Source organism: Arachis ipaensis, chromosome B8 (assembly GCF_059453495.1).
Source record: "Arachis ipaensis isolate K30076 ecotype BB chromosome B8, ASM5945349v1, whole genome shotgun sequence".
In the NCBI taxonomy this organism is placed as follows: Eukaryota; Viridiplantae; Streptophyta; class Magnoliopsida; order Fabales; family Fabaceae; genus Arachis; species Arachis ipaensis.
The window spans coordinates 92152405-92224493 of record NC_142443.1 but is presented as its reverse complement, the minus strand read 5'-3'; the positions used below and the strand labels follow the sequence as shown (position 1 = coordinate 92224493).

Genomic DNA, 72089 nt, shown 5'->3' with positions numbered 1-72089 from the left:
TATTTTATATTTCTCTTTTACTTTCAGATGCTTTAATGCTTGTATTTGTTATGTTGCCTAATGGGCTTATGAACTCCTTGTTAGAATTGATTTCTTTATTTAATATAATTTGAGGTATTTCAGAATTATGATTGCTTTCTTTTATTTATATAAATAATTTAGACTTTTCCCTTTTGGCTTTGGTTGAGTCATTGGAGACGCTTGAGTTATCAAACTCATGGTTGATTGAAAATTGGAATTCTTCCAGAATTTATTCGGGTTCCAATAACTCTAACTTTTCCCAAGGAAAGACTAGGACTTGAGGAATCAGAATTAATTCATCCACTTAACTTACCTTCATAGTTAGAGGTTAACAAAGGGGAGAAAAATCCAATTCTCATTACAATTGATAAGGATAAACAGGATAGGACTTCCAGTTTTCATACCTTGCCAAGAGTCTATTTTATAGTTATTTATTTTATTCTTATTATCATTCAACATACTACTTCCTTACTTTCAAAATTACCAATTTACAAGACTCATAACTGATATGCACGGAAACTTGTCTCTCAACAAATTTTCTTCGGCAAGTGTACCGAATTTGTCGTCAAGTAAAAACTCACAATAGAATGAGGTCGAATCCCACAGAGATTGATTGATCAAGCAACTTTAATTAGAGGAATGTTCTAGTTGAGCGAACCAGAATTTGATTTGAGATTTGCAGAAAATTAAATGGCGGGAAAGTAAATAGCAGAAACAGTAAATGCTAGAAATAAAGAGCTGAATGCAAATGGCGGAAAGTAAATTGCAGAATCTTAAATGGGAATGGGGTAATTGCTCATAAAAGTAAATGGCAGAAATTAAAGAGAGTGGGTAAGATCAGAAATGGGGAGTTCATTGGGCTCAGGAGATGTTGCATTCTCCGGATCAAGTTTATTTTCATCTCTTCCTCAATCAATGCATTTATTGATCTCCTTGGCAATCTTAAGTGATCGAATTCCAATTTCTTGGTAATTCAATCTCTCAAATCTTGATCAATAGCCAATTCCTTGGTCAATTGCTCATGAGAAGAGATGAAGTATGGTCACTGATTATACCACATGCATTTCCCAAATCAAGTGTTGGTAGGATTATAGTCACATATCCATCCAAACCCAATTTGGTCCAGCATGAGAAAGCATTTCTAGCATGATCTCTTCATTCCTCTTTCAAGGTTCAGAAGAGATCCAAGTATGAATAGCTTCTTTTCCAAGATAACTACCCAATTGGATGAAGATCGAAAGCTTTCTAGTAAAATCAAGAGAAAAGATAGAAGAAGGAGAATGAAAACTAATATTGATCCATCAAATTACAACAGAGCTCCCTAACCCAATGAAAGGAGTTTAGTTATTCATAGCTCTGGAAAATGAAAACCAAGATGGAGAATACATGATGAAAGTAAAACTAGAAGTGCAGAGAAAGTAAATTACAGAGAGTAGTTCTATGCCAAAGGCCCCCTAAAGTTTCTAACTCCCCAACTAATTCAAAGCTACTCCTATATATACTACTCTTCTCATCTTCTAGTTGGCTCTTCTAGTCTTGGGTATGGGCCTCTGAATCTTGAGTTTGAAGCAGTTATCCTTTTCCTTGGGCTTAGCTTTGCTTGCAGAGAGAAAAGGTGAAGTAGGCAGAGACTTTGGCTTAGGACGTTAGTGGTGTCAACGTTAAGTGAAAGTGTGAGTTCGAGAACATTAGTGACAATCACCTTTTTCACTAACGTTCCTAACCCAAATATGATCACATTGACTTCAACGTTAGTGGCACTAACGTGACCACTAACTTTGCCTCTTGGTCCTTCGCACACGTTATTGGGACTTACCTTTCCCAATAACGTGGAGAGTCCTCCCCTGTCCCTACGTTAGAGTCCACATTAACTAGTTTAATGTGGCTTCTAACGTAGCAGTGCCAATTCTTCGAGAACGTTAGTGACACTTACCTTTATCACTAACGTTCCAATGTGCCCCTCTTTCCCACGTTAGAGTCCATGTTAACTAAGTTAACGTGGCATCTAACGTAGTCATGCTAGCCATCTCCAACGTTGGTGACAAAGGTGAGTGTCACTAACGTTGGCTCATCATCTCTTTATCCACGTTAGCTCCCACGTTAACTAAGTTAACGTGGGAGTTAACGTTGCTCATGGTGGCTCTTGGTGGTTCACCCCAACGTTAGTGACAAAGGTAAGTGTCACTAACGTTGGCTATCAATTGCTCTCTTCACGTTAGCTTCCACGTTAACTAAGTTAATGTGGGAGTTAACATGGCTTATGGAGGCTTGGCCAACGTTAGTGACAAAGGTGAATGTCACTAACGTTGGCTTCTCTTTTGCTTCTTAACGTTAGAGTCCACGTTAACTAAGTTAACGTGACAACTAACGTGGCCAATTATGAGCTTGGTCCAACGTTAGTGACAAAGGAGAGTGTCACTAACGTTGGCCTTGTTGTCTTCTTCCACGTTAGAGTTCACGTTAACTTAGTTAACGTGACTCTTAACGTGGGCTTATGATGGCTTCGAGGGCGTTGTTGGCGATTACCTTTCTCATTAACTTTGCAAGTTAGCACCCATTCCACATTAGAGGTCACGTTAGTGGGACTAACGTGACTGCTAACGTGGTTCTTCTTTGCTTCCTTTGTCCTGAAATCAAGCAACAACGTGCATCAAAGTTCTAGTCCAAGTCATGAGTCATGCATCATCCAATTTGTCATATAATTCATGCAAAATTCTCATGAAATCATGTAAAGTGCACAATGTATGCTTGAATCAAGATGTAAGTGAATATCTACACAAAACTAGCTTATTTTCTAAGAAAATGCATGAAACTACCTTAAAAACAGTAAAGAAAAGGTCAGTGAAACTGGCCAAAATGCCCTGGCATCAATAACCAATAATAAGAACATACCTCCCTGCAATTTCTTGAGAAGACGACCCGAGGTTTAAATACTCGGTTATCAATTTTAAAAAGGGGTTTGTTACTTGTGACAACCAAAACTTTTGTAAGAAAGGTTGATTACTTGGTTTAGTAACTATACTTACAACGAGTATTTATTATAACTTCTAAACCATCAATCTTCCTTGGGCAGTCCTCCTAGCGCTCGGTCAAGTAGAGGAGCGCAGCACCTTTGTTGTGTTGGTGAGGCCCCCAGCTTCGAACTATGAGGGAAGCATTTGGGGAGCAATTTCCCTTGACAAAACAAAAGGGTAGCGCTCAGTTGAGTGAAGGAGCGCAGCATCTCTTTGCTTGCAAGGTGAGGCTCCAAGTTCGAGCCATGGTGGGAGCATTTTGGAAAAACTCTTTGAAGAGTAGTGCTCCTCTTGGGTCCTCCATGTCCTGGGTTCAAACTTTGTTGATCTCCTTTTGGTTCATTTTCCTTTTGAGCAGCGCCCCTTCCTTTCCATGGCTCATGGGTTCGAACCTTGTGGCCTCCATTAGCAAACATTTACCCTTGTGTTTTCTTGTACCAAGCCCCGATAAAGTGAACAATGTTAACCGAGCGCTATGTTTCTTTGCTTTGTTTCCTTGGTCATTTGTAGGGCTCGGTTAAGGGAGAGAGCACAGCTTCCTTGCCTTGCTTTCTTGGCCTTGAGTAGCGCTCTAATAGAGAGCGCTGTGCTCACTTGGAGAGCGCTGATCTTTGGTTTCTTGATGCGCCACGCTTTTCTTCTCCCTTAGCTACACTTCATAGGCCACGCTTTCTTCTTTCTTTTTTTCCTTCACCTACAAGTAATCAAAACAACCAATCAAAGTATCATCCAATTCACAAGGTTTATAAATCAATCAAAAACCAATAAATTTTAGCCTAAACCTCATGAATTAGTGTCAAATAAAGGGTGGTTGATTGATTCAACAAAACCATGCAATTTCACTCCAAATCACTTACTTATAATGCAAGAAAGTGCATAAAACCTAATGAAACAAGTGAAAAATGCTTGAAAAGCTAGCATAAGATGACTTGTCATCACAACACCAAATTTAAACCTTGCTTGTCCCCAAGCAAGCATTAAACATAAGAGAAAATGCAATGAAATAGAGAAGTATGCATGTCTTTATTTAGCTGATAATTGAACTTGGTTCATGGGGTTTTATGTAGATCAATGGTAGCTCATTTATTACTTGTTGCTATATAAGAAATGTTTCTTCAAAGGTTTACTAAGGTTGCTGCTACAATACTTACTTTTGCTTGATCCCTTGCTAACTTTTCCTTTCTTATTTCACTTAGAGAGCTTATTACTCATTGAAGGCTTGGTGGCAAATGTTGTAGCAGCCTTTTGGCTTAATTTTGCTCAACATTTCTTCACCACAGACACATGGCTCACAATTTCTTCCTAGGAACATTGATGCCCAGCATCTCTTTGGATCACTAAATATTTTGTAACTAGGTTGCTCTTGATGGTGCACTTTTGGTTGGCAATCCCAAATCAGTTGATCTAAGTGGCCAAGTTTCAAAATACTCCTCAGAACCTACTTATCCAAGCATATCCTAGTACAAAAACACCATAGGCATATGTCCTAGGGTCCAAGCTATTGGTGTCTAGCCTTATTGTTTGTTCTTTTGCCAATTTTTGGCCTTTCTCTTTCTTTTCTTTTTGTTTTGATTCATTCTCAAGGGAATTTTCATTAGATTATAGCAGCAAACTAACTCACACTTTAAAGGATCATGTTATTATGCATCTTTTTTGTTATATGAGCTAACAATTAAATCAAACAAAAGACCACCACTGACTTTCATTCTAATTTCTACAACATTGGACAATTACTTTTCTAAATCAAACATTTTTCTCTTATTCATTGCAGAAAGGAACAACACAAAATTAAAGCTAATGATGGATGACCAGAATTATGCAGATCCAGGTATTTCTCAGCAAACATTTTCACTTGCATTTAATTGACTACTTCAACAAGACATATAGAGCCTTCCAAATTGAAATACTTCAAAGCAACAAGGATTAAGTGTCAATACAACCTGTGGGGAATGTCCCTCACTTTTTCCTCCTGTCATCATTATTTCTCCTTGTTACATTTCCTTTGGACAATGATGCAGGCTCCCTCCACAGATTGAATGTTTTCCTGCATAATCCTCGCAAGTTGCTTGTTTCTCAAGCCCTTAAGCAAATGGTTAGCTAACATGACTTATTTATGCACATTTTGAACTTACTTTGGTGTGTGAACACCAAACTTAGTTCCTTGCCAATGTTTCTTATGTATCAAGTTAACCATATGTGAAATCATTTTGTCTTGGCTAAGGGTAATAGAACTAAAGACTAGAAAATGGCAGATTGGTTAAATGGTTTATCTGATTACTTGGGGCTAGAATTATGCAGAAGGTGAGAATGTGTTTTAAGATGAGATTTTTTTTTTTGTGGAACACCAAACTTAGAATCTTTCATTCTCCCTTAAACTATTTTGGTGTGCGACACCAAACTTAGCTCCTTGCAATATAGATAAACCACTCAACCTTTTTATTAAATTAGCTATGAAAAGAAAATTACCTCAAGTTGGGTTGCCTCCCAACAAGCGCTCTTTTATTGTCACTAGCTTGACATTGGACCCTCATTAGGGTGGTTGATGACTGTGATGTCTCAGCTTGTCTCCTCTCACAGTAAGCTTCCTTCCAGTGCTTTGATGTTCAATCTCTGCATGCTCCAGTGAGAGTATCCTGTTGATAATGCAGTGGTCCTCAGCTTGTTGATTTGTCACTAACTGTTGGTAAATTAACTGCACTTTGTCTCCCTTTGAAAATCCTTCAGTTGGGATTTTCTTGTTTTTCCACCCTCTTGAATCCTTTTTCTTGCCTTTCATCCCTTTTCTTGATAATTTTTCTCCTTTGATAGTGAGCTGTGTTTTGGAATCTTTCTTCTCAGTGGCTAACATCTCACTTTCTTCTTGATTCTTCTCATCATTCGGTGCATTCTCATTTTCCTTCTGTCCTGCTTTATTGCTTTTTTCTTGCTTTGGAAGGGAATTAATGAGTGTCTTGTTGGTTTCTTCCTTCCACTGTAAGTCTGCTTTGTTGATCTCCATGCAGTCTTTCTTTTCATCAGAGTGCTGTGTTTCTGGAAAGACATTTAAAGTAATGCTTTCATCATGTACCCTCAAGGTCAATTCCCCTTGTTCTACATCTATAATAGCCCTTGCTGTAGCCAAAAATGGTCTTTCCATTAAGATGGAATTACCTCCTTTCTTATCTAGGTCCAGAATCACAAAGTCTGCAGGGAATATAAACTTATCCACTATGACCAAAAAGTTTTCAATTACTCTTTTGGAAAACACCAATGATTTGTCCACGAGCTCTAGTGACATCTTTGTGGGCTTTACCTCCTCTATGCACCGCTTTCTCATCATAGAATAGGGGATTAAGTTGATGCTGGCCCCTAAGTCACACAGTGCCCTTTTTATGGTCATATTGCCAATGGTGCAAGGTAAGAAAAAGCTTTCAGGGTCCTCAAGTTTTGGGGGAAGCCCTTTCTGGATTGATGCACTGAATTCTTCAGTGAGCAATATAGTTTCCTTCTCATGCCAACTTCTCTTTTTATTGATAAGTTCCTTCAAGAATTTTGCATATAGAGGCATCTGCTCTAATGCCTCAACCAGTGTAATATTAATCTCTAATTTCTTGAAGACTTCAAGGAATTTGGGGAAGTGTTGATCCTTGGTTTCCTTGTTGAAGCTTTGGGGATACGGCAAGGAAGGTGTGAGAGTCTTCACTCCCTGCCTTTGTTCCTTGGCTGGTTCTTCCATTATTTGCTTCCCTTTCTTTAAATCTTGTGGCTGGTCATCTTTTTCTTGAGCCTGCTATCAACTCTTGCTTGCTGTTGGCATCCTCTTTCTCAGCTCCCTTTGGCTTCTTGGTTGCTTCTTCATCTTTCACCAAGATCTTGCTACTCTTTAGCTGTATGGCTTTGCATTCTTCTTTAGGATTTGGAATGGTATCACTTGGGAGTGAGCTTGTTGGCCTTTCAATCACAGCTTGCTTGGAAAGCTGTCCAATCTGCCTTTCTATATTTCTTATGGAAGCTTCATTGTTCTTGTTTGTAAGTTCTTGCTGTTTCATCATTTTTTCCATCAACATCTCCAAATTGGAGATTCTCTAAGAGTTTTGTGGAATCTGTGGTTGGTTGTGAGCTGGGGAGGGTGGATGATAGTTGTTTAGGTTGGTGGTTTAGTTATTGGATGGATAATGGTTGGAATTGGGGTAATTATTTTGGGGTTTTCTATATGGATTTTGGCTATTTTGGGGTTTTGATTTGAATTTCTTTGCCATGGCTGCTGATTTTGATGGTGGTTATCTCCCCATCTAAGGTTGGGGTGGTTTTTCCATGATGGATTGTAGGTGTCACCATAAACTTCACTTGATCCAGAACCTTGGTTGTGCACATATTGAATTTGCTCTTGTTGTTGATCTTCTTGGTTCTCTTCATTCTGCCCCCATGTGGTTGATGGTTGGCTTGTGACATTCACTGATGCAACTTGTAAGCTATCAATCCTCTTTGCCATTTGTTCAAATTGTTGCTGAAATTGTTGCTGCATCATCTTGTTTTGAGCTAGGATTGTGTCTACTCCTTCCAACTCTAGCACTCCTTTCCTTTGCGATGGTTGGCGTTGTCTCTGATGGCCAAAGATATATTGATTGTTTGCCACCATATCAATGAGGTTTTGAGCCTCCTCTGCTGTCTTCATCCATTGTAAGGAGCCTCCTGCTGAATGATCTAGTGCTTCCTGAGCCTTCATAGTCAAACCTTTATAGAAGTTTTGAAGGATGTCCCATTCATTAAACATTTCAGGGGGACATTTTCTAATCAAGGCCTTGTACCTCTCCCATGCCTCATAGAGAGATTCAGCATCTATTTCTGTGAATGTTTGCACCTCAGTCTTGAGCCTGGTGATCCTTTGAGGGGGGTAAAACTTGGCTAAAAATTTATTCACTAGATCCTCCCAGCTAGTGATGCTTCCTTGTGGAAAGGTTTCAAGCCATTGAGCAGCCTTGTCCCTCAATGAAAATGGGAACACCAACAATTTATATATTTCTGGATGAACACCAGTAGACTTCACTGTATCACAAATCCTAAGGAAGGTGGATAAGTGTTGGTTTGGATCCTCTAAAGGGCTTCCTCCATATGAACAATTGTTCTGTACCAATGTGATGAGCTGGGGCTTCAATTAAAAGTTATTTGCATTGACATTTGGGGTAAGGATGGTACTCCCACAATGCCTTGGATTAGCAAATGTATATGAAGCCAATACTCTCCTTTGTGGTTGACCATTGTTGTTGGCCATTCCTACTGGTGGATTTCTTGGATTTGTTGAGTGTTCCTCTATTTCATGAAGTTCTTCTTCAAAAAGTTCTTCTTCTCCAACAATTTCTTTCCCTCTTGCTTCTCTTCTTATCCTTCGGAGAGTTTTTTCATCAGCTTCACAGAAGGTAGGGGTCTCCCATCTTACCTCTGTCATAAAACCACAACAACAAGAAATACAAGAGCACTATAGCTTGAGTGTAGTGAGAGTTAGTAGAGATAAAGTCTCAAATAGTTAGTGTGCTAGTTAAAAGTAAAGAAGGTAAGCAAAAAAAATAAAGAAAAAGTGGTTAATCTAGACCACCACCTTACTTAATCATTGTCAATCTAATCAATCCCCGGCAACGGCACCAAAAACTTGATGTGTGGAAAACGATCCAACACAAAACTCACCGGCAAGTGTACCAGGTCGCATCAAGTAATAATAACTCACATGAGTGAGGTCGATCCCAGAGGGATTGAAGGATTGAGAAACTTTAGTTAGGTGCTTGATTTAGTCAAGCAAACAAGTGTTGATTTGAGTGATTTGTATTCAACAGAAGCTAAATTGCATGAAATTTAAAAGGAGAGTGGTAATTGACAGTAAATTAAAGGGCAAAGGAAATAAAGAAGCTAAATCTTAAACTGTAAATAATATAAAGGGCAGAAGCTTAGATTGCAAGAAATGTAAATAGTTGAAACTTAGAGAGCAAGAAATATAAATTGCTTGAATCATAAAGGGTTTTGGGAGCTGGGATTTCAAAAATTAAACAAGAGAAAGTAAATGACATTCAACAAAGAAGCAAAAGATGAAGTAAAGTGTAGCAGATCTAAACAGAAAAGAAGAATTGCTTGAAGAAGCAAAACAAAAAGTAAATTTAGCTCAATCGCAATAACTAAAAGAGAAGTTGAAGATCTCAAGGGTTGAAGGAGACTAAAAAACAAGTCTAGATCTCAATTTCGTCCTTGATCCAATCAGAGAATAATTGTAGAAGAAGTAGAAGTGAAAGCAGTAAAGGAAACTTAGATCCAAATCACAATTCCTTAAAGTTATGCAGAAAGTAAACAAAAGTGATCTCAGATCAAGAATGAAACAGAATTTCTTCAATTCTCAATCCAAGATTCAAAAATAAAGAGTAGAGAGTGCAGAGGTAAGAACAAAGAGGAAGAAAATTCAATTCTCTATCCCAATTCCCAAACCCAAAGTGAAAATTAGAGTCCTTCTCTAAATCAAACTAACTTCTATTTATACATTTCCTATTTTTGGATTTTAGAATTTTGGAGTGGGCTTTTAATTTTGTGAAGAATTGAATTTAAATGATTTATGGTTGAATTTTTGGACAATGGTGCATCACCCAGGGTCATGCTCAGTTAACTAAGGGAGCGCAACACTCCCTTGGTTCAATTATTGCATGACAAGCTCCTTGGGCAGCATTAGGGTAGTGCTCGGTTGATGGAGTGAGCACGGCGCTCCCTTTGCATGACAAGCTCCTTGGGAAGTCCTCCTAGCGCTCGGTCAAGTAGAGGAGTGCAGCACCTTTGTTGTGTTGGTGAGGCCCCCAGCTTCGAACCATGAGGGAAGCATTTTGGGAGCAATTTCCCATTGACAAAACAAAAGGGTAGCGCTCAGTTGAGTGAAGGAGCACAACATCTCTTTGCTTGCAAGGTGAGGCTCCATGTTCGAGCCATGGTGGGAGCATTTTGGAAAAAACTCTTTGAAGAGTAGCGCTCCTCTTGGGTCCTCCATGTCCTGGGTTCGAACTTTGTTGAGCTCCTTTTGGTTCATTTTCCTTTTGAGCAGTGCCCCTTCCTTCCCTTGGCTCATGGGTTCGAACCTTGTGGCCTCCACTAGCAAACATTTACCCTTGTGTTTTCTTGTGCCAAAGCCCGATAAAGTGAACAATGTTAACCGAGCGCTATGTTTCTTTGCTTTATTTCCTTGGTCATTTCTATCGCTCGGATAAGGGAGAGAGTGATGTGTATTTCTGGAAAAACAAATTCCAAACACCTTAAACTCACCGGCAAGTGTACCGGATCGTATCAGGTAGTAAAACTCACTTAGAGTGAGGTCGATCTCACAGGGATTGATGGATCAAGCAACTTTAGTGTGTGATTAGTTTAGTCGAGCTAACATTGAGTGAATTGTGTGAAATGTAGCCAACAGAAAGTAAATTGCAAGGAATTTAAAAGATGCAGAATGTAAAATTGCAAGTAACTTAAAGAACAAGAAAGTAAAACAGCTGAAACTTAAATTGCAAGAAATGTAAATTGCATTAAATATAAGTGGAGTGGGTGCTTGAAATTAAAGAAAGCAGTAAAGCAAACAATTGAAAAGATCTTGAGAATAAGTAACATGAAATTTAAAGTGCAAGAAAATTTAATTCAGATCACAGTAGCTCAAATGTAAAGTGTAGATGAACAAAAGTGCAGGAAAATAAATTGAGAGCAATAGGAACAGAAAGCAAAAAAATCACAGAGAAGGAAATTGTAGCAGGAAAGTAATTCAGCAATCTGAAATCTCAAAGAGGATTTGACAATTTCAATGAAACAGTAAAAACAGAAGAGCAGTCAAGAGCTCAACTCAATTGCAAAATAAAATTGAAGATCTCAGGGAATCAGAGAGACTAGAAAATAAGTCTAGATCTCACTCCCTTCCTAGATCCAACAGAGAACAAGATGCAGGAAATTAAAGATGAAAGCAATAAATGAAAACTCATATTCACTTCTCAATTCTCTGAAATTATGCAGAAGAACAACCAAGAGAAATCTTTGACCAAGAGGGAAACAGAATTCCTTCACTCCTCAATCCAAGATTCAAATTCAAAGAAAGAAAAACTAGAAGAGAGAGAGCTCTCTAATGGAGCTGACCTCTATACTCTCTAATGGAGCCCCTCTAATGCTCTCTAATGGAGCTCACCTCTTTTGAAAATGAGAATGATGCCTTTATATAGGCTTTTTACAAAATAAAATGAAATTGAAATGAAAAACAAATTAAATGAAAATCATAATTCTAGCTTGTTCTTGTGCCTTTGAGTGATGATGTGGGCTTTGCTTGCTTTGGATTTGAGGAGAAATGGGTTTGGTTGGGCTTGATTCAATTTGGTGAGGAATTGAATTTAAATGGAATTTTGGTTGAATTTTGGCCCATGAATGTTTGCTCCCAGTAGAGTGCTCTGCTCTTGTGGGGAGCGGAGTATTGAGCTTGTGGTGTGTCTTGTGCACGCACCAAGTCCTCCTGGCCGTGTCAAACTTGTGCAAGGAATGAAGAGAGTAGCGCTCTGCTCTCCATGGGAGCATAGCACTCCTTTTGCTTGGGTGAGGTTCCAGGTTCAAGCCTTGGTGAAAGTATTTGGGGAGAGATTTTTCTTGAATTTTCATGAAGAGAGCACGATAATGCTTAGGGATGGCAAAAATCCCCAGCGGGGTGGGTATCCGCAGGGATTTACCCGTCACGGGGCAGATATGGGGACGATTTTGTACCCGCGGGGACGGGGGACAGGGCCCCGTATATTAAACGGGGCGGGGACGGGGATAGAGGTCCCCGCCCCATGAAGACCCGTTTAAACCCCTTTTATATAAAAAGACTAGAATACCCTTAATATATATATGTCATATGAAGGAAGGTGAAAACCCTAGCCGTCACACTTGCAAAGTTACAATTCACAATCTTCAACCTAGTCCCTGTCTCTCTGAACTCTTCACCAGTCACCACCCTCAAACCTCAGCCTTTCGCCCTCTCTGAACCACGCACAGTCGCACCATCACCACCACTGACCGCCACCGACTGCCACCTCTCGCCCTCTCAGTCCTTCACCGCTACGGCGCTACCTCCCACCCCTCAGTCTGTCACCGTCACCGTCATCTTCACCGTCTATGCGTCTTCGCCGGTCGTCACCTCTTCTCAGGTCGTCGTGCCTTTGCTTGTCGTCACCTCTTCGCCGTCGGGTAACTGGGCAAGGCATAGAACACTGCTCACACATGCTTTACTGCTGCTTCTCCTCATCACTTCTCACGGTGAAACCATCAGTCTCATCTCATCTCCTCTCCTCGAACATCGCCGACCGCCGACCGCTGACTGCCGTGTCTCCTCTCCTCTTATCTCCGCTTACTGGATTTCTGATTTAGGGTAATTAGGTTTAGAGTTCTGAATTTTCTTATTATGATTTCTATTTAGGGTTGATTTGATTCTGCATTTTTTATTTAGGATTATTAGGTTAATAGTTCTGAATTTTCTGATTTTGATTTCTATTTAGGGTTATTTGATTCTGGATTTTTAAATTTTGGTAATTAGGTTCTAAGTTGTAAATTTCTGATTCTGATTTTCATTTTGGTATTTTGATTTTTTTTATAATTTTCTGGTGATCATTACTGGATCAATGTGATTCTTGAATCTAAGAAGTTTGCAACGTTCATCCTGGTTTGATATCGACATGCAATATTCCCTGTTTACAAAATATTTAGAAAATTTATGAATTCCAAAAATGTTGTTTACCAATGAAACGATCACAGGCAAGATTTTCTTAAGATAAAAACAAAAATTTGTTGCACATTATCTGACAGCTTCAATTTTTCAATGAGCCACAAAATTGGTCTCTGATTATTACTTAATAATAACATATATATTTATTGATTTTCTAATTCCGTTGATTTCCTTTGAAGCATGCTTAAAGAATATTCATCCATCTCTTCAGTTACATGTATAACAATTGTTAATTTCATGTATCAATTTTGAATTTTAGCAATTTTTTTCAATTTTTATTATTTTTTACTAAAATCCGCAGAGACCCAGGTCCCCGGCGGATACGGGGTCCCCGTTACCCGTCATGGGATGGGACGGGAACGGGGACAGATATTGGGGGCGGGGGGCATGTCCCCGCCCCCATGGGGACCCGCTGCCATCCCTAACAATGCTCTCTCCAAGAGCGGAGCATTATGCTTTGGAGTGAGGCTCCAGCTTCGAACCTTGGTGGAAGCATTGGCTGATTTTTTTGCTTGTTTTGGTCCTTAAAGATGCCTTCCACTTATGCCTCAATTTCATGCCAAATATGGATTGCCATATATCGTTGGAAAGCTCTGAATGTCAGCTTTCCAACGCAACTAGAAGCACATCTATTGGACATCTGTAGCTCAAGTTATAGCCCTTGGAAAGAGGCATGGTCATGATGTGAGCGCCCAGATTTTAACTTAGCGAAAATTTTGCTTCCAAGTTCATCTTTGCATCACGATAGTGCTCCGCTCTTGGCAAGAGCGGAGCTTTGTGTGTTGATTGCCAATCCCCTTTAATTTGGTCATGGGCCACGCTTTTAAAAGCATGGCCTAAGGCTCCAAAGTGTGCCCCAAAGCCCTTTTTTTCTACTTTTTAGCTTATTTTGTGCTTTTTGCTTCTTTTTCTTCTTATTTCCTACAAAATTTTTAAAATCAAAAGATCAAGGAAATATACCATTTAAGTATAAAAGCATTCATTATTCAAGCACAAATCATCAATTTCTTGTATGAATAAGCATAGAAAAACATGACATGGTGACATGTCATCACAACACCAAACTTAAACCTTGCTTGTCCCCAAGCAAGAAAAGAATCATGCAATAAAGATTGACAATCAAAGATAAGAAGAAATAGCAACTCAATGTTCTTGGTAATCTAGTTTTCTAAGCATGCTACAATCACAAAGGAGATGTAAATGATTGATGCTTCTATCTAGCTCAATTTATGAAATCTTTCTCTTATATTTCTTCCTTGAAACAAGCTTTTGATTTTCTTATGAGCTTCTCCTTTTGGGTGCTTTGCCCCGTGAGTTGATAACAAAGCTATGACTTCTAACTGCTTTGTTTTCAAATATTACCACTTGATACATAAGCACCACAAGCATTTAATTAGAGGACTTCATTAAGCTCATTTGTTTCTTTTCTTGACTCTCTAATCATTGATGCTCAGAACCTTGAGCTTTGAGGGAGTGTATTTGCACTTGAGCCTAGCCTTGACTTCTAAGTGTTTTATTTTCAAGCATTTGGCTTGATACATAAACACCACAAGTACTTAACAAATAAATTGCCATTGGTACTCAGAGCCTTCAGCTTTCTCATTCTTTCCCTTTTCCTTTTCTTGCTTTAATTGTATTTTCTTCTTCAAGGTTTTCATGATTTTCAAAAGATTTCACAAAATGTCCTAGATGAAAACTTCAATTAAATAAAATCCAATACAATTGAGCAATAATTAATCATACTAGCTTTCCAATACTTGTATGCACATGCTAAATTCTTCTTTAATTCCTTTTTTGTTTATGATCATGATGATTTACTGCTTTTGAACTCACAAAACTCAAGTTGGTAGTCATAATGCTACAGCAACATGTTACAAATCAAGATTCAAGCTTTGCTTTATTCATACACACATGTAAACAGAAAAGATGAAGACAATCATGCAATTTAAGTGCTGGAAACAAATGAGAAGAAAAGGAACTCTAAAACCTTGTAGTTCATCTTTATTATTGTTGTCCTTTTTCCTCTATTCTTCCTCTTTCTCTTACCAAACTCAGAATGCTTGCTCATCCTCAAGCAACAATTAGAACAATGGCTATGGCGCTAAGATGGATCATGAATGTCTCACACAATGAAAAGTTAGTAGTACATGTGTTCTAAGCAAGCAAAATCAAAGATAATAATCAAGGCACAAGAGACAGAGACATTTTGATTGCAAAGATAAGAAGGTGTGCACAATACATTGCATAAAAGATAAGTGGCACACCAAACTTAGTGTGACACTTTCACTTGGAATTAATGCAAGTATCTTGTAAGAATTGGAACTAAATTTTGTTGCATAGCAACACCAAACTTAAAATGCAATCATATGTCAATTTATTTGAATTAAAACTAAGCAAATGAAACTGTTATTTGTTAAGTACAATCACCAAGTTAAGAATCTGTCATGAATAAAGCTCTCTTGGTGATGTATTAACAAACACAGTAAATAAGCAAACTAAAATGAAAGCATTTAAAAACAGAAAAATGACTAAAAAAAGTAGAATGAAAAAGTGTCAAATTAAAAGAGAAAAATAAAACTGCAGAGGCATTATGATTATGCAGACAAGTAGTGTTGCTTGAATGAATTGCATAGAAAATAAGTGGCACACCAAACTTAGAATCTTGGTGTGTCACTTTTATTTTTGATTTGATGCAATCATCCAAAAAGATTGAAAACAATTTGTTGCAAGGCAACACCAAACTTAGAATGTAACCATATGCCAATTTATTGAATTTAAACAAAACAAAGAACGAAAACAAAGCAGAGAAGAAATGTTACCTACGGTTGGGTTACCTCCCAACAAGTGCTCTTTTAGTGTCATTAGCTTGACATGTTGTTCTTCACTTTCTTCTTCTTCTTCCAGTTTGTTAAGAGGAATGACCTCACGGGGGGAGAAGATTCAGCTATTGTCCCTTGTCTTGGCCTTTCCTCAGCAAGCTTCCTTTTGTAAATAGCTTGATTGAGCTTGCTTGCTGGATTAGGGACAGAATTGGTGCTCTTGCTAGTTGCCTTCACTTCTTTGGATTCAAGACTTGGTGGTTGTGTGATTGTTGGAGTCTTCTTTTCATCAACAGCCTCTTGTATTGGTGGTTCCCTGAGCCTTTCCTTCATGTACTTCTCTGCCCCACTTGAGTGTGAATTTTCTTGAATGACTTCCTCACTTTTTTGTTCCTCCACTCCTTTCTTTGTACTCAACATTTGACTTAATAGTTCTTTTATGGAAGAGGTTTGTTGTTCTTCCCAAGATTTCTTCCTCTCCTCTCATATTTTTCGATCACAGATTCAAGGGAAGTTTGTGAGGGTTGTGAATGTTCATGTTCCTTTGTCACCTCAAGTACAGTTTCATTTTCAACCACCTCATTCTTCATTGAAAGTTCACTTGATGCAGTAGCTTCCTCATCTTGCTATTCCACTTTATCCTTCACATCCATCAATTGGTCTTTATTTTCCTTGCTTAGTAGTTCTAAGCATTTCTTTGTGTCATCCAATTGCTCATCCGTCTCCTGAGAAAGGATTTCTAGTTCTCTTTGGGATTGTTGTTGTTCCTCCACAATTCTGTTGAACATGGACTCAAGCTTTGACAGTCTTTGGCTCGTGGAAGTTTGTGTTGAGGCATATTTAGGTGATGAAGAATTTTCAAATGTAGAAGTGGGAGGTGAGGTTGGACACTCTCTCATGTAAGTTGACTGCTCAGAATTTGTAGTTTCTTGGTAATACTCCCAGCCACCATTGGAATAATGACTTGAATCATTTCGTGGTGGAGGGAAATATCCCATATGATTTTCTTTCTCATCTTGTGGTTCTGAAGCATAGATCCATGAATTGGAGTGCCCAGAATTTGCAGTTTCTTGGTGATATTCCTAACCACCATTAGAGATTGATGATGGTGGGTGATATCCCATAAAATTTTGTTTGACCATAAGATGAGTTGAACTCCATTTGTATTTTGTAAACATCAATGAAATTTGAAATTCATGTCACAGAGAAAGAATTTCTTAGTGAGGCAATAGCTCAAACACCTTGCTATCAATTTAAAACAGAGAACAAAAACAAAGAAAATGCTTGATCTAGACTTCTCACCCACTTAATCATTGTTGATCTAAATCAATCCCCGGCAACGGTGCCAAAAACTTGATGTGTATTTGTGGAAAAATGAATTCCAAACACCTTAAACTCACCGGCAAGTGTACCGGGTCATATCAAGTAGTAAAACTCTCTTAGAGTGAGGTCGATCCCACAGGGATTGATGGATCAAGCAACTTTAGTGGGTGATTAGTTTAGTCAAGCTAACATTGAGTGAATTGTGTGAAATGTAGCCAACAGAAAGTAAATTGCAAGGAATTTAAAAGATGCAGAAAGTAAAAATGCAAGTAACTTAAAGAACAAGAAAGTAAAATAGCTGAAACTTAAATTGCAAGAAATGTAAATTGCATTAAATGTAAGGGGAGTGGGTGCTGGAAATTAAAGAAAATAGTAAAGCAAATAATTGAAGAGATCTTGATAATAAGTAACAGGAAATTTAAAGTACAAGAAAATTTAATTCAGATCACAGTATCTCAAATGTAAAGTGTAGATGAACAAAAGTGTAGGAAAATAAATTAAGAGCAATAGGAACAGAAAGCAAAAAATCACGGAGAAGAAAATTGTAGTAGGAAAGTAATTCAGCAATCTGAAATCTCAAAGAGAAATTGACAATTTCAATGAAACAGAAAAAACAGAAGAGCAGCCAAGAGCTCAACTCAATTGCAAAATAAAATTGAAGATCTCAGAGAATCAGAGAGACTAGAAAACAAGTCTAGATCTCACTCCCTTCCTAGATCCAATAGAGAACAAGATGCAGGAAATTAAAGATGAAAGCAATAAATGAAAACTCAGATTCACTTCTCAATTCTCTGAAGTTATGCAAAAGAACAACCAAGAGAAATCTTAGACCTAGAGGGAAACAGAATTCCTTCACTCCTCAATCGAAGATTCAAATTCAAAGAAAGAAAAACTATAAGAGAGAGAGCTCTCTAATGTAGCTGACCTCTATACTCTCTAATGGAGCCCCTCTAATGCTCTCTAATGGAGCTCACCTCTTTTGAAAATGAGAATGATGCCTTTATATAGGCTTTTTACAAAATAAAATGAAATTGAAATAAAAAACAAATTAAATGAAAATCTTAATTCTAGCTTGTTCTTGTGCCTTTGAGTGATGATGTGGGCTTTGCTTGCTTTGGATTTGAGGATAAATAGGTTTGGTTGGGCTTGATTCAAGTTGGTGAGGAATTGAATTTAAATGGAATTTTGGTTGAATTTTGGCCCATGAGTGTTTGCTCCCAGTAGAATGCTCTGCTCTTGTGGGGAGCGGAGCATTGAGCTTGTGGTGTGTCTTGTGTGTGCACCAAATCCTCCTGGCCGTGTCAAACTTGTGCAAGGAATGAAGAGAGTAGCGCTCTGCTCTCCTTGGGAGCGTAGCACTCCTTTTGCTTGGGTGAGGTTCCAGGTTCAAGCCTTGGTGAAAGCATTTGGGAGTGATTTTCCTTTATTTTTCATGAAGAGAGCACGACAATGCTCTCTCCAAGAGCGGAGCATTATGCTTTGGAGTGAGGCTCCAGCTTCGAACCTTGGTGGAAGCATTGGCTGATTTTTTTGCTTGTTTTTGGTCCTTAAAGATGCCTTCCACTTGTGCCTCAATTTCATGCCAAATATGGATTGCTATATAGCATGGCGCCCTTCTTAGATTGCAGGCATGCCATGACCTTGGTAGCTCTCGCCCCTCGAGGTCGAACACTTTGTGGTGACCTCTCCCCAGTACCTCTGAACACTTGGTATGGTTCTTTCCAGTTGGCTGCTAGCGTCCCTTCTCCTGACCGACCTATTCCGATGTCATTTCGGATTAGGATGAGATCGTTGTTGGTGAAACTTCGCTGTATTACCTTCTGATTGTATCTTGAGGCCATTTGACGCTTTAACATTTCCTCCCTAATCCGAGCTCTTTCTCAGACTTCTGGAAGTAGGTCGAGTTCTTCCCTTTGGATTTGGAAGTTGACCTCTTCATTGTAGAGGATCATTCTGGGGGATCCTTCTTCGATCTCTACTGGGATCATTGCCTCTATTCTGTAAGCTAATCGGAAGGGTGATTCCCCCGTGGTGAAGTGTGGAGTTGTCCGATATGCCCATAGGACTTGTGGGAGCTCTTCAGCCCAAGCTCCCTTTGCATCCTGTTTTAACCCAGCTAGTATGACTTTGTTGGCAGCTTTTGCTTGTCCATTGGCTTGTGGGTGTTTTACAGATGTGAATTGGTGCTTTATTTTCAAGTCAGCCGCCAACTTCTTGAAACCTGTGTCTGTGAATTGAGTGCCATTGTCTGTGGTGATGGAGTAAGGAACCCCAAACCTTGTAACAATGTTTCTATAGAAGAATTTCTGACTTCTTTGAGCAATGGCATTAGCTAGAGACTCTACTTCAATCCATTTTGTGAAGTTATCCACGCCTACAATGAGGAACTTGACTTGTCCCGATCCTTGGGGAAATAGTCCGAGGAGGTCGAGTCCCCACTTTGCGAACGGCCAAGGTGATGTTACACTGATGAGCTCCTCTGGTGGGGCAATGTGGAATTTAGCATGCTTTTGATGTAAAGCTTTGACTTTGTATTTGGGTTTTTGCTCTGTTGTTGCCTCCAAAGGGTGCCCGTGGACTTTCGTGTGATTCTTGGGGTTTCCCTTTTACTGCTGTATCTGACACCTGATGTTTTGCTGTTATTGTCCGAGTTGTTTCCTTATTTGCCCAAGTTGTTTGGTAGTAGCCCCATAGTTGACCTATGTCTTCTAGAAAAAATATTGCTGAGATGTCTACTAAGATCCCGGACGGCATGTCTGATTGGCTGGATTCCATAGTTTTACTGTGGCTGACCCTGAGTACTGTGTGCGACTTAGGTGGTTCTGTAGAATTTGTAGGGATTGACTCCGGGGGAACGACCATTTTTCTATGCTTATGACTACTTTTTTCAGTCAGTTGAATATTACCATCTCTTTTACCGCCTTGGAGACCGACTTGTTGTGGTCTTGTAATGTAGCTTGGATGAGGCTTCTATTATTGCCCCCTGGTTTTGAGCTGGCTAGGTTTAAAAGTGCATCAGCTGGGGCATTTTGTTCCCGAGATATATGTCGGACCTCATATCTCCCGAATTGTATGAGCTGTTCTCTGGTTTTGTCCAGGGTCCCCCGAATTATCCGAGCTATTTTTCATGGTGGGATCCTTAGCTTGGTTGCTCCTTTCTATTTGTGAGGTGACTACTTATGAATCACTGGACATGGTAAGCTCCTACCTTCTTGGCCAGCCTTAAACCAGCCAGTAGTGCTTCGTATTCAGTTTGGTTATTTGGCTCGATTTGGGTTTCCTGATCGCTTTCTATAATTACACCTGCACCACTCCCGGTTTTGAAGAGTCGTCCACCTAGAGATTCTATTTTGTGGGAGTTCCCGGGGTGTTAGTGTACTCTGTAATGAAGTCGGCCAAATACTGTGATTTGATGGCTGTTCGAGCTTCATATCGAAGATCAAATTTGGATAACTCGACTGCCCACTGTAAGATTCTTTCAGCTAAGTCTGTTTTCTGTAGGATGCCTTTTATGGGCTGGTTGGTCCGAACTCTGATAGTGTTCCCTTGAAAGTATGGGTGGAGTCGTCGAGAAGTGAGTATGAGGGTGTAGGCGAACTTTTTCTATCTTTTGATAGTTTATTTCGGCCCCTTGTAGAGCTTTGCTAATGAAGTAGACGGGTTGTTGCTCACTTTCATCTTCTCTGACTAGTGCTAAGGCTATTGCCCGACTTCCCACTGTGACGTATAATATGAGTTCTTCACTTTTCCGTGGTCTGGTAAGAATGGGTGGTTGCCCCAAGAATTTTTGAAATCTCGGAAGGCTTGTTCGCACTCTGTTGTCCTTTTCAAACCTCTCTCCCTTCCTTAATATACCTCTTTGAGGTGTCTTTTGCGAGATGATTTAGAGATCCCTCCTCCTGCGAATCTTCCATTTATCATATGAACATGTCTCTCAGGGGTGTGAGGTGGATGTTCAACTCGTTCGACCTCTTCGGTGTGAGGTGGACGTTCAACTCTTCCGATCTCTTCGGTGTGAGGTGGATGTTCAACTCGTCCGACCTCTACGTCCCTTCTTCTTTTTCTTGGTTCATTCGCTTTATTAGCTAAGTACCAATTAAATCGCCCTTCTCTTGACAATTTCTCTATGAAATTCTTTAGGTCGAAATACTCGTTAGTGGGATGTCCGTAGATTCGGTGGTACGCGCAGTATTCTGACTTCCCCCCTTTTTTGATTGGGCGAGGTGGTAGGATCTTCTCAGTGTTGTATATTTCTCGGTAAACATCTATAAGAGACACCCGAAGAGGGGTGTAATTGTGGTATTTTCTTGGCTTCTCACCGGGTTGATCTTCTTTTTTCTTGGTCTCTTTATCCTTGTCCCGTGGTGGGTTAGGAAAATCCGGTTTTTGAGCTGTCTCCCAATCAGGAGTTCTCCTCTATGTTGATATATTTTTCCGCCCTTTCTTGAACCTCATTTAGAGATGTTGGATACTTCTTGGATATTGAGTGGCTGAAAGGTCCTTCTCTTAGGCCATTGATGAGTCCCATGATGGCCGCTTCTGTTGGAAGACTTTGTATGTCAAGGCATGCTTTGTTGAATCTTTTTGGATATTGAGCGTGTTTGGCTTTATCCTTCTGGATAGAGAACCTGGCGAGGAACTTTTTAGCAAGATCGTCAAAACTTGTGATGGATCTTAGAGGCAAACTGTTGAACCATTTAATTTCTGTCTTCATCAAGGTTGTCGGGAAGGCTTTGCATCTAATTGCATCTGAGGCGTCGGTGAGATACATTCTACTTTTGAAATTGCTGAGATGATGGTTGGAATCTGATGTGCTGTCGTACGGAGTCATGTCAGGGGGTTTGAAGTCTTTTGGGATTTTGGCCTTCATGATCTCTTTGGTGAATGGGTCTTGGTCCTTGCGGGGGCTATCTTCGTGGCTGGATCGAGTAGTTTTAGCTTTGAGATCGGCTTTAAGCTTTAGGAGCTTGTCTTCTAATTCTCGGCGTCGCCTAGCTTCCCTTCGTAGGTCTCTCTCGGCTTCCCATTGATATTTGCCCTCTTTTTCGAGTTGTTTTAGGCGATCTTGAAGTGCCTCCATGACACCTGTGCTTGGCAAATTCTTGTCTTTGTTAGGCTGAGAAGTATCGTCTAGTGTTATATTCGCGTTCTTATGTGGCGTTCTGTTCTCCAAATCAGAATTGTGGTCATTATCAAGGTTGTCCGCCAAGATGATGGGATGACTTCCAGGTTCCCTGATAACGGTGCCAATGTTCCGAGGGTTACTTGAAATTGAAGGTCGATCTCGGACGAGATCTTCTGTGCTGGTCGGTGTCGATGTGTCCGACTTGTGGGTGGTGCTGATCCCTTGTCACCGGAGGGTGGTGGTACCTGTAAGGGACTCCGATACTTAAGTTAGCAAGGGTATTAAGCAGGTTTTTAGTAGAATCAGAGTATGAGTTATACTTGGGTGCTCCAGTGTATTTATAATAGTGTAGAGCGATCTTTTCTGGAGATAAGATAGTTATCTTATCTTATCTTTGAGTGAAGTCATCTTATCTTTAGGGGAACCGTCCTTATCTTTCTAGGCTTTGGCTGCCTTTAGATTTGGGCCGTGTTCCTTTGTCAAGGCCTTCTTGGGCCTCTGTAGTGATTTGGCCGAACTCTTTGTGAAGAGGTCGGTAATGGGCCAGCTTTCCAAGAGGTCGGTCATGGGCCAACCTGCTAAGAGGTCGGTCATGGGCCAACTTTCTAAGAGGTCGGCCAACCCTCTAAGAGGTCGGCTAACCCGGTCCTTTATAGCTCGAACCGATGTATGAACAAGAGCTATGAACAACTAAACCCCTTTCATTGGGTTAGGGAGCTCTGTGTAAATTCAATGGATCAATACTAGTTTTCATTCTTCTTCTTCTTTCTTTTCTCTTGATTTTACTGGAAAGCTTTCGTTCTTCATCTAATTGGATAGTTATCTTGGGAAAGAAGCTATTCATAATTGGATCTTCTCATAACCTTGGAAGAGGAATGAGGAGATCATGCTAGAATTGCTTTCTTACATTGGATTAGATTATGGTTTGGATGGATATAGTGACATGTAATCCTACCAATACTTTGATCTATGAATTTGTGTGGTATAATCAGTGACCAAACTTTATCTTTTCCCATGAGCACTTAAATCAAAGAATTAGGAAATTGTTCATGCTTAGAGAGATTAGATTGCCAAGGAATTGGGATCTAATCACTTAAGATTGCCAAGGAGATCAATGAATTCATTGATTGAGGAAGAGATGAAAATGAATTTGATTCGGAGAGTTCTCACATCTCCTGACCCAATGAGTTTCCCCATCTCTAATATACCCATTCCTTTATATTCTGCTTCTTTAATTTCATGCTTAACCCCCATTCCCCTTTACTTTCTTGCAATTTAAGCTTCTGTCATTTAATTTTCAGCAATTTAATTTCTGTTCATTTACTTTCTTGCAATTTAAGTTTCCCGCCAAATTTACAATCTGCAATTCTCATCCTATTATGATTTTGTTTAACTAGTATAATTCTGCAATTAACATTGATCAACCAACCAATCCCTGTGGGATTCGACCTCACTTAATAGTGAGTTTTTACTTGACGACAATCCGGTACACTTGCCGGTAGAAAATTGTTGAGAGACAGTTTTTGGGTGAATCACCTATGATGAAATCCACTCATATCAATCCAAAATTTTTCATCAAATATGGATTCATCAATCCTCCTGTAGAGTTATCCAATGAGTTTCTTGAAGCCGAAGTGAACCCATCATAAAAGATTTACAATTGCACCCAGTCTGTGAACATACCTGTAGGGTACTTTCTCACCATATCCTTATACCTCTCCTAGACTTCATAAAGGAATTCTCCATCCTGTTGTCTGAAGGTTTGGATATCTTTTCTCAGCTTTGTCAATATTTGAGGTGGGAAAAATTTGATTAAGAACTTACAGACCAAATCATCCTAGGTTACTATACTTTCCTTGGGTTGTGTCTCAAGCCACTGCCTGGCCTAGTCCCTTACAACAAATGTATCACAGATTTATAGGAAGTTAGAGATGAACAAGATTGGATCTTCCTGAGGGCTCCCATTAAACTAGCAGTTTTGTTGAACCATGGTGATGAGTTGATGCTTCAACTCAAAGTTATTAGCATTCATAGGAGGAGTGACAATGCTACTACCACAATGTCCTGAATTCAGAGTAGTGAAGGAACCAAGAGTTCTTCTAACTGGCTGGACATTGTTAGGATTGTTGACAACAATAAGATCATTGTTCTTGGCCATATTGACTTCAGTTTCCCCTTCAGATTCGTCCTCAAGGTCATCTTTAACTCTCTGAGCTCTAGCATGCTTTCTTAGCATCTAAAAACTTCTTTCAAACTCAGTGTCATATAGAAGAGGTTTCTTATCCTTATTTCTCTGCGTAAACACTCATAATACAAGGAAAATTGGATTTCTTACGTCAAAGTAAAGAGAACCCCAGTGAGCCAACTAACAAAAAAATAAACAAGTAAAGAAAAATGTCTAATCTAGGTAATCAATTAACTAGTTGTTGTTAATCTGTATTAATCCCCGGCAACGGTGCAAAAAGCTTGATGTGGAATTTTCACACTTACTATCGGTAAATATAATGAGTTGTACCAAGTAATACCACATAAGTGGATTTTCATTCCCACGAAGATTAATGTATTAAGCAAGCACTGGCCAATTGATTATTCTAGTCAAACAATTAAAATTTAGAGTTTCAATGATGAATAGTATAGAACAGTGTATTAAATAAAGCAAGTAGTAAATGTGTGATAAGATAATATAAGAGAAAAGTTAAGGTGTCAGAGATATTTAAATTTCCGGATTAACAATTATTATCTACTTTGATCATGAAAAGATATAATTCATCGCAAACCCTAAGTAATCAAATTCCAATTCCTTGGCAATTCAATTTCTCCTAGCCTAATCAACCATCAATTCCTTGAACAACTAATTGTGTTAAGAGATTAAATACAAATTCTGGTTTAAAGGCCACACAATCCTTAAGAACCAACCTTAATTGATTTTATGTCACTTATCAATTTAAGTTTGGACGGTTAAAGAATCCTAAGAAAGAGTTTCTAGCCTAATTCCAACAATTAACCTTTCCAAGATAATAGAGGAACTCAATTCAGATTAAAGTTATTTTTCAATACACTCTAACCCCTAATATGAATAACAAGACTCAATTCTTTAATAAAATATCAGTAAGTTAATCAAAATTGAGGAACAATAATATTAATCCATCAAAATAAATAGAGCTCCTAACCTTATCAATGGAGGTTTAGTTGCTCATGGTGCAAAAAAATTAAAATCCTAATTTCTGTGTAAAGGAAACTGAACGAAGAGAGGAGAAGAGAAAGAAGAGAGAAGAAACTGGGCACTTAGCCCCTCCCCTTTTTAATGTGAATCCACAAAATTCAATTCAAAAATTAAAGTCCTCTGAACATATCTTTTATTTTTTTGTTTCATTTAATTCAAATGAAATCCTCCGCATTAATTGCAAGGAATTTGGATCTTCATTGATGCGCTGCAGACGGTGATAAACGCTAGAAAGGTGGCGTTTTGTGCCAACACTCCCGAGAAGAATGAGTGACGTCCTTGATCCGACGTTAAATGCCGGAAGAGTGACGTTTAGTGCCACAGCTCTAGAGAACAATGAGTGAGGTCCTTGGTCTAGCGCTAAATGTAAGACCCAGAACTTTTGAAAAATCCTAATTTGATCTAATCTCAAATTATATATTTATTTACAGTTTTAATTTCAGAAATTATTTTATTGAAAATAATTAAAGATAGTTTTGATTAATTAGATTTGAAGTAAATTAAGGTTTTTAACCAAACTCTATAATTATGGATTATTTTTCTATTTATGATTTAAAGTTTTAGAAATTCAAAAATAACGAGGTTTGGCTATTTTATTTAGAATTTTATCCAATTTTACAATTATTGAGTTATTTTCTATATTTAAAATATAAGTTGGTAGTTATGAATTAATAAGAATTTTATATGATTTGATTCTTGATAATTTATATTTATATCATTTAATACTTTAAGTTTTAAAGATAAAGAAAATTAATTATATTACCATGTATTTTCAATTAGAGTAATTGATTGAGAGTCAATTAGTATTTTAATATAACAAATAATATTTTATGGTAACTTTTAGAAATTTAATTTAGATTTCAAACTAATACTCTATTCCCCAATTTTATTAAAATTATCCTACTCAAATTAAACCCAAAAATTCCATAATCAAACCCTTTTTTCATCTAACCCTAATCCTAATTTGACCTAACCCTAACCTTAGCTACCTAACCCCCTCACCCACAGCTCACACACTCCACACACACATAGCCTCTACATAACACACACACACACTAAAACAAAAAGGAAAAAAGAAAGGGAAACAGGGACGGGAACTCGAGGAAGAAGAAAGGAAGAAGGGAAGGGGGAGCTCGCTGGCCAGCCGCGCCCTGCCACCGTGCCAGCTCGTCGCCGCCGTGCTGCATTGCCATCCAAGGGAGGAGGAAGACTGCCGCTGATGCTCAGCCTGCGTCCAGCCCACGCCGTTGAGGCCTTCAATGTCGCCATTCATGGAGTTTCGCGAACAGAGGGGAGACGCACCGTTCTGCCCAGAGCCACCGCAGAAAGGGTCGTTGCCGTCAACCCCAGCCACCATCGCCACCTTTTTGGGACGCCAGATCTGTCGCCGTCACCATTTGCGAAAGAGAGAGAGAGGGAGCTCGCATTTCCTTCTCATCGCCGATAGATCTGTCGTTCCTGTCACTGCCATCAGTGCCTTGCCATCGCCGTCGCTGCTGTCGGGAGCCGCGCTGTCGAGACCAAACTTCTGCCGCTAAGAAATGCCGTTGCCGCTACTGAGATCCACTGCCGGCAAGGGTTTTAAGTTGGTTTTCGTTTTCTTTGTGTTTCTGGTAGCTTTATCAACGCCGCATGTTTGTTACAGTCGCCTTCGCTGGAGTTCTGGTCACCGCTGCCGCTCGACGTGACTGCCGGGGCTGCCGCCAAACCGGTTTAGTAACCGTCGCTGTTTTGTTTTCTTATTATAGTAAGTATTTATCTTTTGGAAACCCCCTGCATTAGTATTCTATTATGTTTGGTTATAAACTCTGAGGTTCTGATAACGTAGGGTCGTGTTCTAAGCATTGTATGTCACTTTTAAGTTGCTGTGAGTGCTGCAAAAGTGATCAGGGACTTAGTTTGTGGTTGCTGTTAGTTTCGGGTTGAGAGAAAAGGTTTCATTGATGCATTTTGGGTTATGGTTTCGACTTGTCGAGGTATGGGCTTTTTATCAAAAATTAATTTATATAAATTGAAATTGTTAAAAATAGATATGATGTGCGAAATGTATTTCTAGTGATTATGTAAGTCTTATGAATTGTCAAATTTGTCTTGGATGAATATGGTTGTCTGCTTGATTGAAATAAGGTTTTACTTTGTTAAACTGGAGATTTTTGATTGGTTTGATTTGAAATGATTTTAATATTTAGAAGTCTGGATTTTGTTTTATTGAAAACTGATTTGGTCTTGAACCTGCTGGAAAGAGTAGAGGACTAGTTTGGTTGGGACCCGAAAAGGGTGGCAAAGACCATGATTTAGGGGAGATGCTGCCGAAATTTCTATAAAATCTGAGACTTTGATTGAAATGTTATTTTAAAAACAATGAATTATGCTTTGGATTAAATTATTGACAAAGGAATTATGTTTGAACTTATTTTATTAAGAAAATTATTATATTTTGAATGTAATTTATTTAAGAAAAGAATTATGTTTTAAAGTTGATTCAAAGATGAAAATTCTTATGTTTCAAAATTTGATTTAAGTAAACAGAATTGGAGGACTTCTACTGGATTCAAAAGGAACTTGAATTTCGATTAACTAATTTTACTTGACGACGTTTTAGGAAAATTTTGAAGTATTCTCTAAAACTTTGATTTAGCAAAACGGAACAATTTCCGAGCCTTTAGAAACAGATTTAAGAATGAACTTGAAATTGATTTTTGGTTTAAATGATTTGGTTTTGGTTTAAGAAAGTTGGTTTTAAAATTGGTTCGGAATATTTGGATACATGACTTACTTTTGGTTTAAATTATATTTTATTTATTCAAATGAAGAAGTTAAGGTTTTAAAGTATTTCGATGAATTTAAGAAATGAGTTAGGTTATTCTCCCCTAAAGTCTTAATACTCTGCTGAGGAATTTTTTGGCCAAATCCTGATTTAGAATGAATAATTTTTTTTTTGAAATAAGACTTTAAGCCTGATTGATTGTAGATATTATCGAGATTGATGGTTTATTGTTTGGTAGGCGTAAGGGCTGGGTTCATCCCGCTTATGCTGAGAGACGTGATGTCGAACACAGAGTATCCCACTCATGTATTGAGAAAGTGTTTAGGAAGGACGGTGATGTGATCCCGCTTGCATATTGTTTTGTGTGCCTAGTAAGAATGGTGGTTTAATCCCGCTTACTGTGGAGGCAAGGACGGTGGTTTAATCCCGCTTGCGTGTTCTGAGCAAGGATGGTGGTTTAATCTCGCTTGTTTATGGAACCTACGGATAAGAATGGTGGTTTAATCCCGCTTATCCGAGTCGGGTCTGGCAACATAACTAACGCGTGAGCTCATGGCCAGTAGAACAGGCATGCATCATTTGCATCTATGTGACATTGATTGGGTGTGTTTATTGTATATGTGGTTTACCTATGTGAATAATCATATTCAACTGCTAATTGAGATACTTGATGTAACTGCTTTGATTGTGTTTGAACCTCCTTACTTGTGTTTGTGATTGAAATTGGTTTGATTGAGGTGATTGGATGTTGATTGAGTTGTTTGGGCCGGCGGCCGTGTTGGATTTGGATGGGCCTGAGGCCCTGGTTAGTATGTTTGAGGTCTAGTTCTGTATACGGTATCTGATTGGTTTAACATAGACTTAATGAACCTATGCTTGGGACATGTTGGTCATTCATAGTGTATAGGAAAAACTTTTAAGATTTTACAGGAACGGAAAAAGGATTTTGATTTTGAGGAATTAATCAAGTTCTATTTAAAAAGGATTTTTTGGATTCTTGAATGTGAACCTTGGTATTTGAGAAGATACATAAGACGAGCAATAATCACTGTACTTTAAAAATAGTTTTATTTTACGTATCTTATTATGTCAATTCTGTAACCCAATAGTGAGAACCAGTGAGGACGATGTTCTCACTCCCCTACAAGTTTTTCCTTTTCAAGATATGCACAACGAAGTTTCAGAAGAGTTATTTCATTTTCTGTTTATTCGATATTTTTGTATTGCCTTAGTTATTATTTTCCCTCGCCTTTATCTTTACCAATTTTGTAAGAGGGATAGGTGATGAGCGGATAATTTATACGCTTTTTGGCATTGTTTCTACATAGTTTTTTGTATGATTTAGTTAGTTTTTAGTATATTTTTATTAGTTTTTAAATAAAAATCACATTTCTGGAATTCACTATGAGTTTGTGTATTTTTCTGTGATTTCAGGTAAATTCTGGCTGAAATTGAGGGACTTGAGCAAAAATCTGATTCAGAGGCTGAAGAAGTACTGCAGATGTTGTTGGATTCTGACCTCCCTGCACTCGAAATGGATTTTCTGGAGCTACAGAAATCCAATTGGTGCGCTCTTAATTGCGTTGGAAAGTTGACATCCAGGGCTTTCCAGAAATATATAATACTCCATACTTTTTGAGTTTTGACGACGCAAACTGGTGTTCAAACGCCAACTTCCTACCCTATTCTGGAGTTAAACGCCAAAAACAGGTTGCAAATAAGAGTTAAATGCCAGAAACAGGCTACAACCTAGTGTTTAACTCCAAAAAGAGTCTCTACCCATGAAAGCTCAATGCTCAGCCCAAGCACACACCAAGTGGGCCCGGAAGTGGATTTTTGCATCATTTACTCATTTCTGTAAACCCTAGGTTACTAGTTTAGTATAAATACTACTTTTAGAGATTTTATTTTAGATCTTTGGACGTTTAGTCTTGAGACCTTTATGCTTTTGTACACGTTTGGAGGTTGGCCATTCGGCCATGCCTAGACCTTCTATTCTTATGTATTTTCAACGGTGGAGTTTCTACACCCCATAGATTAAGGTGTGGAGCTCTGCTGTTCCTCATGAATTAATGCAAAGTACTATTATTTTTCTATTCAATTCAAGCTTATTCTTATTCCAAGATATTCAATCGTACTTCAATCTGATGAATGTGATGATCCGTGACACTCATCATCATTCTCGCCTATGAACGCGTGCCTAACAACCACTTCCGTTCTATCTGCAATAGCTTGAGCGTTTATCTCATGGGTTCCTGGTTCAGATCAGAGTCTTCGTGGTATAAGCTAGAATTATTGGCGGCCATTCTTGAGATCCAGAAAGTCTAACCTTGTCTGTGGTATTCCGAGTAGGATCCGGGATGGGATGACTGTGACGAGCTTCAAACTCACGAGTGTTGGGCGTAGTAACAGACGCAAAAGGATCAACGGATTCTATTCCAACATGAGTGAGAACCGACAGATGATTAGCCGTGCGGTGACAGCGCATTTAGACCATTTTCACTGAGAGAATGGGAGGTAGCCATTGATGATGGTGATGCCCAACATACAGCTTGCCATGGAAAGGAGTATGAATGATTGGATGAAGGCAGTAGGAAAGCAGAGATTCAGACGGAATAAAGCATCTCCATACGCTTATCTGAAATTGCGACCAATGAATTACATAAGTATCTTTATCCTATTTTATATTTTATTTATATTTTAATTATCAAAATCCCATAACCATTTGAATCCGCCTGACTGAGATTTACAAGGATGACCATAGCTTGCTTCAAGCCGACAATCTCCGTGGGATCGACCCTTACTCACGTAAGGTTTATTACTTGGACGACCCAGTGCACTTGCTGGTTAGTTGTGCGAAGTTATGAAGAAGAATTGAGATTATGATAGTGCGTACCAAGTTCTTTTGGCGCCATTGTGATCACAATTTCGTGCACCAAGTTTTTGGCGCCGTTGCCGGGGATTGTTCGAGTTTGGACAACTGAAGGTTCATCTTGTTGCTCAGATTAGGTAATTTTATTTTAATTTTAAGCTTTTTATTTTGATTATTTTTATTTTCGAAAAAAAATTCAAAAAAATAAATTATTCTATGTTCTTCAGAATTTTTAAGAACGAATTCCAGAGTTTCATGAGATATGTTGAATCCTGGCTGGCTATTAAGACATGTCTAATCTTTTGAACCGAGGTTTCAACTATCCTTAGAAGAGCTTATTTGTCTTTCTCAGCAATTTAGATGTTGTATGTAATGATATGCTAAAGCTTGGCTGGCCATTGGCCATGTCTAGTGTTTTGGACCGGAGCTTTCACTGAAAGCTTGGCTGGCTAGTAAGCCATGTCTAATTCCTGGACCGAAGCTTTAGACTAACATTGCATGATTCCTGGAATTCTCATTAAAAATTTTGAAATCCTTATTTTTCTTTTTTTCAAAATAATTTTCGAAAATTAAAAAAAAATTGATAAAACCATAAAACCAAAAAACATTTTGTGTTTCTTGTTTGAGTCTTGTGTCAAATATTAAGTTTGGTGTAAATTGCATCTTTTCAATTTTTCTTAAAATTTTTCGAAAACTCATGCATAATGTTCTTCATGATCTTCAAGTTGTCCTTGATGAATTTCCTTTTTTGATCTTTGAATTTTCTTGTTTTGTGTCTTTTCTTGTTTTTCATATGCATGTTCAATTTGTTAGTGTCTAAAGTTTGAAAATTTTTAAGTTTGGTGTCTTACATGTGTGTCTTTTCTTAAAAATTTTCAAAAATAAGTTCTTGGTGTTCATCTTGACATTCAAAGTGTTCTTGCATGCATTACTCATTTTGATCTTAAATTTTTATGTTTTGTTTCATTTTTGTTGTTTAATAAGAAAAAGAGAAAAACATCAAAATGATATCTTTTTTTTCTCTCTCCTCATTAAAAATCAAAAATAAAAAAATATCTTTTCCTTATTTTGCTCATAATTTTCGAAAATTTGATTTGATTTTCTCAAAAGTTTTAAAAGTCTAGTTGTTTCTTATGAGTCAAGTCAAATTTTCAATTAAAAAATCCTATCTTTTCAAAACTTTTTCAAAAAGATCAAATCTTTTTCATTTTGACTTTATTTTCGAAAACTTTTAAAAAAATGATTTTCAAAATCTTTACTAACAATTAATGTGATTGATTCAAAACTTTTAAAGTTTGTTACTTGCCTATTAAGAAAGGTTCAATCTTTAAATTTTAGAATCATATCTTTTAGTTTCTTGTTAGTCAAGTAATCAACTTCAATTTTCAAAATCAAATCTTTTTAAATTTCTTTTTCAAATCTCTTTCAAAAATAAATTTCAAATCACATCTTTTTCAAAATCAACTTCAAAATCTTTTCCAACTTCTTATCTTTTCAAAATTTATTTTCAAATCTTTTTCAATTAATCTCATCTTTTTGTTTGATTCTTATCTTTTTCAAAACTACCTAACGAATTTTCTCTCTCTAATTTTCGAAAACTCCTCACTTTTTTTTTAAATTCTTTTTAATTAACTAATTGTTTCAAATTTTAATTTTAATTTTATTTCTCTTTTTAATTTTCGAATTCTAACTAATATTTGAAATAAAAACAAGAATATTTTCCTTTTATTTTAAATTAAATTCGAATTTTCTCCCCCTCTCACATCTCCTTCAATTTAATTATCTACTAACACTTTCCTCCCACCCAAAATTCGAACCCCATCTTCTTCTCTGTGTTCGAATTTCTCTCTTCTCCTTCTTCTATTCTTCTCTTCTTATACTCACATAAGGAATCTCTATACTGTGACATAGAAGATTTCATATTTTCTTTTCTGTTCTCTTCTTTTTCATATGAGCAGGAACAAGGATAAGAATATTCTTGTTTAAGCTGATCATGAACCTGAAAGGACACTGAAGAGGAAGCTAAGGGAAGCTAAAGCACAATTCTCTGGAGAGAACCTGACAGAAATTTTTGAAAAAGAGGGAGACATGGCCCAACCTAATAACAATGGTGGAGATGCAAGGAAGATGCTTGGTGACTTTATTGCACCCTCTTCTAATTTCTATGGAAGAAGCATCTCACTTCCTGTAATTGGAGCAAACAATTTTGAGCTTAAGCCTCAATTGGTTTCTCTAATGCAGTAGAATTGCGAGTTTTATGGAATTCCAATGGAAGATCCTCATCAGTTTTTAGCTAAATTCTTGCAAATCTGTGATACTGTCAAGACCAATGGAGTTGATCCCGAGGTCTACAGGCTTATGCTTTTCCTTTTTGCTGTAAGAGACAGAGCTAGAACATGGTTGGATTCACAACCTAAGGATAGCCTGAACTCTTGGAATAAGCTTGTTAGTGCTTTTCTAGCCAAATTCTTTCCACCTCAAAAGATGAGCAAGCTTAGAGTGGAAATCCAAACCATCAGACAGAAGGAAGCAGAATCCCTCTATGAAGCTTGGGAAAGATATAAGCAACTGATCAAAAGGTGTCCTACTGACATGCTTCCATAATGGAGCATCATATGTATATTCTATGATGGTCTATCTGAGTTGTCAAAAATGTCATTGGACCATTCTGCAGGAGGATCTCTTTGTAACGACCCAATTTTCAGTACGCCTAGGACATACCAGAAACTGAGTGCTACCAATTTGTCATCCTAATTATTATCTATTATTTATTATAGGAGCCTGATTCATTGTTAGAAGCGTAGTTAGTTAGCGAGGTACTTTTTTTAAAATGTTTGAATTAATAAACAGAATCATTCATAATCAATTCAAAACTGATAACAGATAAAACAGTTATAAACAACCACACATAAATATATCACAAGTAGTCAACAATATTCAGTGATTCAGCCTTTATTAGAATATAGACTGTTAGTTAGAACACCCCTAGATATAACTAAATAATATCTATATACATATATATACATACAACATCCCAAGTCCTGACCTGTTCAAGAGGTCCCTAAGTTGGCACCTAGGTTAGCCTAGACTCTATACTCACCTAGTCCCTCTAAACTACTAAAGCGAGGGAAAATACGTTCTAGGTCTTCAAAACTCAAATTAGGTGGAACATCACCAAAAGGTAGAACATCATCTGCTACTCCTCTACACGATCAGAATTGCCATAGGACGTCTCTCTGGTACCTCATCAAGTAGCCACACAATAGGAGTCTCGTACACATGATTTAAGTTAAAGTTCACATACAAACAGGGTGCAGACATTGGCTGGTCTCACAGTATATACATATAAACAGAGAACGGGATTCACCCTAGACTCAGAAGACTACCTAGAGCGGAATCCTTTTTACAAACGGTCGTCAGCGAACTACAGAAAGGAACTCTTGCTTCCATCTGAAGGGGGAAGGGAGAGAGAAGGGGTAAGAACTGGGGAGTTCTTAGTAGGGTCGGGGTTATTAGTTAAGTTCATTAATTATATGTTGTTTTGCAAACAAATGGCAAAATACAGAAAGCAGTAAATAGAAGATGAAGATAAATAGAGGAAATAGAGAAATAGAAAATAGAACACAAATAGAATGATACAAGAAAATACAAAACAGACACAGAGAATAGAATACAAACAAGGAAAGCGTACATTCATACCACAATCATAACAAAGGAAATGCACAACCAAGTATGATGCATGTCTAGCCCTAGGTAATGAGCTCATTTGTCGGTTACATACCCGCTCCCGACGTTACCCGGAGTCCTTTGACTAGGTAAGGCTTCCCTGTTGGCAATGCCCCTCGCAAGAGTCCTTTGACTTGTGAGGCAAACCACTGCAAGAGTCCTTTGACTTGCATGGCGGAGCTAGTTAACTTATATCTGCCCAACACATTCTCTGTAAGAGTCCTTTGACTTACAGGAGCATACACACACTCTCACTGTAAGAGTCCTTTGACTTACAGGAGTATATGCTAGTCGTGTGTTCTCGATACCTCTGTAAAAGTCCTCTGACTTACAGAATAGCATTATAGCTAAGTATCCCAGGAAAGCACTCTCAGTGGTCGTACCGCCATCTATCTGACTGTCTTCACACAGCAGATCATCACATAATCATTCTCATTATCATCATTCATTATCATTCTCATTATTCATCATCACTTTCACATTCTTATGCAGTACCTCTTTCTTTCTCTGTTCAATCATGCTATACAAACTTTACAACTTTTACTTTTACAACATCGTAACTCAAACCATTTCTCTTTATCACATTACTCTTTTCTCTTTGTTTTTTTACTCTGCTCTGATTACTCTTTTCTCTGTATCTCTTTACTTTTCTCTGGTTACTCTGTTCTCTATGTTTCTTTACTCTGCTTTGATTTCTCTTCATAACATATGTATTTAAAGCTTATGTAAATTTTGATATGAATAGTTAGCCTGTCCCAAGTATAGGTTCATTATGTTTATACTGAAATAGTTTAACTTTTCATATTATACCTAACCCTGGGTGCAACTCAAGAACTAACTATGTTGCTCCTAGTTCGTTTACTAATCTCTGTCTGTTTTTCTGTCATTAAAACTTTACAGACTTTTCTTTGGTGTTTATCTTTTCTTGAACTTTTTATCTTTCATTTATCTTTGCCTCACTAACATGTTATTACCACTCCCTAAGTGTTTTATGAAGGTAATTATGAGATTCTGCGCTTAAAGTTGTCTTTCTAAAGCTTTTACAGAAAACTGCCTTTTCCGCATTATTTTATTATTTTTATTAAAATATTATTTTAATTAAATATTATTATTTAATATTTTATTATTATTTAATATTTTATTACTAAATTTTCGAAAATTACCTTGCCTTTACCTTTTAACCTTTAAAATTAACTTTTTACCCCGGTAACTTTTAATATTTCTACTTTAACAACCCTAACTTTCAAAAATTACCAAATAACCCCTCAAACACCAAAAATCTTACTTCCTTGCCCTTTTAAAGATCTAAAGCCTGTTCTTCATTGTTCTTCATCACACTCAAAGTATTCTTCATGTTCTTCATAAATTCTTCAGATTCTTTCTCTGTTTTTACCCGTTTTTCAGCCTTTTCAGCAACCAATTTTTACTATAATTCATAATAAATTAGCAGCCACTAAAACCCCATCTTTTCTACATAATTTCAACACAAATTGAACCCCAATTTAAGCCTAGGGTTTCGTTTTTCCAGCTGCTCCAAGAACATGAACTTTAAAGCTTGAATTTCATCAAATTTCATCAAATTTTCACCAAATTTTCAACAAGAATCACTCATATAAACAATCAATTTCAAGCACAGCCAAACCATACAACATTCACACAAATCAAAAACAAATAATCAAGATTAATTTCGTGACACCCTACTTGGTTTTGCTGCTCCTAATTCAGTTAGACTTTCAGGTGGTCCTTTAGCACTTTTTCCTCCTAAATCACATCAAGAACAACTTTAAATCCAAAAACCCTCAACTAACCAAATATCCCTCAGCACATTAGGAGGTGATTTCTAACCTTAGACTTTCTGGAAAGTCACATTTCTTGGCCCTCAAGTCAAGTTAAGCATGATTCCTAAGGAAGAACATCAAGAAAACACATGTTTAAGTATGTTTCCTTGAAAACCGAATTGAAAGCGGAAAGAAATAGCCATCTCACCTTATTTCCAGCCTTGATAAGTTACATGGTTATGTAGAGGAAGAAGAGAGGATCATTTTGGTGAAATCGGAGTTTTGATTTGAGTTTTGGTTCAGAAGAAATCATGCTTTGAAGATTAAGTGTTCATGAAGTTTTCTCTCTTTTCTCTGCTTTCAATTTCGGCCAAAGGGAGTAAATGACCAGCCTTGGAGTGTCTTGGGGGTGTAAGATGAGTTGTGATTGGTTGGCTTCGAGGTGGGTTAAAATAATATTAAAATATCTCAGGTGTATAACTACTAAAACTAGATGTATCGGAACACTTGTAAAAACATCTCTAAAAATTATTTTCTGAGCTACTAGCATAAATAAAACTAGTAACATATTTATTATGAGAATAAAACATGTATAATGAGGCCTTAGCATTGCTAAAGTCATCAGAGAGTGCTGGTGCTAAGCTGCACCAGTAAACTGTGAACCCGGTTTTAAACCGATTTCCTGTTTTTAACTAAAACAGACCAGGTAACCTTATAATATCATTCAAGCATCTTCTAATACTAATATAATGATAATATTATACTATTATCTCTCTTCTCTCATGAGTCGAGTCTGGTTCGTCAAACTGAGACTATTTACGAAAACTACAATCAGAACTCCTAACCGATACGGTTCAAAATCTAGGTTCTTCGCGATTGCATTGTCGGGCCTGTCTCAACTAAGGTCCTTAGTTAAAGATAATATAATGACAATGAGGATTGAGATGCTTGATGATACAAAAGAGGTATTCCTTTTACTTATCTTTCGGAGAAATCCGTGTCTTCAGAAATGATCTCGCGTACTCAAAAATTAGGGTTGTTACACTCTTCATCTGAAAACCCCTACAGAAGCTCAGGAACTCATTGAAATGGTTGGAAATAACCAGTTCATGTACACCTCTGAGAGGAATCCTGTGAACAATGGGACACCTCAGAAGAAGGGAGTTCTTGAAATTGATACTCTGAATTCCATATTGGCTCAAAACAAAATATTGACTCAGCAAGTCAATATGATTTCTCAGAGTCTGAATGGATTGCAAGCTGCATCCAACAATACTAAAGAAGCATCTTCTGATGAAGAAGCTTATGATCCTGAGAATCCTGCAATGGCAGAGGTGAATTACTTGGGAGAACCCTATAGAAACACCTATAATCCTTCATGGAGAAATCATCCAAATTTCTCATGGAAGGACCAACAGAAGCCTCAACAAGGCTTCAATAATAATGGTGGAAGAAATGGGTTTAGCAATAGCAAGCCTTTTCCATCTTCTTCTCAGCAACAGATAGAGAATTCTGAACAGAGCCATTTTGGCCTGGCAACCATAGTCTCTGATCTATCCAAGACCAGACTAAGTTTCATGAATGAAACAAGGTCCTCCAATAGAAATTTGGAGGCACAGGTGGGTCAGTTGAGTAAGAAGATTACTGAAACTCCTCCGAGTACTCTCTCAAGCAATACAGAAGAAATTCCCAAGAGAGAGTGCAAGGCCATAACCATGACCAATATGGCCGAACCTGGAGAGAGTGAGGAGGACGTAAGTCCCAGTGAGAAAAGCCTCATGGGACGTCCACTTGACAGAAAGAAATTTCCCTTTGAGGAACCAAAGGAATCTGAGCCTCAAACAGAGACCATAGAGATTCCATTGAACTTCCTTCTGCCATTATGAGCTCTGATGAATATTCTTCCTCTGAAGAGGATGAAGACATCACTGAAGAGCAAGTTGCTAAGTATCTAGGAGCAATCATGAAGCTGAATGCCAAGTTATTTGGTAATGAGACCTGGGAGGATGAACCCCTCTTGTTCACCAATGAACTGAGTGCATTAATGAGGCAGACATTACCTCAGAAGAAACCGGATCACGAAAAATTTTTCATACCTTGTACCATAGGCACCATGACCTTTGAGAAGGCTCTGTATGACCTGGGGTCATGGATAAACCTCATGCCACTCTCTGTAATGGAGAAACTGAGAATCTTTGAGGTACAAGCTGCAAGAATCTTACTAGAGATGGCAGACAAATCAATGAAACAGGCTTATGGGCTAGTAGAGGTCGTGCTAGTAAAGGTTGAAGGCCTTTACATCCCTGTTGATTTCATAATCCTAGACACTGGGAAGGATGAGGATGAATCCATCATCATTGGTAGACCCTTCCTAGTCATAGCAAACGCTGTGATTGATGTTGACAGAGGAGAGTTGGTCCTTCAGTTGAATGAGGACTACCTTGTATTTAAGACTCAAGGGTCTCCTTCTATAACCATGGAGAGGAAGCATGAAAAGCTTCTCTCAATACAGAGTCAAACAAAACTCCCACATTCAAACTCTAAGTTTGGTGTTGGGAGGCCACAACTAAACTCCAAGTTTGGTGTTGAGAGGCCCCAATCCTGCTCTGATTATCTGTGAGGCTCCATGAGAGCTCACTGTCAAGCTATTGACATTAAAGAAGCACTTGTTGGGAGGCAACCCAATGCTATTTAATTATATCTATTTACTTTCCATTGCTATTTTATGTTTTCTTTAGGTTGATGATCATGTGAAGTCACAAAAACAACTGAAAAAAGAAAAACAGAATGAAAAATAGAATAAAAACAGCTCACCCTGGAGAAAGAGCTTACTGGCGTTTAAACGCCAGTAAGAGTAGCAGAATGGGCATTAAACGCCCAGTCTGGCACCATTCTGGGCGTTTAACGCCAGAAACAGGCACCAGACTGGCGTTTAACGCCAGAATAGAGTATCTAATTGGCGTTTAACGCCAAGAATGGGAGAAAAGCTGGCGTTAAACGCCAGAAACAAGCAGCAACCTGGCATTTAACGCCAGAAGTACACTCTAAGGGTGTTTTGCATGCCTAAATGGAGCAGGGATGTTAAGTCCTTGACCCCTCAGGATCTGTGGACCCCACAGGATTCCCACCTACCCCACCTCTTCTTCTCTCTTCTTCACACCCTTTCATAGCACTCTTCCCCAAATACCCTTCACCAATCAGCTCCATACCTCTTCCCTAAATACTCTTCACCACTCACATCCATCCACTCTTCCCCAAAAATCCCACCTACCTCCAAATTCAAAATCCTTTCCCTCCCAAACCCAACCCTAATACACGAAACCTAACCCTTCCCCCACCCCTATATAAACCCCTCAACACTCCTACATTTTCACACATTACAAACACTTCTTCCCCCCTTGGCCGAATAGACTCTTCCCCTCCATCTCCTCCATTTTCTTCTTCTTCTACTATTTTCCTTCTTCTTTTGCTCGAGGACGAGCAAATATTTTAAGTTTGGTGTGGTAAAAGCGTTGCTTTTTGTTTTTCGATCAGCATTAATGGCACCTAAGGCCAGAGAAACCTCAAGAAAGAGGAAAGGGAAGGCAATTGCTTCCACCTCTGAGTCATGGGAGATGGAGAGATTCATCTCAAAGGTCCATCAAGACCACTTCTATGAAGTTGTGGCCAAGAAAAAGGTAATCCCTGAGGTCCCTTTTAAGCTAAAAAAGGGCGAATACCCAGAGATCAGACAAGAGATTATAAGAAGAGGATGGGAAGTACTCTCCAATCCTATTCAACAAGTCAGAATCCTAATGGTTCAAGAGTTCTATACAAATGCATGGATCACTAGGAACCATGATCAAAGTATGAACCCGAATCCAAAGAATTGGCTTACAATAGTTCAGGGGAAATACTTAGATTTCAGTCAGGAAAATATAAGGTTGGCATTCAACTTGCCAATGATGCAAGAAAATGCACGCCCCTACACTAGAAGGGTGAACTTTGATCAAAGGTTGGACCAAGTCCTCATGGACATATGTGTGGAAGGAGATCAATGGAAAGTTGACTCAAGAAGCAAGCCGGTTCAATTGAGAAGACCGGACCTTAAGCCTGTAGCTAGAGGATGGTTGGAGTTCATCCAACGCTCTATCATTCCTACTAGCAACTGATCCGAAGTAACTGTGGATCGGGCCATCATGATCTATAGTATCATGATTGGAGAGGAAGTGGAAGTTCATGAGATTATACCTTAAGAACTCTACAAGGTGGCTGACAAGTCCTCCACTTTGGCAAGGTTAGCCTTTCCTCACCTCATTTGTCACCTCTGTAATTCAGCTGGAATTGACATAGAGGGAGACATCCTCATTGAGAAGGACAAGCCCATCACTAAGAAAAGGATGGATCAAACAAGAGATCCCACTCATGGACCTCAACAAGAGCATGAGGAAATTCCTCATCATGAAATATCTGAGATGCCTCAAGGGATGCACTTTCCTCTACAAAACTATTGGGAGCAAATAAACACCTCCCTAGGAGAATTAAGTTCCAACATGGGACAACTAAGGGTGGAGCACCAAGAGCACTCCATCATTCTCCATGAGATTAGAGAAGATCAAAGAGCTATGAGGGAGGAGCAACAAAGGAAAGGAAGAGACATAGAGGAGCTCAAGAGCACCATTGGTTCTTCAAGAGGAGGAAGATGCCACCCTCACTAAGGGGGACCTGTTCCTTAATCTCCTTGTCTAGTTAATTTTTTCTATTTTCATTCTCTATGCTTTATTTTTATTTATGTTTGTGTCTTATTACATGATCATTAGTGTCTAGTGTTTATGCCTTAAAGCTATGAATGTCCTATGAATCCATCACCTTTCTTAAATGAAAAATGTTTTTACACTACAAGAAAAACACCCATTCAGGTACACTTAAAAAGTGTAGCCAAAAGTGAAAAAAAATGATGCCTTAGGCTACGGCTACGCTTTTTGGGCTACGGCTACGCTTTTTGGGGTGATTCCTATTCGGCCGTTGCCTATTCTCAAAGGCTACGCTTTTCTGCACCAAGGGCTACGCTTTTGGCGTTTAGGAATAGGCTACGCTTTTCAAGTGATGCTGTCCAGGACCAAAGGTTACGCTTTTCAGCTTTCATTTTTCCAGAATAGGCTACGCTTTTCAACGCTACTGCATCACTTGTAAAGCGTAGCCACATTGTATACCATAACTACTTTTTATAAGCGTAGCCTTAGGTCCCTCCTTTTTTTTTTTTTGTATACCATGGCTACTGTATATAAGTGTAACCTTAGGTCTTTTATTATTATTTTTTTAATTTTCTGTATATATATAATATTCTAATAATTATTAATACAACATAATTATACTAAATAATTTCTTTAAATAATAAAAATTATCCGTAACTAAAATATATTTATAATAATGATCCAAAAATACTAGAATGAAGTTAATTTTGAATATTCATACATCTCATACTAAAGTAAGCATAGTCATACCAAAATAATCATAATACACTTAGAATTTACTACTAATACTCTACAAAAAACTAAAATATTATATCCTACATAAGTATCTTCTAATAAAAGTCATTTGTCAACCATACATGTATCCATTCCTAACACTACTCTATCTTAGCTAATAAACCACAATAATAATCAGCTTAATCTTCATTATCATCCTCAATATTATCCTGCATAATTATATAAAAAAATAATTTAGAAAAATATTTATAATGACATTCGCAATTATAAAAATTAAAAAATCAAACTCAAAACTATCAATGACTGATATCATTAATTCTTTCTGTACTGTGTGCAAGTTTCACCAATGCATAGTAGTGTTTCACAAATCCAAATTTAGAATTCAAAGATAAAAAAAAGCATAAGCTAGATAAAATGCTATAAATGATTGGGGGAACATGCAGATTCACAAGAAATATTCAACTTGCAGTTTATATCCAATCAATTATTAAGGAGATTAAATTGTGTAATATACAATGATTTGCCTGTTGGTGCTGTCCAATGTGACATTTGGTAATTGGTAATGGTAGTGTGATTACTCATTAGTCATTAACCACTTCTGGGGGATTGCTTGGGGGAACTCTAACTAAGCAAAAGGGGGCATTTTTTGCAATATTTTATTTATTTTTATTTTTATTTTATAATTATATAAGACTTTATGAGAGGAAGAAAGATACTGAATGCAAAAATAGATGTCAGTGTTGAAAAGGATCTCGTGTTTTGCATGGAGAGGACATATCATATTATGAACAAGAGAGAGAGAGAGTTAATTTTTATACTCAATGAAATAGAACACACAGATGCTAATGTTTTAAAACTTTTAAATAATTATTATTTTTTTAATTTACAATTAATTACTTACTCTTCTTAAAATAAGTTTTCTATTAATAGTATTATTAAGAAGGCATTCCATTTGGGCCTATGATATTAAGTCATGATGATTATAGTATTACTAAATTACGAATTGAGATTAGGGTATAATAGTCAAGTTAGGGGAAGGGCGTGTGTGAGGAAGGTGTGGAAAAAAAAGAAACAGGGCAAGTAATATCTAAATTACAAATTGGTGCAAGTTATTGCTAAATTATGTGCCGCAATAAATAACTAACCTGAAATGAAGTTACACTTCTCTCTAACTTTGATATGTATTGCAGCTTCCTATGTGCAGAATGTCTATTTGCCAAGATTCTAATACAAAACAAATAAGAATTTTCAGTCAAACTCATAAAAGTGTAATGTAAAGCAATTTCATATAATAATTGTCAATAAAATTCATTGGTCAGCATTCATAATGAACTCAAATGCAAATGACAGAAAATGCATATAATAATTCTCAATAAAATGCTAAGCCAATATCCCTAAATAACTGCACAGAGCATGCACCAAAGTAAAATTATACTGAAGCACTTAGCCAAGCATAATTACAGAAAATAAGAGATCAAGTTTCAATTCCTATGTGACAATCATTGAATGTCTCCACTAATACGTTTAGCCAAGCATCCAAACTGATCATTTTCAAAATTTTAATGAGTCAGTGGTCCATTTCTTTGTTTCAAGTTTCAACATCCTTATAAAATCCCTGTTCTTCAATCATATGTAATTCAAATGCAAATATAGCATACTTCTAAATTAACCACACAGAAAAAGAAATGCCAAAATTACATGCCCAGCAGCCTCGTAGCTGAAATTTTGTGGAAAAGTGGAGTTTGTCCCTAAAAGGCCAAAGCATGAAAAGAAATGACAAAATGCAGAACTTAATTCCAAATTCTTCAACAATAATTTGTATCTTTCACCTATTAAACACAATTGTATAAGTTCACTCAACTAACGAGATAGAAATTAATTTTTAATTTGATTCACATGCTAATGAGATAGAAATTACAACTTACAATATGAAACATGGTAGAGGAAAAGCATTAATTAAACATGTATTGAACATTCAGGATATGCAAATTATTTCAACAATAATAGCTACGCACATAGATAAAGGTGTTTCTATTGAATATTGAAACCAAAAATTCAAGGAAACCCAATTGAATAATTCGAGCGAATCGTAAATACAGTAGAAGTTAGTATACTATTCAATGATCGAATCTTACGGATTGGAGAAAAAGAAATTAACAAAAACACAAAAAATGCTTGACAGTTAGTACTATGGTAGTAGTAGTGGGCAGGGAATCAAATTTCTAGAAGCTTTGGTGGAAGTTATGCATGTCTTCCATAAAGGACAAATTAACTAATTAATTATATATCAACTTAAAAAAATAAAAACAGAATCAATATGGAGACAAAACTAAAGTGATGCAGCAAAGAGCAGACACCACTTACCACTCTTGGAGGAAAACAAAAATCAGTTCGAATGCATCCTTTGGAAGTGTCACACCTAACTCTTCGAGCTCCCTTCTGAAAAAGAACTCAACACACTATTATCTCTGAAATTACCACAACAATGGCGTATCTGGCTCATGCATCAACTTGGTTTACTCTCAAATTTCAACATTGTAATTGAAATACAAGAAATAAATAAGAGCATAGTAGCTGTGTTTGTGATTACCGACCGGAAACCGCTTTCAAAAATCGGAACCCCTCAAATTTCAAAACCAAATGGAAATTAATACATACCTAATCAACGACGTGAGCACAGAGACAATGATGAGAAGCGCAGAGATCGACCCCAGGAGCACGGCAAGCCCTAGTTGCGGCGGCGGCGGCTTCAATCGACCCCAGGAGCGACAACAGTGCACGGCGGAACAGCCTCCTCTCTTGCGTCGCATCTTCATCCTCTCTTTCCATCTCGTATGCAAATCATCTCTCTCTCCCCTCCGGGCTCCCTGCTCCGCGACGGCAATGGCGTCGGCTGCAGCGACGTTGCGGCGGTGACCCCCTCTCACTCTCTATTCTCTCGATCGCGCTCTCTCATCTCTGTCTCCTCCTCTCCTCCCTCTGGTTCACTCTTTCTCTCGGATATGGGTGTGTGTGTGTGTGAAAAGGGGCGTGGTGGGGGTGGTGAGTGATGGTGAGAATGAGTGTGAGTGTGTGGGTGTGTTAGGGTTAGGGTTTTAAAGAATTAATTCGAAGGTGATTTGCGAAGGTGAGGGGCGAAACCTTTTTCTGATCAGATGGCGAAAGTGAGGGTATTCAAAGGTGAGTGTGATTTGGTGATAAGGAAAAGAAAAATTACTAAGTGTTTAGGTGCATTTGGCCTAGATACATTAGGCTACATTTTTAAAGTGCACTCAAAATATAACAAATATGTTACTCTTTAAAAGCGCTTCCTTTGGTATGAAAAGTGTACCCATAGATATCAACCTACAGCTATGCTTTATAAGTGATTTTTATAATACCTAAGGCTACACTTTTTAAATGATGCCACAATTGTGTATCCTTTTCTCTTATAAAAAGGCAACACAGAGAAAAGCGTAGCCTATTCATAGAATAGGCTACGCTTTTCAAATGTAGCTTAAAAAAAGTGTGGCTGAATGGGTATTTTTCTTGTAGTGTTAACCACAAAAGAACAAGAAGTACATGATTTCGAATTAATCCTTGAAATTAGTTTAATTATTTTGATGTGGTGACAATACTTTTTGTTTTCTGAATGAATGCTTGAACAGTGCATATGTCTTTTGAATTTGTTGTTTATGAATGTTAAAATTGTTGGCTCTTAAAAGAATGATGAAAAAGGAGAAATGTTATTTGATAACTTGAAAAATCATAAAATTGATTCTTGAAACAAGAAAAAGCAGTGAAAAACAAGGCTTGCAAAAAAAATGGTGAAAATAAAAGAAAAAAAAAAGAGAGAAAGAAAAAGAAAAAGCAAGCAGAAAAAGCCAATAGCTCTTTAAACCAAAAGGCAAGAGCAAAAAGCCAATAACCCTTTAAACCAAAAGGTAAGGGTAAAAAGGATCCAAGGCTTTGAGCATCAGTGGATAGGAGGGCCCAAAGGAATAAAATCCTGGCCTAAGCGGCTAAACCAAGTTGTTCCTAACCATGTGCTTGTGGCGTGAAGGTGTCAAGTGAAAAGCTTGAGACTGAGTGGTTAAAGTCGAGGTCCAAAGCAAAAAAAAAGAGTGTGCTTAAGAACTCTAGACACCTCTAATTGGGGACTTTAGCAAAGCTGAGTCACAATCTGAAAAGGTTCACCAAGTTATGTGTCTGTGGCATTTAAGTATCCGGTGGTAATACTGGAAAACAAAGTGCTTAGGGCCACGACCAAGACTCATAAAGTAGATGTGTTCAAGAATCAAAAATCTGAACTAGGAGAATCAATAACACTATCTTAACTCTAAGTTCTTATAGATGCCAATCATTCTGAACTTCAGAGGATAAAGTGAGATGCTAAAACTGTTCAGAGGCAAAAAGCTACTAGTCCCGCTCATCTAATTGGAGCTAAGTTTCATTGATATTTTGGAATTTATAGTATATTATCTTCTTTTTATCCTATTTGATTTTCAGTTGCTTGGGGACAAGCAACAATTTAAGTTTCGTGTTATGATGAGCGGATAATTTATACGCTTTTTGGCATTGTTTTTACATAGTTTTTAGTATGATTTAGTTAGTTTTTAGTATATTTTTATTAGTTTTTAAATAAAAATCACATTTCTGGACTTCATTATGAGTTTGTGTGTTTTTCTGTGATTTCAAGTAAATTTTGGCTGAAATTGAGGGACTTGAGCAAAAATCTGATTCAGAGGCTGAAGAAGGACCGCAAATGCTGTTGGATTCTGACCTCCCTGCACTCAAAATGGATTTTCTGGAGCTACAGAAACTTAATTGGTGCGCTCTTAATTGCGTTGGAAAGTAGACATCCTGGGCTTTCCAGAAATATATAATAGTCCATACTTTGCCCGAGTTTTGACGATGCAAACTGGCGTTCAAACGCCAACTTTCTGCCCTATTCTGGAGTTAAACGTCAGAAACAGGTTGCAAATCAGAGTTAAACGCCAGAAACAGGCTACAACCTGGCGTTTAACTCCTAAAAGAGTCTCTACACATGAAAGCTCAATTCTCAGCCCAAGCACACACCAAGTGGGCCTGGAAGTGGATTTCTGCATCATTTACTCATTTCTGTAAACCCTAGGTTACTAGTTTAGTATAAATACTACATTTAGAGATTTTATTTTAGATCTTTGGACGTTTAGTCCTGAGACCTTTATGCTTTTGTACACGTTTGGAGGCTGGCCATTCGGCCATGCCTAGACCTTCTGTTCTTATGTATTTTCAACGGTGGAGTTTCTACACCCCATAGATTAAGGTGTGGAGCTCTGCTGTTCCTCATGAATTAATGCAAAGTACTATTGTTTTTCTATTCAATTCAAGCTTATTCTTACTCCAAGATATTCACTCGTACTTCAACCTGATGAATGTGATGATCCGTGACACTTATCATCATTCTCGCCTATGAACGCGTGCCTGACAACCACTTCCGTTCTATCTACAATAGCTTGAGCTTTTATCTCTTCGGCTCCTGGTTCAGATCAGAGTCTTGGTGGTATAAGCTAGAATTATTGGCGGCCATTATTGAGATCCAGAAAGTCTAAACCTTGTCTGTGGTATTCCGAGTAGGATTTGGGATGGGATGACTGTGACGAGCTTCAAACTCACGAGTGCTGGGTGTATTGACAGACACAAAAGGATCAACAGATTCTATTCCAAAAAGAGTGAGAACCGACAGATGATTAGCCGTGCGGTGACAACGCTTTTGGACCATTTTCATTGGGAGGATGGGAGGTAGCCATTGACGACGGTGATGCCCAACATACAGCTTGCCATGGAAAGGAGTATGAATGATTGGATGAAGGCAGTAGGAAAGCAGAGATTCAGACGGAATAAATCATCTCCATACGCTTATCTGAAATTCCTACCAATGAATTACATAAGTATCTCTATCCTATTTTATATTTTATTTATGTTTTAATTATCAAAATCCCATAACTATTTGAATCCGCCTGACTGAGATTTATAAGGATGACCATAGCTTGCTTCAAGCCGACAATCTCCGTGAGATCAACCCTTAATCACATAAGGTTTATTACTTGGACGACCCAGTATACTTGCTGGTTAGTTGTGCGAAGTTGTGAAGAAGAATTGAGATTATGATAGTGTGTACCAAGTTCTTTTGGCGCCATTGAGATCCAAATTTCGTGCACCAATAGGAATTTGTGATATATATGTTTGTAATTTATTGTTATGTATATATATGTATATGTTTTCAAGAAAATAGTGAAAATGAAAGGTTATGCGATTTTAAGTTTTAAATAGGCTCCTATTTTAGTATTAAATATGTTTAGAGCAGTCGTAATATCCAAATCTATCAGAGTGGCGCAGCTGGAAGTGTGACGCTCTAATAGTGAGGGTGTTACACTAAATGCCAGAAGAGTGGCATTTAGCGCCACAACTCCAAAGAAGAATGAGTGAGGTCCTTGATTCTCCTAGCTTAGTTCCTTTTGATTCTTGAACACAGCTTCTTTTGAGTCTTGGCCGTGACCCTAAGCACTTTGTTTTCCAGTATTAACACCGGATACATAAACACCACAGACACTTAACTGGGTGAAACTTTTAGGATTGTGATTCAGCTTTGCTAGAATCCCCAGCCAGTGGTGTCCAGAGTTCTTAAGCACACTCTTTTGCTTTGGATCACGACTTTAACTGCTCAGTCTCAAGCTTTTCACTTGACACCTTCTCACCACAAGCATATAGTTAGGGAAGCAGCTCATTTGAACTATTAGGCCAAGATTTTGTTTCTTTTAGGCCCTCCTAACCATTGATGCTCAAAGCCTTGGATCCTTGCTCTTTCCTTTTGGTTTAAAGAGTTATTGGCTTTTTGTTTCTTTTTCTTTCTCTGCTTTTGACGTTAGGATTTATGCCAGTAAAGAATTTTATAAAAACAGTCGCGTTGTAGATATAGTCTCTAAACCAACAGAAATCCCTTCGTACAAATGTTTTGGTTGTCACAAGTAACAAACCCCTAAATAAATTGATAACCGAAGTATTCAAATCCCGGGTCGTCTTCTCAAGGAACTGCAGGGAAGTATGTTCTTATTATTAGTTATGGAGATTGTAAATTGGTGTTTTGAGAATGAGGAGCGAATGATTTAATTAGCAATTGAAGTAAATGAAGAACAAGCAATTTAAATGGCAACTAAATAAATAAATGACTGTAAATAGACTTTTGGCAAGGTATGAGAAATTGGAGGTCCTTGGTGCACGAAATTGTGATGTCCAGGCTCGAACTATCCCTGGTAATGGCTCCAAAGCTTGGTGCTTTGATCTTAATTCATAATTGTCACAACTTCGATACATCTAACCAGCAAGTGCACTGGGTCGTCCAAGTAATACCTTACGTGAGTAAGGGTCGAATCCCACGGAGATTGTTGGTATGAAGCAACCTATGGTCACCTTGTAAATCTCAGTCAGGCAGATATAAAGTGATAATGGTGTTTTCGAATATTATATAATAAAATAGGGATAGAGATACTTATGTAATTCATTGGTAGGAATTTCAGATAAGCGAATGGAGATGCTTTTCGTTCCTCTGAACCTCTGCTTTCCTGCTATCTTCATCCAATCAGTGGCTACATCCCCTCCTCTCAGTGAATAATATGCTCACGCACCCTGTCACGGCACGGCTATTCATCTGTCGGTTCTCGATCATGCTGGAATAGGATTCACCCTCCTTTTGCGTCTGTCACTAACGCCCAGCACTCGCGAGTTTGAAGCTCGTCACAGTCATTCAATCATTGAATCCTACTCAGAATACCACAGACAAGGTTTAGACCTTCCGGATTCTCTTGAATGCCGCCATCATTCTAGCTTACGCCATGAAGATTCCTGTTAGGAGATCTAAGAGATACTCATTCTAGCTTAATTCATGTAGAACAGAAGTGTTTGTCAGGCACGCGTTCATAAGGGAGAAGGATGATGAACGTCACATATAATCATCACCTTCATCACATTCTTGGGTGTGAATGGATATCTTAGAAGCGAAATAAGATGAATTGAATAGAAAACAGTAGTACTTGCATTAATTTTTTAGGAACAGCAGAGCTCTACACCTTAATCTATGGAGTGTAGAAACTCTACCGTATGAAAATACATAAGTGAAAGGTCCAGGCATGGCCGAGATGGCCAGCCCCCTAAACGAGATCACAGGATCAAAATACAATCCCGGATCCAAAGATGATCAAAAGATTCCTAATACAATAGTAAAAGGTCCTATTTATAATAAACTAGCTACTAGGGTTTACATGAGTAAGTAATTGATGCATAAATCCACTTCCTGGGCCCACTTGGTGTGTTTTGGGCTGAGCTTGAGTGTTGCACGTGCAGAGGCCATTTGTGGAGTTGAACGCCAGTTTCTGTGCCAGTTTGGGCGTTCAACTCTGGTTTTGGATCCTTTTCTGGCGCTGGACGCCAGATTTGGGCAGAAGGCTGGCGTTGAACGCCAGTTTACGTCGTCAATTCTTAGCCAAAGTATGGACTATTATATATTTCTGAAAAGACCTGGATGTCTACTTTCCAACGCAATTGGAAGCGCGCCATTTCGAGTTCTGTAGCTCCAGAAAATCCACTTTGAGTGCAGGGAGGTCAGAATCCAACAGCATCAGCAGTCCTTTTTCAACCTCTGAATCTGATTTCTGCTCAAGTCCCTCAATTTCAGCCAGAAAATACCTGAAATCACAGAAAAACACACAAACTCATAGTAAAGTCCAGAAATGTGAATTTAACATAAAAACTAATGAAAACATCCCTTAAAAGTAACTAGATCCTACTAAAAACATACTAAAAACAATGCCAAAAAGCGTATAAATTATCCGCTCATCACAACACCAAACTTAAATTGTTGCTTGTCCCCAAGTAACTGAAAATCAAATAGGATAAAAAGAAGAGAATATACTATAAATTCCAAACTATCAATGAAACAGAGCTTCAATCATATGAGCGGGGCTTATAGCTTTTTGCCTCTTGAATAGTTTTGGCATCTCACTTTATCCATTGAGGTTCAGAATGATTGGCATCTATAGGAACTTCAGATTTCGAATAGTGTTATTGACTCTCCTAGTTCAGTATGATGATTCTTGAACACAGCTTCTTTATGAGTCTTGGCCGTGGCCCTAAGCACTTTGTTTTCCAGTAATACCACCGGATACATAAATGCCACAGACACATAATTGGGTGAACCTTTTCAGATTGTGACTCAGCTTTGCTAAAGTCCCCAATTAGAGGTGTCCAGGGTTCTTAAGCACACTCTTTGTTTTTGCTTTGGACCTTGACTTTAACCGCTCAGTCTCAAGTTTTCACTTGACACCTACACGCCACAAGCACATGGTTAGGGACAGCTTGGTTTAGCCGCTTAGACCAGGATTTTATTCCTTTAGGCCCTCCTATCCACTGATGCTCAAAGCCTTGGGATCCTTTTTATTTGCCCTTGCCTTTTGGTTTTAAGGGTTATTGGCTTTTTCTGCTTGCTTTTTCTTTTTCTTTCTATTTTTTTTTCTCTAATTTTTTTTTTGCCCTATTTTTTTTTTTCTGCAAGCTTTGTTCTTTGCTGCTTTTTCTTGCTTCAAGAATCGTTTTTATGATTTTTTAGATTATCAAATAACATGTCTCCTAGTCATCATTCTTTCAAGAGCCAACATATTTAACATTCTTAAACAACAACTTCAAAAGACATATGCACTGTTCAAGCATACATTCAGAAAACAAGAAGCATTGTCACCACATCAATATAATTAAACTAAGTTCAAGGATAAATTCGAAACTCATGTACTTCTTGTTCTTTTGAATTAAAACATTTTTCTTTTAAGAGAGGTGATGGATTCATAGGACATTCATATCTTTAAGACAAAATTACTAACTACTAATGATCATGTAATAAAGGCACAAACATTGATAAGCACATAATATAGAAAACGAAAAACAGAGAAGACAAGAACAAGGAATGAATCCACCTTAGTGATGGTGGCGTTTCCTTCTTGAGGAACCAATGATGTCCTTGAGCTCTTCTATGTCTCTTCCTTGTCTTTGTTGCTCCTCCCTCATTGCCTTTTGATCTTCTCTTATTTCATGCAGCATGATGGAGTGCTCTTGATGTTCCACCCTTAGTTGTTCCATATTGGAACTCAATTCTCCTAGGGAGGTGTAGATTTGCTCCCAATAATTTTGTGGAGGAAAGTGCATTTGAGGCATCTCAGGGATCTCATGGAAGTGAGCTTCTTGCGCCTCTTGAGCTCCATGACTGGGCTCTCTTGCTTGCTCCATCTTTTTCTTAGTGATGGGCTTGTCCTCTTTGATGAGGATATCTCCCTCTATGTCAATCCCAGCTGAATTGCATAGGTGGCAAATGAGGTGAGGGAAGGCTAACCTTGCCATAGTGGAGGACTTGTCAGCCACCTTGTAGAGTTCTTGAGGTATAATCTCATGAACTTCCACCTCTTCTCCAATCATGATGCTATGGATCATGATGGCCCGGTCTATAGTAACTTCAGACCGGTTGCTAGTGGGAATGATTGAGCATTGAATAAACTCCAACCATCCTCTAGCTATAGGCTTGAGGTCCAATCTTCTTAGTTGAACCGGCTTGCCTTTGGAGTCAATCTTCCATTGAGCTCCTTCTACACATATGTCCATAAGGACTTGGTCCAACCTTTGATCAAAGTTGACTCTCCTTGTGTAGGGGCGTGCGTTCTCTTCCATGTATGGCAAGTTGAACGCCAACCTCACATTCTCCGGACTAAAATCTAAGTATTTTCCCCGAACCATTGTAACATAGTTCTTTGGATCCGGGTTCTTACTTTGATCATGGTTCTTGGTGATCCATGCATTAGCATAGAACTCTTGAACCATTAGGATGCCGACTTGTTGGATGGGATTTGTTAGAACTTCCCAACCTCTTCTTTGAATTTCATGTCGGATCTCCGGATACTCATTTCTTTTGAGTTTAAAAGGGACCTCAGGGATCACCTTCTTCTTGGCTACAACATTATAGAAGTGGTCTTGATGGGCTTTGGAGATGAATCTTTCCATCTCCCATGACTCGGATGTGGAAGCTTTTATCTTCCCTTTCCCTCTTCTAGAGGATTCTCTGGTCTTAAATGCCATCAATGGTAATGAAAAAACAAAAAAGCTATGCTTTTACCACACCAAACTTAGAATATTGCTCGCCCTCGAGCAATAAACAAAAGAATAGAAGAAGAAGAAGAAGGAATATGGAGAGGGAGAGGGAGATGTGGTTTCGGCCAAGAGGAGTGTAGAGGGGTGTGTTGTGTGAATTTGATGAAGAATGGAGGTCTTTATATAGGGAAGGGAGGGGGGGTTAAGGTTCGGCCATATGGGTGGGTTTGGGTGGGAAATTGGTTTTGAATTTTGAAGGTAGGTGGGGTTTATGAGGTAGGTTTATTGGGAAGAGTGGGTGGATGTGAGTGGTGAAGGTTTAGTGGGGAAGAGAGATTGAGGTGATTAGTGAGGGGTTTTTAGGGAAGAGTGTTTATGGGGTTGTGTGAAAGAGAGTGGTGAGAAGAAGTGAGTGGAGGTAGGTGGGGATCCTGTGGGGTCCACAGATCCTGAGTGGATCCTGTGGGGTCCACAGATCCTGAGGTGTTCAAGGATTTACATCCCTGCACCCATTAGGCATGTAAAAATGCCTTTGTACCCAACTCTGGGCGTTCAGCGCCAGGTTGGTGGCCATTTTGGGCGTTCAACGCCCATTTGTGTGCCATTTCTGGCGTTGAACGCCAGAACCATGCCTGTTCTGGCGTTCAGCGCCCAGAAGCTGCCCATTTTGGGCGTTCAGCGCCAGAACCATGCTCTGTTCTGGCGCTGAACGCCAGACAGATGCTCCTCCAGGGTGTGATTTTTCTTCTGCTGTTTTTGATTCTGTTTTCAATTTTTATATTTATTTTGTGACTCCTCATGATCATGAACCTAAGAAAACATGAAAAACAATAAAAATAAGAATTAGATAAACATTGGGTTGCCTCCCAACAAGCGCTTCTTTAATGTCAATAGCTTGACAGTGGGCTCTCATGGAGCCTCACAGATGTGCAGAGCTTTGTTGAGACTCTTCAACACCAAACTTAGAGTTTGGATATGGGAGTTCAACACCAAACTTAGAGTTTGGTTGTGGCCTCCCAACACCAAACTTAGAGTTTGACTGTGGGGGCTCTGGTTGACTCTGCTTTGAGAGAAGCTTTTCAAGCTTCCTCTCCATGGTTGCAGAGGGAGATCCTTGAGTTTTGAATACAAGGGAGTTCTCATTCCATTGAAGGACTATTTCACCTTTGTCAACATCAATCACAGCTCTTGCTGTGGCCAGGAAAGGTCTTCCTAGGATGATGGATTCATCCTCTTCCTTTCCAGTATCCAGGACTATGAAATCAACAGGGATGTAAAGGCCCTCAACCTTTACTAAAACGTCCTCTACTTGTCCATAAGCCTGTTTTCTTGAACTGTCTGCCATCTCTAATGAGATTTTAGCAGCTTGCACCCCATAGATTCCCAATTTCTCTATTACAGAGAGGGGCATGAGGTTTATTCCTGAACCAAGGTCACACAGAGCCTTAAAGATCATGGTGCCTATGGTACAGGGTATTATGAACTTTCCAGGATCCTGTCTCTTCTGAGGCAATGTCAGTTGATCCAGATCACTTAGTTCATTGATGAACAAGGGAGGTTCAACTTCCCAAGTATCAATGCCAAATAATTTGGCATTCAGCTTCATGATTGCACCAAGAAACTTGGCAGTTTGCTCTTCAGTAACATCCTCATTCTCTTCAGAAGAGGAATACTCATCAGAGCTCATGAAGGGCATAAGGAGGTTCAATGGAATCTCTATGGTCTCTAGATGAGTCTCAGATTCCTTTGGTTCCTCAGAGGGAAGCTCCTTATTGATCACTGGACGTCCCAGGAGGTCTCCCTCCTTGGGATTCACGTCCTCTCCTCTCCTCATAGGTTCGGCCATGGCGCTTATGTCAATGGCCTTGCACTCTCCTTTTGGGTTCTCTTCTGTATTGCTTGGGAGAGTACTAGGAGGGATTTCAGTGATCCTTTTACTCAGCTGGCCCACTTGTGCTTCCAGATTTCTAATGGAAGACCTTGTTTCATTCATGAAACTTACAGTGGCCTTAGATAGATCAGAGACTAGATTTGCTAAATTAGAAGCATTTTGTTCAGAGTTCTCTGTCTGTTGCTGAGTTGATGATGGAAAAGGCTTGCTATTGCTAAACCTGTTTCTTCCATCATTATTAAAGCCTTGTTGGGGCTTTTGATCCTTCCATGAGAAATTTGGATGATTTCTCCATGTTGAGTTATAGGTGTTTCCATAAGGTTCACCTAAGTAATTTACCTCTGCTATTGCAGGGTTCTCAGGATCATAAACTTCTTCTTCAGAAGATGCCTCTTGAGTACTGTTGGATGCAGCTTGCATTCCATGCAGACTCTGAGAGATCATATTGACTTGCTGAGTCAATATTTTATTCTGAGCCAATATGGCATTCAGAGTATCAACTTCAAGAACTCCCTTCTTCATAGGCGTCCCATTACTCACAGGATTCCTTTCAGAAGAGTACATGAACTGGTTATTAGCAACCATGTCAATGAGTTCTTGAGCTTCTGCAGGCATTTTCTTTAGGTGAATGGATCCACCTGCAGAAGTGTCCAGTGACATCTTTGATAGCTCAGATAAACCATCATAGAATATATCCAGGATGGTCCATTCTGAAAGCATGTCAGAAGGACACTTTTTGGTCAACTGTTTGTATCTTTCCCAAGCTTCATAGAGGGATTCACCTTCTTTCTGTCAGAAGGTTTGAACATCAGCTCTAAGCTTGCTCAGCTTTTGAGGAGGAAAGTACTTGGCTAAGAAAGCCGTGACCAGCTTATCCCAAGAGTTCAGGCTGTCTTTGGGTTGAGAATCCAACCATAATCTAGCTCTGTCTCTTACAGCAAAAGGGAAAAGCATGAGCCTGTAGACTTCAGGATCTACTCCATTAGTCTTAACAGTATCACATATCTGCAAGAATTCAGTTAAGAACTGAAAAGGATCTTCAGATGGAAGTCCATGAAACTTGCAGTTCTGCTGCATCAGAGAAACTAATTGAGGTTTCATCTCAAAGTTGTTTGCTCCAATGGCAGGAATGGAGATGCTTCTTCCATGTAAATTGGAATTAGGTGCAGTAAAGTCACCAAGCATCTTCCTTACATTATTATTATTTTCGGCTGCCATCTCCTTTTCCTGTTCGAAAATTTCTGAAAGGTTTTCTCTGGATTGTTGTATTTTAGCTTCTCTTAATTTTCTCTTCAGAGTCCTTTCAGGTTCTGGATCTGCTTCCACAAGAATGTTCTTATCCTTGCTCCTGCTCATATGACAAAGAAGAAGGCACAGAAAAATAATAATAATAATAGAGATCCTTTATACCACAGTATAGGGATCCCTGTGTGAGTGGAAGAAAAGAGGGGGAGACAAAGAATGTGATGTAAAGGAAGAAACACAACTGTACGGATGGAAGAGATGTGAGATGAGATGTTAGGATATGAATGAATAAATAGAATAGGATGGGGGAGGGATAATTTTCGAAAATTATTTTGAAAAAGAGTTAGTGATTTTTGAAAAATGGTTTTTTGAAAAATGTTAGAAATTTTCGAAAAATTTTTTTGAAATCAAAAATAAAAAATAAAAATAATTAGTTAATTAAAAAGAAATTTTGAAAAAGAGGGAAGATATTTTCGAAAATTAGAGAGAGAGAGAGAGAGAGAGTTAGGTGGTTTTGAAAAAGTTAAGAAACAAACAAAAAGTTAGTTAGTTAGTTGAAACAAATTTAAAAAGATAAGAAGTTAGGAAGTTAGAAAAGATATTTTGAAAAGATATTTTTGAAAAAGATAAGATAAGAAGATATTTTTGAGAAGATATGATTGAAATTAGTTTTGAAAAAGATTTGATTTTTAAAATCACAATTAATGACTTGATTCATAAGAAATCACAAGATATGATTCTAGAACTTAAAGTTTGAATCTTTCTTAACAAGCAAGTAACAAACTTCAAATTTTTGAATCAAAACATTAATTGATTATGTTATTTTCGAAAATTTGGTATAAAAATAAGAAAAAGATTTTTGAAAAAGATTTTTTTAATTTTCGAAAATAACTAAAAATTTTGAAAAAGATTAGATTTTCGAAAAAGATTTTGAAAAAGATAAGATTTTCAAATTGAAAATTTGATTTGACTCATAAGAAACAACTTGATTTTAAAAACTTTTGAAAAAGTCAATCCAAATTTCGAATTCGATGAGAGAAAAAGGGAAAGATAATTTTTTTATTTTTGAAATTTTTATGAAAAATATGAAAATTATGCAATGCATGAAATTTTTGGATCAAAACAATGAATGCATGCAAGAATGCTATGAATGTCAAGATGAACACCAAGAACACTTTGAATGTCAAGATGAACATTATAGACACAATTTTGAAAAATTTTTAATGCAAAGAAAACATGCAAGACACCAAACTTAGAATTCTTTAATGCTTAGACACTAAGAATTCAAGAATGCATATGATAAACATGAAAAGACACAAAACAAAAAATCATCAAGATCAAACAAGAAGACTTACCAAGAACAACTTGAAGATCATGAAGAACACTATGAATGCATGATATTTTCGAAAAAAATGCAAGATGCATATGCAATGGACACCAAACTTATAACATGACTCAAGACTCAAACAAGAAACAGAAAAATATTTTTGATTTTTATGATTTTCTAATTTTTTTTGGATTTTTTTCGAAAATTATATGAAAAAAAAAATAAGGATTCCAAAATTTTTTTTCATGAATTCCAGGAATCTTGCATTCTTAGTCTAAAGCTTCAGTCTAGGAATTAGACATGGCTCACTAGCCAGCCAAGCCTTCAATGAAAGCTCCGGTCCAAAACACTAGACATGGCCAATGGCCAGCCAAGCTTCAGCATGTAATTTAGATATGACATGCCTGACATACTCATTCCCAAAGGAATAGACATGGCTTTACAGCCAGCCAGGCTTCAACATGCTTCATGAAACACTAGAATTCATTATTAAAAATTTTGAATAAAAATTTTTTGAAAACATTTTTATTATTTTCGAAAACAGATGAGAAAATTTTAGAAATATGTTTGAAAAATTTTTGAAAATAAAATAAAAAGAAAATTACCTAATCTGAGCAACAAGATGAACCGTCAGTTGTCCAAACTCAAACAATCCCCGGCAACGGCGCCAAAAACTTGGTGCTGTTGCCGGATCAAAAGGGAATCTGGCACTGATGTTACCGGACCAAAAGCTTGCCGAAAACTCAAACAATCCCCGGCAACGGCGCCAAAAACTTGGTGCACGAAATTGTGATGTCCAGGCTCGAACTATCCCTGGTAATGGCTCCAAAGCTTGGTGCTTTGATCTTAATTCATAATTGTCACAACTTCGATACAACTAACCAGCAAGTGCACTGGGTCGTCCAAGTAATACCTTACGTGAGTAAGGGTCGAATCCCACGGAGATTGTTGGTATGAAGCAAGCTATGGTCACCTTGTAAATCTCAGTCAGGCAGATATAAAGTGATAATGGTGTTTTCGAATATTATATAATAAAATAGGGATAGAGATACTTATGTAATTCATTGGTAGGAATTTCAGATAAGCGAATGGAGATGCTTTTCGTTCCTCTGAACCTCTGCTTTCCTGCTATCTTCATCCAATCAGTCTCACTCCTTTCCATGGCTGGCTTTATGCAAGGGCATCACCGTTGTCAGTGGCTACATCCCCTCCTCTCAGTGAATAATATGCTCACGCACCCTGTCACGGCACGGCTATTCATCTGTCGGTTCTCGATCATGCTGGAATAGGATTCACCCTCCTTTTGCGTCTGTCACTAACGCCCAGCACTCGCGAGTTTGAAGCTCGTCACAGTCATTCAATCATTGAATCCTACTCAGAATACCACAGACAAGGTTTAGACCTTCCGGATTCTCTTGAATGCCGCCATCATTCTAGCTTACGCCACGAAGATTCCTGTTAGGAGATCTAAGAGATACTCATTCTAGCTTAATTCATGTAGAACAGAAGTGTTTGTCAAGCACGCGTTCATAAGGGAGAAGGATGATGAGCGTCACACATAATCATCACCTTCATCACGTTCTTGGGTGTGAATGGATATCTTAGAAGCGAAATAAGATGAATTGAATAGAAAACAGTAGTGCTTGCATTAATTTTTGAGGAACAGCAGAGCTCTACACCTTAATCTATGGAGTGTAGAAACTCTACCGTATGAAAATACATAAGTGAAAGGTCCAGGCATGGCCGAGATGGCCAGCCCCCTAAACGAGATCACAGGATCAAAATACAATCCCGGATCCAAAGATGATCAAAAGATTCCTAATACAATAGTAAAAGGTCCTATTTATAATAAACTAGCTACTAGGGTTTACATGAGTAAGTAATTGATGCATAAATCCACTTCCTGGGCCCACTTGGTGTGTGTTTGGGCTGAGCTTGAGTGTTGCACGTGCAGAGGCCATTTGTGGAGTTGAACGCCAGTTTCTGTGCCAGTTTGGGCGTTCAACTCTGCTTTTGGATCCTTTTCTGGCGCTGGACGCCAGATTTGGGCAGAAGGCTGGCGTTGAACGCCAGTTTACGTCGTCAATTCTTGGCCAAAGTATGGACTATTATATATTGCTGGAAAGCCCTGGATGTCTACTTTCCAACGCAATTAAAAGCGCGCCATTTCGAGTTCTGTAGCTCCAGAAAATCCACTTTGAGTGCAGGGAGGTCAGAATCCAACAGCATCAGCAGTCCTTTTTCAACCTCTGAATCTGATTTCTGCTCAAGTCCCTCAATTTCAGCCAGAAAATACCTGAAATCACAGAAAAACACATAAACTCGTAGTAAATTCCAGAAATGTGAATTTAACAAAAAAACTAATGAAAACATCCCTTAAAAGTAACTAGATCCTACTAAAAACAATGCCAAAAAGCGTATAAATTATCCGCTCATCAGTCCTATCCTAGTTATCCTTATCAATGATGATGAGAATTGAATCTTAATTCCACTTTGTTAACCTTTACTAAGATAAAGGAAGATCAAGGGATTAATTGGTTTGATCTTCGAATCCTATTTATTTCCTAAGAAAAGATTGGGATTATTGAAGTTCAATTTAATTAGCAAAGATAACAATTATCAATCATGTTTGAGTTTGATAACTCCTGACTTACTGATTTCTTAACCAAGACCAAAAGGAGAAAAGTAAATCTACTGGAATAAAAATGTCTTCAGATGGGAATAACAATAAGGTAAATAAAGAACGAAATATTAAACTGAAATACCTCAAATAACATTAATTCAAAAGAGTAATCTGTAACATGGAAGAATTCATAAATTAAATTGCAAAAGTAAATAAAAGGGAATATTGAACCTGATAAAGAGATAATCCTGAAAGCGAATAAAATCCTAATTCTAAATCCTAATCCTAAAGAGAGAAGAGAGAGGAGAGAACCTCTCTCTAAACTAAATCTAAATCATGGAAAACTAACTAAAGTGGAGACTCTCCTTGAATGGATGCATTCCCCCACTTCATAACCTCTGGTCTATGCCTTCTGGACTTGGATTTGGGCCAAAAAGGGCTTCAGAATTCGCTGGGAGCGTTTTCTGCAATTTCTGGTGCGTGGCCTCTGTGACGCGTCCGCGTGGGTCACGCAGTCGTGTCATTCGGAGTTTTCCTTGTCACGCGGTCACGTCAGTCATGCGACCGCGTCATATGTGTTCTGCTTAAGGCGTGCGATCGTGTCAGTCATGCGGCCGCGTCGCTGCTTCTTCGCGCTTGGCATGCGTCCGCGTCGCCCATGCGATCGCGTGGATGCCAGTTTCTTCACAAACTCCGTTTTATGCTTTCCTTCCATTTTTGTATGTTTCCTTTCCATCCTTTGAGTCATTCCTGGCTTAGAAGATCTGAAACTACTTAACACACTAATCACGGCATCGAATGGAAATAAAAGTAATTAAAATAATTAATTTTAAAGCATAGGAAACATGTTTTTCACATACATCACATAATAAGGAAGGGAAAGTAAAACCATGCAATTAATATGAATAAGTGGGTGAAGGATTGAATAAATCACTCAAACTAAGCACAAAATATATCATAAAATATGGGTTTATCAGCTTTTTTTCGCATAATTTCCTTTTTCTTTCTTTTTGCTGCTTTTTCTTGCTTCAAGAATCAATTTTTAGATTTTTCAGATTACCAATAATATTCTCCTTTTTCATCATTCTTTCAATAGCCAACATTCTTAACTCCAACATCAAATATGCACTGTTCATTCATGCATTCAGAAAGTAAAAGCAATGCCACCACATCAAATAATTGAACTATTCTTATTATATAACTTGAAATTCATGTATCTCCTTATTCTTTTTCAAATAAAATTTTCTTTTAAGCATGGTGAAAGATACATGGAATATTTCATAGCTTTAAAACGTAAATAAAGATAATCATGCACTAGAAACAGGAAATAGAAAAATAGAAAAATAACATAAGCAAGGGGGAAATTGAACATGACCACTTTAGTAACGGCGGCTACTGCTCCCTCTAAAGAATCCAATGGAGCGGTTGATATCTTCTATGTCACGCCCTTGTCTCTGTTGCTCCTCCCTCATAGCTCTTTGATGACAATTCCATCTGAATTGAATAAGTGACATATAAGGTGGGGGAAGCGGAGGCAAGTGCCATTCCCTTCCTCTTCCTTGAGGTTTCACCAGTCTTTGGTGCCATTGATAAACCCATATTTTATGATGTATTTTATGCCCAACTCAAGTGATTTATTCAATTCATCATCCACTTATTCATGTAAATTGCATGGTTTTACTTTCCCCTCCTTATTATGTGATATATGTGAAAAACATGTTTCCTATGCTTTAAAAATATTAATTTTAATTACCCTTTATTACCATTCGACTCCGTTATTTATGTGTTAAGTATTTTCAGATCTCCTAAGGCAGGAATGGCTTAGAGGACAGAAAGGAAACATACAAAAATGGAAGGAAAGCACAAAAATTGAGTCTTTAAGAAAAAGGCAGCGACGCGAACGCATGGACGACGCAGCCGCGTGCCTAGCGCAAAAAGGCAGCGACACGAACGCGTGACTGATGCGGACGCGTGCCTTGAGCAGAACGCAAATGACGCGTACGCGTGACCGACGCGACCGCGTGACCTACGCGGACGCGTGACAGACGCCACGTGCAGAATCTGCAGAAAATGCCCCCAGCGATTTCTGGACCCTTTTTTGGCCCAATTCTGAATCCAGAAACAAGGAATATAAGCCAGAGAATGGAGGAATCAAAAGAAGATATATCATACATTCATAATTTTAGGATTAGATGTAGTTTTTAGAGAGAGAGGTTCTCTCCTCTTTCTTAGATTTTAGGATTAGGATTCCTCTTAAAGGATTTAGGATTTCAACTTCCTCTCAGGTTCAATATTCCTTTTATATTTTTATTTATTCTAATGCTTTTATTCGTATCTGACTTATGTTACCAATTTGGCTCATGAACTCTTTATGTTTAGATTGATTTTCTTTTATTAATGCAATTGAGGTATTTCAGATTTATCTTTAGCTTTTTTATATTCTTGGCTTTAATTGATTAATTGGAGACTCTTGAGTTATCAAACTCATCGTGATTGATAATTGTTATTTTTGCTAATTGAATTGAATTCCAATAACTCTAGTCTTTCCTTAGGAGTTGGCTAGGACTTAAGGATCAAACTAATTAGTCCACTTGACTTTCCTTTGCTCTAGTAAAGGTTAACTAAGTGGGATTAAAACTTAATTCTCATCACCATTGATAAGGATAACTAGGATAGGACTTCCAAATTTTCACACCTTGCCAAGAGTTTTATTAGATATTAATTTATTAATTCCTGCAATTTATTTCCCTTGTTCAAACCTTTTGAAATCCAAAAACACTGTTTTTCATAACCAATAATACTTCATACTTCCCTGCAATTCCTTGAGAAGACGACCCGAGGTTTGAATACTTCGGTTTATAAATTTTATTAGGTTTGTTACTTGTGACAACCAAAACGTTTGTAAGAAAGGAATTCTTGTCGATCTAGAAGCTATACTTACAACGCGAATTTGTTTGCGAAAATTCTAGATCACGCGAGAGTTTCGCTCTTTCAAAATGGCGCCGTTTCCAGGGAATTGCAAACGTGTGCCTTATTATTGGTTATTGTAAATATTTTTCTTCTGCTTGTTTATTTGTTTCTGTTTTCATCTTTTAATTCTTATTAGCTACCATGAGTTCTCACCCCTCTCACTTTGAGTTGGTTCTAATATTGTTGAAGGGAATGAAAGCTATAGCAGGAACATGCATCAAGGTCAGAGCAATCAAGGATGGATGGAGCCACGAGGACTTGATCAATCCTCTAGGCAACAACACCCTCCTCAGTATCACAGACGACAACCATTCTACAATGCATGCTAAGGTAATAGATACAGTGGATCCCTTTGTAGTTACCAACAACTTCCACCCTGTGCTTATGAATCACCCTCTCAACATAGCTTTGAACCACCACACTCACAAGTTTCTTTTCACCATTCACCACCATATGACCCTTATCCACCACAATTCCAATCTAATTACTCCCAAGAACCACCACCGCAACATTCACCATCCCCATATCCTTATCAAGAAGAACCACCTCTGTATTATGAGCCCTCTCTCCCAACCAATGAACCCTCATATCCACCCCAATCTCCAATGGATGACAAACTTCATGTTCTTCTTCAAGGGCAAGCGAAGATGCAAATGGACGTACTGGAACTCACTACTACCTTAACCGAGGTAGTAAATAAATTAGCTTCCCAACATCTGAGCACTCAAAGTACTCCCATGGCTACATGTGAAGAATCAAAAGAAGAGCGTAGCATGAAGGAGACACTAGAAACTTCGGTGGACAACGAGGAGCATGGCTTTGTATTGGAACAAGTGGAGGAAGCCATAATAGTTGTAGAGGAAGAAGTGGTTGAAGATTTAGGAGATGCTGAACCTCCATGGGAATCGAGAACTGTAAAGGATTCCGCCGAGAAGTTCGAATTTAATGCCAAGGAGGATAGTGCACAACCTCCAAAGCATATACCTTGTGAAAAATTGGACGGAACAGACCAAGAAAGTGATTTCTTAGGCAGTGATGATCATGAATCAACCTCTCCTAGTCATGAACTTGCATCTGCAACTGAACTCCTTGAGCCTGAAGAACCTTATCCAAGTGAATACGAAGATGATGTCGAAGTAGATTTCTCTCAACCTCCAACTTATGACTTGAGTGACGAGGAAGACATAGAAGGCTTTGATCAAAACGCAATTGCAGTTGAAGAATCTTGCGAAGAAGTGGAGGAATTCACAGAAGAATACAAGGGAGTAAAGCTTACAGAACCACTGGAAACACCTATCCCAAGGCCATTACCACCTAATACATGCTTCAAGTGGGTACAATCCTTAACCTTTGTCTTTACTTTTCCACTTGAATATGGTTTGCTTGAAACAGATGGCCAGCTTAGAGCTCGCTGCGGCTTTAAGAGTAAGAGGGAAATGGCTCGTACTCAGAGCTGGTGTGCAAGATTCAATAAGGTTTCACGCTTCAATTCGAAGTGCAAGGATTGGTATCGAGTTCAATTGACTGGGTCTCGAAAGGCGTTTGCTCATCTTGGTGAGAATCACTACAAGAAAAATACCCATTCAGCCACACTTTTTTTAAGCTACATTTGAAAAGCGTAGCCTATTCATAGAATAGGCTACGTTTTTTTCCGTGTTGCCTTTTTATAAGAGAAAAGTATACACAATTGTGACATCATTTAAAAAGTGTAGCCTTAGGTATTTTAGAAATCACTTATAAAGCGTAGCTGTAGATTGATATCTATAGATTCACTTTTCGTATCAAAGGAGACGCTTTTAGAGAGTAGCCTATTTATTAAGTTTTGGGTACGTTTTTAAAGTGATGCCTAATGTGTCTAGAATAAAAAATTTAACACTTAGGTGAACTTTTTCCCTCCTCTTAACTTTTTCCCGGTCTAAAGCACACACACTCTGTAATCTCACACTTGGTGAAAATTTTCACTCCAAAGCTCAGAAGTCACCCTTTCAGTAGAGAAGAAAACCCTCCAAGTCCAAAACACGAAGAAAACCCTTTCAAAAAACCCTGCCTCCTGCACCACGCGAAGATCGTGAAGCCTCACCGTCGTGAAGATCATCGCACCCCAGTCCCCACTCACCACTCAGCGCCACACCATCGTGAAGATCGTGAAGCTCACACCGTCGTGAACCCTCCTGCACTGATCGTCGCGTGCCGCCCATACCATCGTCGATCTCTGCGCTTCTCGTTGCCCTCTCTACGCTTCTCTTCGCCATCAGATGATCAGATCAGAGAAAAATTTCACCCCCTCACCTTCGCAACTCACCTTCCCATTAATTGTTCAAAACCCTAACCCTAACTCACCTTCGCCATGCACCCATTCACGCACACACCAAGATCCGAGAGAATGAGTGAACCAGATGGAGGAGAGGAGGAAGACAGAAATGAGAGCGCGAGCGAGAGAACAGAGAGTGAAAGGGGGTCACCGTCGCAACGCCGCCATCGCCATCGCCATCCACCGAACCCTAAACCCACACAACACAAACATGGTGAAGGTGCGGATGAACACTGCGTTGCTCCAATGTCTACGACCACACTCCCAAGGTAGGAAAAATACTTCTCTATTCTCATATTCTTTTTTTTTTCTAATCTTCAATCAAAATTAAATCCTTACTAATTATTTTAATTTTGATTTTGATCTCAATCTTATTATGCAGACGTATGTCTTCAAGCTGATGAACAGTAGCGGTGTTTTGGAATCCGGCGAAAGCGAAAAGGTCCTCCTTCTCATGGAAAGTGGCGTCAGATTGCACACCACTGTGTACATGCGGTAGTCCTTCAATCTTCACATCATTACGTTCTAATTTATTTATTATAGTTTCAATTTTAATAATAGAGCATTCAGTGATCTTAATTTAATTGGTTGTTTGATCATGATTATTATAGTGACAAGAGCAATACTCCTTCTGGTTTTACTCTCAAATTGAGGAAGCATATTCTTGAAGATGTTAGGCAGCTTGGCTATGATAGGGTATTACCCCTACCTTTTTTGTTCTCCTATTAATCTGTAGAAATTTATTTTATGTTTTGATTTTTGTTTTCTTTAAACTGTGTCAGATTATTCTCTTTCAATTTGGATTGGGGGAGAATGCAAACTATGTTATATTAGAACTCTATACCCAGGGGAACATCCTCCTTACAGATGCTAACTTTACTGTCCTGACTCTCCTGTGATCTCATAGGTTAATTCTTGTGCTTGTCCCTAATATCAAATCGTTCTTTCCCCTTGATATGTATAGTAAGAACTGTGAGACATTAATTATTAATAGACAAAACAGATGAAAATCCGAATGCTTGTACTTTATATTCTTTTTACTAGCTTAACAGTGGTAGGAGTTTGTGATAAAAGAAGAATATGTCAAGACTTGAGAGAGCAAATTAGAATAGCTGTGGAGGATAAGGATACTGTGATAGTACTAAAACATTTCAAAAATACGTTAGATTTAACTAAATTTTTGCAAGATCTATTCATACAATTTTGCTTGTCTCTTTAGATTTAACTAGATTGTAAACAAGTGTTCAATTTTTCTTGATACCTTTCAATAATCACAGCATGAAGGGAATTTACTAAACTTTTATGCATTAATGCTGCTGTTCTATATCATCATCTATTATAAAAAAGTGAATAACTGAGAAAATAATAATATATTCTTGCTTGATTCATTTTAAGGACATGTTAATTTGTACATCTACAACATGGTTTAAACTAAAATCACTTTCATTTCCAATTTTGTTCTCAATGTTCTGTAGTTCTATGAAATTTAGCACGAGTAGTTTTTGCAATTTATCCGAAATAGTAAAGTTGAGTAAAGAGTGAAAATTATAACTCTTACCATTGTTATCCATGATTCCATCATCAATGAGCTCTTGCATATTTTCTTGCAAGATAACTTTGCAGCCATGTTGTGCTAATTTATGAGACAAGTGCATTAGAGGGTTCACATGCCCTTGTGCTGGAAATGGAATAATTGGAACATGTTTGAGCTTCATCTTTTCTGGTGTTTTTTATTCTGAGACTTTTTGGGGGTGGGGGTTGCTTATTCTGACTTTTATTCCTATCATTTCTCTCTATTTCATTTCCTTGTTTCTAATTGCTTAACATATTGAAAACTGATTAATTACTTCAGTCATGGAAATCAAACATTACCATGAAAATCTGGCTTACTTATTACATTACTGAAATAGAAACTAGAACTATTGAGCATTGATAAAAATTTGTGGCATGTGATATCACAAAACAATGAGTAAATCCCCATTGTGGTTCTTGAATTTTTATTTTATTTTATTTTGTTTTTGAAGTATCAATTTGATTCTTGAGGATTACTTTGATGTCACTAACATTTAACAATCTTGAAGGCAATGCATTCTTTTAGTGCTGAATCAGAAAAGGAGTTGAGCTTTTCAAAGGTTTGATTTCATTGTTGTGCGAAAAGGAGTTGAGCTTTTGATGTTATTAGTGTCCTTTCTGCTAACACGATGAATCTCATACAGGTAATTAATATTGCTACAGAAAAAAAGCTTTGAGAATCTTCGTTCCTAGTGAACTGAGTTTTAGAACTTTTAGCAGATCAGTAGAAGTCTAGAAGACTTGATGTAGTTGGAATACTTTTGGTTTAGACTTTTCTCTATGAAATAAGGTGCTGGGTTTGCAGCATTGTGAATGTTATAAAATATAAAACTATCTTTGAGGAGCATTCTCACTACTAGGGTATGACTTGATTACTAGAAGAGTTGATACAGTTCAAATATGTCTAGTTTGATTGGACCAGAATTTTTTTGTGTGTGTTTAGAGCAGGGATGATCTTATTGTTATTGATTCTTTTATTGTTGGTAGTACTATCTTTTAAGTTGTGGAACAGGGAGAAAATGGTCATTTATTTACGTTTTTCTGGATGGAGAATGGAAGGAGAGGGTTTTTAAAGTCTTTGTGGGAGAAGATTTTGTCTGTTTGTGAATGAAAAATTTTATTCTTCTGAAACTTTTATCTAGTGTCTATGCTTCATTTGTTTTCATATCTTACTGCTAGTTAGTTATGCTGAGCAAAGATGTTACAGGCCTTAGCTTTATGTTATTATCATCTCTAGTTTTCTTTCTTTGCTAATTCTTAAAAAACTGCTCTGCTTCATTAGTGCTTCTGATCACTCTTGTTGGTTTCATTAGTGAATTTAGTTTATTATGCATATTATTTTTTATTATAAGGCATATTATTAGTGCTTCTGATAACTCTTTCTTATTTAATTTTTATTAGTGCTTCTGATCACTTTTGATTCCAAATTGATGATTCCATTGTTGATTTTATCAGAGGAAATATGAATTCAGAGGAAGCTGCACAAATTCCTAGAAGAACTACAAGGTCTTTAGCTTCATCTTCTGCACAAATTTCTGCTTCATCTTTAGTTAAGTTTTGTTTGCTTTCTATTTCTTTTTGGTCTTTAGTTTCATCCTATATTATTATTATTTAACTGGTTTCAATTTCGTTCCTTGGGTTTGAATTTCTTCTCCAAAATCCCTGGTTGAATCATGGATAAGAGCATGTTAGCTGGTTTGGAATCACTTCTATAATAAATTATAAATTTGCATTTTATATCCTAGTCAAAATTTTCAATCTCAGCATTCAAATCCAATCGTTATGGTGCTACATACTACATTATCTTGGATCAAAGGGTTTACAACTACTTGTGGTATAGATGAACAGCAGTGAAGATGAAGAAACCTGCCATCTACGTCACAATCAAATAGTTACCATTACATTAGGTGCCAACTAGTCAAAATTGGCAAATTTATAGCAATGTATGAGAATGAGAGGAAGATACTTACCATTGAAAATGCTGCTCCGTAATAGGGATATGCTGCTGGTATGAATCTCTCATATGGTACCTGATTGACTACTCTTAGATTTTATTTACTATTTCATATGGATATCTCATGTATTGTTTGGATTCCACCTTTTAAATCATTAGAGAGATGACAGATCACAAGGAACAAAGTCATGTAAAAGTTTAAGAGAATCAGTTTCCATAGTTGAATCACCAATAAACTTGTATTATCGTAATCTTTCTTGTTTTTCTTTTTAAACAATTTTTGCTTTTAATAGGTGGATGTTCGGAAAGATCTGATAAGAAACTGCGCAAACACGATTGATCTTGATCAACTAGATATTTGATGGTGCAACTTATAACAAAGTCATCTAAAAGTTTAAGAGAATCAGTTTCCATAGTTGAATAACCAATAAACTTGTATTATCGTAATCTTTCTTGTTTTTCTTTTTAAACAATTTTTGCTTTTAATAGGTGGATGTTCAGAAAGATCTGATAAGAAATTGCGCAAACACGATTGATCTTGATCAGCTAGATATTTGATGGTGCAACTTATTGTGAAGCTGAATGTTTTCCTTAGTAACCATAACAGATATTTTCATATATGCCATGGAATGCAGAGAAGCAAGCAAGGCCCCCGTTTTTGATGTCATTTGGTTATGAAAGAACCACTGTTGTGCACAAGGGGAATGGTCATTTGTAATGGGGGAATTTGATTTATACCAAAATGACTTCTTTTTTTTTCATTTTTTTTACATTGGAATGTAAATTTTCATTTTGTTTAAATGTTCAGGTTTTCTATCTTACAACAACCTGTAAACTTTAGAAGCTGTAGGCTAAAGATGGTACATGCAGATTGCAGATAACTGTGATGTTGTATACAAGACATGCATTGTTTTCTGTGGCAACTATTTCCTGTTTTTCTTATTACTTTATAAAAGTTTTTCAATTATGAAAAAATATTTTTCTCGGTTAAAAAAACAAGTAGTTTTTTGGATGGAGAAATATTTTTATTTTATAATATTTCACTAATTTAATTAAAAATATAGGATTATATAGTTACATTATTAAATATTAGGTTTTAGAAAAAAATTATATATATATATATATATATATATATATATATATATATATATATATACAGAAAATAAAAAAAATAATGAGGGATCTAAGGCTACACTTATATACAGTAGCTATAGTATACAAAAAAAAAAGAGGGACCTAAGGCTACACTTATAAAAGGTAGTCATGGTATACAATGTGGCTACGCTTTACAAGTGATGCAGTAGCACTGAAAAGCGTAGCCTATTCTGGTAAAAATGGAAGCTGAAAAGCGTAGCCTTTGGTCCTGGACAGCATCACTTGAAAAGCATACCCTATTCTCAAACTCCAAAAGCGTAGCCCTTGGTGCAGAAAAGCGTAGCCTTTGAGAATAGGCAACGGCCGAATAGAAATCACCCCAAAAAGCGTAGCCGTAGCCCAAAAAGTGTAGCCGTAGCCTAAGGCATCATTTTTTTCACTTTTGGCTACACTTTTCAAGTGTACCTGAATGGGTGTTTTTCTTGTAGTGAATACAATTTCTAAACTACCCAGATGGAATAATATAGATCAAGACAAAGGCGGATTTAAAAGCAAAATTTGGGATCCTGGAATCTATTCTGACATTCGTCACCCGGGAGCCTGATAATCTGTTTGAAGCTGCTCAAAAGCTTTACATGCCTAGTTTGGGACCCCGGAGGCTGTTGGCATTCCAAACAATGGTGGAGATTTCTGGATGAATTTAAGCACAAGCCACCATAACAGGAAGCACATCAAATGTCCAACTTAAGGACTTTAACTAAAAGTGCAAGGTGGGAGACAACCCACCATGGTATGATCGTTTCTCTTTTTCAATTTTATTTCGTGTTGTTTGTTTTTATTTTATTTTATTTTCACTGAACCTGGAAGTATTCATAGCATCTACATTAGCCCTGCATATTGCATACTGCATAACTGAAAAAAAAAAAAAGAGATCACCACATGCGAGCGCGCAGGCTACGCGTGGACGTGAGAAGGAAAACGGCGTAAAGATCCAACGCCCAGAAAGTTGGGCTGGAATCGTGCGGCTGGTGTGCGTTTAGCACAAAACAGCCCACGCGTTCGTGTCCCTAACGCGAACGCGTCACTTGCAAGACAGACATCCCAAGCGAAAGCGTGAGCGACGCGTCCGCGTCGCGTGGATATTATGGCCCCCTAAATGGAGACAGAGAGTTGCGCTGAAACGACGCTGGAAGTGTGTGTCTAGCACAATTTTCAGTGACGCGGTTGCATGCCTCACGCGTCCGCGTCACCCATCTTTTACCCAACTCACGCGACTGCGTCAATCACGCGACCGTGACGAACCCATTTCACTCTAGTCACGCGATCGCATGCTCCATGCGTTCGTGTGGATTCAAAATCACTAACCCCAACCACGCGAAACCCTAGCCCCCGCGTCACCCATTCACCCCCAACCTCCCCAACCCTCCTCTCACCTTTCCCCTTCCCCTCCTCTGTAACCACCACCGCACCAGCTGCCCACCACCGCCGACCACCGCGTCAAGCCACCATCGCACCCCACCACCAAAACCCACCTTCTCTCCTTCTCTTCTTTCTCTTTTTCCTCTACCACTCTCTTCCACCCCTCTCACCCACCGCCGCCCTCCTCCGCTACTACCCCCCATTGCGGCCAACCTCAGACCGCCGTCTCCCACCACCACAGCCCCCACAACCCTCGCCCCCTCCTTCCTTCCTCTCCCACCTCCTCCAACCCAAACCCCCAACCTCCACCCCGCCCCTGCTCCACCACTGCGCCGCCGTGCTCCCTCCTAGCACCGCCGCGTCTCCACCACCATCTCTCTTCCCTCACCTCTGTTCATACACATACCAGGTTCCGCCGAACACCGATTTCTCTATCTTCCATAGTTAGTTGCATATTTTTCAGATTCTGTTCAATTTAGGATAGTTAGAGATGCATGTTTGTAGTGAATTCTAGGTGGTTAGGTAGCTAGGATGTGGTTAGTGGATTTAGGCCTGATAATTGTGCCATTCTTGTTACTTGTTTTCCCTATTCTACAATTTTGATCTGGCTGTGATGTTAATAATGTTCATATGCTATTCCTTAATGTTTCATGCTGATATTAGACTGTTCTTTA

General features: G+C 38.1%; 1 protein-coding gene and 1 non-coding gene across 3 annotated transcripts; one reads left to right on the top strand and one right to left on the bottom strand.

The window, feature by feature from the left end:
* Positions 1 to 43024: 43024 nt before the first annotated feature.
* On the bottom strand, positions 43025 to 44673 carry LOC107612241 (uncharacterized). Of its 2 annotated transcripts, XM_088496100.1 has the most exons (4): positions 44522 to 44673; positions 44228 to 44302; positions 43553 to 43611; positions 43032 to 43087 (listed from the first exon to the last, which is right to left on the bottom strand). In XM_088496100.1, exons 1-4 carry the CDS (start codon positions 44671 to 44673, stop codon positions 43032 to 43034), a joined length of 342 nt encoding a protein of 113 aa, XP_088352226.1. The 2 variants fall into 2 exon arrangements, 1 of the variants encoding a protein (XP_088352226.1); XR_015895999.1 differs by lacking the exons at positions 43553 to 43611; positions 44522 to 44673 and having other exon boundaries at positions 43025 to 43087; positions 44228 to 44304.
* A 10940-nt stretch (positions 44674 to 55613) lies between these two features.
* LOC148548829 (small nucleolar RNA R71) lies at positions 55614 to 55721 on the top strand. The gene has a single exon (XR_015897208.1). It is a non-coding gene; the product is annotated as a small nucleolar RNA R71 (small nucleolar RNA).
* Positions 55722 to 72089: the final 16368 nt, after the last annotated feature.

Coding starts and splice junctions, on each gene's coding strand:
- LOC107612241 (XM_088496100.1), bottom strand. CDS start 44,673: ATGCGACGCAAGAGAGGAGGCTGTTCCGCCGTGCACTGTTGTCGCTCC. Junction 44,303..44,521: donor GTGCTCACGTCGTTGATTAG/GTATGTATTAAT, acceptor GTTCTTTTTCAG/AAGGGAGCTCGAAGAGTTAG. Junction 43,088..43,552: donor CTGCTGGGCATGTAATTTTG/GCATTTCTTTTT, acceptor GTTTTGTATTAG/AATCTTGGCAAATAGACATT.